The following is a 72,089-nucleotide window of genomic DNA, read 5'->3' as shown; positions in this document are numbered from 1 at the left end:
CATTGTCTACTCAGTGTGTCTACTTCTATTATGTGTTTATGCTCTACAGATTTTTTATATATATTATAATTTATTAGCGTGGATCCATGCACATGTAATATTGTGTTTTAACCTAATATTGTATTTTATTATTATCTATATTTCTGTATAATAAATTGTTTTAACCCTTTTAAAACACTTTTAGTACCACTTTTATACCTAACCTTAGCCTTCGTACTGTTGGCGCCTGGGCTCATTCCTCACAGTCTTCTTTATCTAGGTGGGAGCTAGGTACCACCGCCCTAGGCACACAAGGTTTTCTGTTGGCGCTGGGGTATATTACTGTATCTTAGATTACCTACCCCTAGCTTTATTCCAGCAGCCACTCTCAAATACTTAAACAACTCCATAGACATATGGAGACTTTAAGTTCACTCAGACAAGATGTATCAATTAATGTAAACAAACAGACTAAAATGATTAGCATAGAAATAGATGAGGATGAGACTGTAGATATACAGTCCATATTCAGAGAATTAGAAAAACTTCTAATTTCAGAGGTGAAATATAAGGCTGAAATCTCATTCTTGAAAAAATGCCTGGAACTGGATATAATTCCAAAAGGGCTTTTAACACACAAAGAATGTGCTTTCCCTCTGTCTGACTCCATCTCCGAGAAATGGAGGTCCGTTTTAATAAACACCTCCAGACAATTAATAAAACTCATTATTGAATACAGAGAAACTTCAATAATAGATATGGACTCAAAGATTAAGTAAAATGAGGAAATCCTAATCAATTTAGAACATTCTGGACATGGGTCCATAGATATAACAGAAAAGAAAGACAATCTATTTAAAAAGGTAAAAAAGACCAGAGACGATGTGATACAGAAAAAAACCAAAAAACTTTTAAGAGAATTAGAAAACAAAGAGACAACAAAAGAAGAACACACAGATACCATGACAGAAGAGATAGTAAATACAAAGACAGAGAAAGAGACAGCAGATACAGTCACTCACATTAGAAATGTCAATAATCAACAACAGGACACAAGATACGGGCGAGAACCTAGGAGAGAAATAAACAGATACCAAAAACCTAGAAACTTCTACCCTAACAGACCTTATAGAAGACACTATACACGACCAAATTACTATGCTTCAACATTCTATGATAACAATAGGTCAATACCCAATTATGAAAATAGGTGGCAAAATAACCAACGATGGGATTATGGGAATGATAGACAATATACAAGGAGGGAGGAACATACACCTAGAAAAAGGAGAGATTCCTGGTACAACAATTGGGATTACACTGAAGATAGAGTATATAACAGAGGAGAGTATCAACATCACTACTCACCAAAACGACAATACCATGAGGGGAGATCGAACCACTATAGACAAAATGATATAGAGTCTACTTACAGAGACCAGAGGGAATACCATCACTATGAGACGAATGACAGAAGAGATGATACATATCATATTAACAACAATACGTATAGAACTCCAAAGAGGAAGGAAGGACCGATCACTCATAGAAAAGATGAGGGAAATATAAGGGAAGAATGGAAAATTCAACAACGCACTAAAAGGATGGATCAATATAAAGAACCTCACAAATCCATACCTACCACCACAACAGAAACTTCATCTCCATCTTTTTTAGGATCAGATCAAGCATACAACAGGGAAAGGGACAGGCCCCTGAAGTCCCAGAGAGAAAGAGATGCAGACAGACCAACAACCTCACTAAGAAGAAGACACACCGAGGGAGGCGAGGAGGTGCCAAAATAAATAAAATAAATAAAAAAACTGACGATAAAAAAACTGACGACAAGATTGAAATAACTACTACGGGCAACACCGAAGGGATATTCAATCTAAGCTCGCATTCTTTGACTGAGGAAGAGAACTCTGTCCTTAAATATGGCCTCTCATTTGCCCCCACAAGAGGTTTGGATAAATTCCAGACTTTTATCAATACCAAAGAATTCGTCCGGAAATTAACATTGAAGAGGTTCTTTGCCAAATCAGCACTGGAGAGAACACTATGGAAACCACAAGAACATCACGACGGTTACAAACATACAAGTTTGAAACCAAAGTCAACTTTCTTTCCCATAAGTAGCAAAGGATCCTCCATAGAAGCTTTTGAAACCATTGTCTGCAAAGAGATCAAGGAACTACAAACCAAAAAATTAAAACCAAGATCACAAAACCTTTCTCATCAACAGATGAAGACCATCAAAACACTGGAAGAGAACCACAATCTAATCATTAAACCAGCTGACAAGGGGGGCGGAATTGTCGTCATGGACCGAACGGACTACAAATTGGAAAATGCCAGAATCCTAAATGATCCAGAAACATATCGAAAACTACCATCAAATCCAATAGGAGCCTACAAAAAGGAATTTTTACAGATTCTGGACCAAGCAAAGGAACGAGGAATTCTGAGTAAAAAGGAATATGATTATATCAATATAAGTCATCCTATTACACCGGTGTTATACCACTTACCGAAGATACATAAATCCCTGCAGAGACCACCTGGAAGACCAATCATTTCAGGTATTGGTTCTCTTAGTAGCAACCTCTCAGAATATATCGATCTCAATCTCCAGGGATATGTGAAACAGCTACCGTCATACCTCAAGGATTCAACCCAGGTGTTGAATCTCCTGGATGAGATCCCATGGGAAGAAGAGTACATCTTGGCGACATGTGATGTGACGTCACTATATACATGTATCCCCCATGAGGATGGAATAGAAGCTGTAAGGTTCTTTCTTGATAAAGATCCAGAGATACCTGATGTTCAAAAAGAATTCATTCTGGATGGGATTCAGTATATATTAACTCATAACTATTTTTATGATGAAGGAAGTTACTATCAGCAGACATGCGGCACAGCAATGGGGACCAGGTTCGCGCCCAGTTATGCGAACCTGTATATGGGCAAGTGGGAAAACATCTTCTGGGACTCTTGCCCAGCGGGCACGGACCTGGTCCTATATCGCCGATATATAGACGATATAATCATCATCTGGAAAGGCACCCAGGAAGACCTAGACTATACCATAGAGGTCATGAACAGAAGCACAAATAATCTAAAGTTCACATACTCATGGAGTACAACTGAACTTGTCTTTTTAGATCTAAAAATTGAAGTTATAGATGGCAAAATTGAAACATCCACACATTTTAAAAATGTTGACAGCAACAATTACATAAATAGTATGAGTTGCCACCACAAAAATTGGAAAAATAACATCCCTAAGGGACAGTTATTAAGAATCAAGAAAAACTGCTCCAGAAATGATAAATGGGAAGAACAGGCCAAGATCATTAAGAACAAGTTTATAGAGAGGGGATATGATGAACACCTACTAGATCAGAAGATTCAAGAAGTCGAAAATGTCGAAAGGAAGGACCTTCTGAAATATAAAGAAAAAGCACATCCAACGGAAGACGACTGTTTTAATGTGGTTATGATCACAGAATACAGTGAGAACAAAGACATGATCGAGAGAATATTTCAGAAACATTGGCCACTTCTGAAAGATGATGACCTAATAGGGGACAGATTGCCATCCAAGCCAAAGTTTGTATATCGAAAGACTAAGAACTTACAAAGCAGACTAGCTCCGAGTATCGAAAAGAAGAAGAAGCGAGGCATTACAGATACATTTGGGAAAGAAATAAGAGGTTTTTTCCCCTGCCCGCTATGTAAAGCGTGCAAGTGTGGTATGAAATCCACCACATTTTGCAATTTTCATACTAAAGAAAAATACAAGGTAAATGAGCTAATTAGATGTCACGACAGTGGAGTAGTATATATGCTACAATGTTCGTGTGGCCTCCAATACGTAGGCCAGACGTCGCGTATCCTGAAAGATAGGATACGTGAACATATACTACTGATTGAAAAACTAAATATGGACACAGCCTTATACAGACATTTTTCAACCAAACATAAGGGCAATATTAAAGAACTGACCTTTATGGGCATCCAAAAGATCGGAAAAGATTGGAGAGGCGGAAATTACACGAAGAAATTACTTACCGCCGAATCCAAGTGAATCTTCAAACTGGACTGTCTCCATCCGAAGGGATTAAACAATAAGGAAGATTTATCCCACCTGTACAATTTAATATAAATGAACCCACTCCTGCTGAAGATCTCTCCCCTCTAGGTACTAGTCGATATATAGAACCTTCCACTCCCCCTCTATATCAAACCAGGTATAAGTGGTTTAAGGGTTGCTTCTGTAAGAAAAACAACCACCATCTCATCATCCCCCCTCTCTCCATCAACACGCAGGCTATCAGATCCCAACAACTACTAAGCTGCCACTACACATACTCTGTTTAAACAGATGGCAGGATAAGTCCCCCCCCCTAATTATATCTTGTTTTTACCATACTACAACTAAATCTTGTTTTACCATACTATAAATAGCTCTGTTAAAAACAATATATGGCTTCCCAAATTTACAAAAAAGCAAAGCATATGATAACATACTAATAATCATGACATCATGACTACATCACACACCCTCCTCCCTAAGATATATATACTGTCTCATCCTCTAAACACTCATCTTCTTAACCAAGATCAGAAAACTTATGACATCCACATTCGATTGCAATCCCTAGAGTGATAGCAGCCTGTAATATTGAAGAAAAAGGCATACATCTCTAACCATTAATATGACATGAATATGGTACAAATACTACCCCCACCCTCCTATGGGCATCCCTCCCCCCCCCCTCAATGGATTACATCACCAATAGTATATACTTTTGTATTGACAACAGTATATATCCAAACATTTCTAAATATTATATAATTTAAATACCATACATTCTAACACAGTAATTCACTTATGAGGGCAATGGTTTTGAAAAGCCACTGAGCACAATCCCTTGTGCAAAAGATAGATGACCGTCGTTATAATAATTTTATAAACAGGTTAAGTAACTGAAAACACTAGCTACGTTACATATACGTCATCTCATGTCCGCTTTATAAAGGCTTAAATTTGACCACGGTGCTAACTACTTACAAGCAACAAGCATCTCTTACAATTTATTCTTATCCTTATCTTTATTTTTATTTTATTTTTCACTTCCATCCCGATCTCCATTTTCATCTCCCCTTATCACTATTGATTGCAGTACAGACATAACTTATCAAATTGTTAGGGTTGCGCATTACCTCTGTTACTAACAAACAGATGGTTTTCCACATTCTCTATTTTCTGTCACCTTTAGGCTCAGCGCAAATATAACAGCTAGAGCAAGACACACCCCTGTTACTAACAAACAATTAGGACCTAGCAACAGCATGAACCTATGAACAACGCTAACATGTCGTGACGTCACGACCAATAGGGACCTCCGGAAATCGGAACCAAATTTAACAAAGAAAATTTACAATCTAGTGTATGATCGTATATTAACTATTAATCATCTAACAACCAACTGTATTGCCTAACATTAAGGCCAAACTGAATAGACAGAATCGGTCAGATATCCCTACCGGAAGTGACGTCACAATCACGAAGGCTAAGGATCATTAAGTATAAGGTCTCAAACGATCTAGCTCTCTATAGTTGTCATATAGGCCTCCTATAGATGCTATACAAGCAAAATAAACCAAACATTTAAGATAAAATAAAAATCTAAAAGTTACGAAAACCGGAAGTCAGAAAATCAGACTACTTCCGGTCATAGGTACACTTCCCCTATAAAAGACCACCAATTATAGCTTACCATTAGTCTTGATAAAGGCCTAGGAGAGGCCGAAACGCGTAGACCTGGTAAGCATTATTTCAATAGAAGTACTCAATTGTTATCGTTTTACACATTGTGTATATATTTTTTATTCACAGGTTTCTATTTTTGAGTTTTATTCGTTATTTGTTTTTGTATTATTGTTGTGGACTCTTTGCACTCAGCATTTTTTTGCATTTTTCACTGGGACAGAGCTCCTCTGGGCCCCCCCCCCCCCTACACACCAAGGGAGAAGGATAATATACACTAAGGGATAAGGACAACAACACCGAACACAGGGACAAACTTCAATTTATATTTTCTTCAGCTCTCATTTTTTTCATTTTTTCATTTTTTCACCTGTTCTCCACTTTATTTATCTTTTGGTTCCACAAAAAACCACAGGATTGACATTTTTTTGACATTTTTCTGCATTTTTTAGCACTTTCTGCAATTTTCAAAACACAGAATTGACACTTATTTGATCGCTTTTTTATGGACTATTAAGCACTGGAACACTGCCATTTTTTATATTTTTATTTTTATACATTTTATTGTTATCTGGATTTATCTGTCATTTTTTATGCACACATAGTTAACACTAAGGATCAGCTTTTACATTGTCTACTCAGTGTGTCTACTTCTATTATGTGTTTATGCTCTACAGATTTTTTATATATATTATAATTTATTAGCGTGGATCCATGCACATGTAATATTGTGTTTTAACCTAATATTGTATTTTATTATTATCTATATTTCTGTATAATAAATTGTTTTAACCCTTTTAAAACACTTTTAGTACCACTTTTATACCTAACCTTAGCCTTCGTACTGTTAGCGCCTGGGCTCATTCCTCACAGTCTTCTTTATCTAGGTGGGAGCTAGGTACCACCGCCCTAGGCACACAAGGTTTTCTGTTGGCGCTGGGGTATATTACTGTATCTTAGATTACCTACCCCTAGCTTTATTCCAGCAGCCACTCTCAAATACTTAAACAACTCCATAGAAATATGGAGACTTTAAGTTCACTCAGACAAGATGTATCAATTAATGTAAACAAACAGACTAAAATGATTAGCATAGAAATAGATGAGGATGAGACTGTAGATATACAGTCCATATTCAGAGAATTAGAAAAACTTCTAATTTCAGAGGTGAAATATAAGGCTGAAATCTCATTCTTGAAAAAATGCCTGGAACTGGATATAATTCCAAAAGGGCTTTTAGCACACAAAGAATGTGCTTTCCCTCTGTCTGACTCCATCTCCGAGAAATGGAGGTCCGTTCTAATAAACACCTCCAGACAATTAATAAAACTCATTATTGAATACAGAGAAACTTCAATAATAGATATGGACTCAAAGATTAAGTAAAATGAGGAAATCCTAATCAATTTAGAACATTCTGGACATGGGTCCATAGATATAACAGAAAAGAAAGACAATCTATTTAAAAAGGTAAAAAAGACCAGAGACGATGTGATACAGAAAAAAACCAAAAAACTTTTAAGAGAATTAGAAAACAAAGAGACAACAAAAGAAGAACACACAGATACCATGACAGAAGAGATAGTAAATACAAAGACAGAGAAAGAGACAGCAGATACAGTCACTCACATTAGAAATGTCAATAATCAACAACAGGACACAAGATACGGGCGAGAACCTAGGAGAGAAATAAACAGATACCAAAAACCTAGAAACTTCTACCCTAACAGACCTTATAGAAGACACTATACACGACCAAATTACTATGCTTCAACATTCTATGATAACAATAGGTCAATACCCAATTATGAAAATAGGTGGCAAAATAACCAACGATGGGATTATGGGAATGATAGACAATATACAAGGAGGGAGGAACATACACCTAGAAAAAGGAGAGATTCCTGGTACAACAATTGGGATTACACTGAAGATAGAGTATATAACAGAGGAGAGTATCAACATCACTACTCACCAAAACGACAATACCATGAGGGGAGATCGAACCACTATAGACAAAATGATATAGAGTCTACTTACAGAGACCAGAGGGAATACCATCACTATGAGACGAATGACAGAAGAGATGATACATATCATATTAACAACAATACGTATAGAACTCCAAAGAGGAAGGAAGGACCGATCACTCATAGAAAAGATGAGGGAAATATAAGGGAAGAATGGAAAATTCAACAACGCACTAAAAGGATGGATCAATATAAAGAACCTCAGAAATCCATACCTACCACCACAACAGAAACTTCATCTCCATCTTTTTTAGGATCAGATCAAGCATACAACAGGGAAAGGGACAGGCCCCTGAAGTCCCAGAGAGAAAGAGATGCAGACAGACCAACAACCTCACTAAGAAGAAGACACACCGAGGGAGGCGAGGAGGTGCCAAAATAAATAAAAAAAATAAAAAAACTGACGATAAAAAAACTGACGACAAGATTGAAATAACTACTACGGGCAACACCGAAGGGATATTCAATCTAAGCTCGCATTCTTTGACTGAGGAAGAGAACTCTGTCCTTAAATATGGCCTCTCATTTGCCCCCACAAGAGGTTTGGATAAATTCCAGACTTTTATCAATACCAAAGAATTCGTCCGGAAATTAACATTGAAGAGGTTCTTTGCCAAATCAGCACTGGAGAGAACACTATGGAAACCACAAGAACATCACGACGGTTACAAACATACAAGTTTGAAACCAAAGTCAACTTTCTTTCCCATAAGTAGCAAAGGATCCTCCATAGAAGCTTTTGAAACCATTGTCTGCAAAGAGATCAAGGAACTACAAACCAAAAAATTAAAACCAAGATCACAAAACCTTTCTCATCAACAGATGAAGACCATCAAAACACTGGAAGAGAACCACAATCTAATCATTAAACCAGCTGACAAGGGGGGCGGAATTGTCGTCATGGACCGAACGGACTACAAATTGGAAAATGCCAGAATCCTAAATGATCCAGAAACATATCGAAAACTACCATCAAATCCAATAGGAGCCTACAAAAAGGAATTTTTACAGATTCTGGACCAAGCAAAGGAACGAGGAATTCTGAGTAAAATGGAATATGATTATATCAATATAAGTCATCCTATTACACCGGTGTTATACCACTTACCGAAGATACATAAATCCCTGCAGAGACCACCTGGAAGACCAATCATTTCAGGTATTGGTTCTCTTAGTAGCAACCTCTCAGAATATATCGATCTCAATCTCCAGGGATATGTGAAACAGCTACCATCATACCTCAAGGATTCAACCCAGGTGTTGAATCTCCTGGATGAGATCCCATGGGAAGAAGAGTACATCTTGGCGACATGTGATGTGACGTCACTATATACATGTATCCCCCATGAGGATGGAATAGAAGCTGTAAGGTTCTTTCTTGATAAAGATCCAGAGATACCTGATGTTCAAAAAGAATTCATTCTGGATGGGATTCAGTATATATTAACTCATAACTATTTTTATGATGAAGGAAGTTACTATCAGCAGACATGCGGCACAGCAATGGGGACCAGGTTCGCGCCCAGTTATGCCAACCTGTATATGGGCAAGTGGGATAACATCTTCTGGGACTCTTGCCCAGCGGGCGCGGACCTGGTCCTATATCGCCGATATATAGACGATATAATCATCATCTGGAAAGGCACCCAGGAAGACCTAGACTATACCATAGAGGTCATGAACAGAAGCACAAATAATCTAAAGTTCACATACTCATGGAGTACAACTGAACTTGTCTTTTTAGATCTAAAAATTGAAGTTATAGATGGCAAAATTGAAACATCCACACATTTTAAAAATGTTGACAGCAACAATTACATACATAGTATGAGTTGCCACCACAAAAATTGGAAAAATAACATCCCTAAGGGACAGTTATTAAGAATCAAGAAAAACTGCTCCAGAAATGATAAATGGGAAGAACAGGCCAAGATCATTAAGAACAAGTTTATAGAGAGGGGATATGATGAACACCTACTAGATCAGAAGATTCAAGAAGTCGAAAATGTCGAAAGGAAGGACCTTCTGAAATATAAAGAAAAAGCACATCCAACGGAAGACGACTGTTTTAATGTGGTTATGATCACAGAATACAGTGAGAACAAAGACATGATCGAGAGAATATTTCAGAAACATTGGCCACTTCTGAAAAATGATGACCTAATAGGGGACAGATTGCCATCCAAGCCAAAGTTTGTATATCGAAAGACTAAGAACTTACAAAGCAGACTAGCTCCGAGTATCGAAAAGAAGAAGAAGCGAGGCATTACAGATACATTTGGGAAAGAAATAAGAGGTTTTTTCCCCTGCCCGCTATGTAAAGCGTGCAAGTGTGGTATGAAATCCACCACATTTTGCAATTTTCATACTAAAGAAAAATACAAGGTAAATGAGCTAATTAGATGTCACGACAGTGGAGTAGTATATATGCTACAATGTTCGTGTGGCCTCCAATACGTAGGCCAGACGTTGCGTATCCTGAAAGATAGGATACGTGAACATATACTACTGATTGAAAAACTAAATATGGACACAGCCTTATACAGACATTTTTCAACCAAACATAAGGGCAATATTAAAGAACTGACCTTTATGGGCATCCAAAAGATCGGAAAAGTTTGGAGAGGCGGAAATTACACGAAGAAATTACTTACCGCCGAATCCAAGTGGATCTTCAAACTGGACTGTCTCCATCCGAAGGGATTAAACAATAAGGAAGATTTATCCCACCTGTACAATTTAATATAAATGAACCCACTCCTGCTGAAGATCTCTCCCCTCTAGGTACTAGTCGATATATAGAACCTTCCACTCCCCCTCTATATCAAACCAGGTATAAGTGGTTTAAGGGTTGCTTCTGTAAGAAAAACAACCACCATCTCATCATCCCCCCTCTCTCCATCAACACGCAGGCTATCAGATCCCAACAACTACTAAGCTGCCACTACACATACTCTGTTTAAACAGATGGCAGGATAAGTCCCCCCCCTAATTATATCTTGTTTTTACCATACTACAACTAAATCTTGTTTTACCATACTATAAATAGCTCTGTTAAAAACAATATATGGCTTCCCAAATTTACAAAAAAGCAAAGCATATGATAACATACTAATAATCATGACATCATGACTACATCACACACCCTCCTCCCTAAGATATATATACTGTCTCATCCTCTAAACACTCATCTTCTTAACCAAGATCAGAAAACTTATGACATCCACATTCGATTGCAATCCCTAGAGTGATAGCAGCCTGTAATATTGAAGAAAAAGGCATACATCTCTAACCATTAATATGACATGAATATGGTACAAATACTACCCCCACCCTCCTATGGGCATCCCTCCCCCCCCCCTCAATGGATTACATCACCAATAGTATATACTTTTGTATTGACAACAGTATATATCCAAACATTTCTAAATATTATATAATTTAAATACCATACATTCTAACACAGTAATTCACTTATGAGGGCAATGGTTTTGAAAAGCCACTGAGCACAATCCCTTGTGCAAAAGATAGATGACCGTCGTTATAATAATTTTATAAACAGGTTAAGTAACCGAAAACACTAGCTACGTTACATATACGTCATCTCATGTCCGCTTTATAAAGGCTTAAATTTGACCACGGTGCTAACTACTTACAAGCAACAAGCATCTCTTACAATTTATTCTTATCCTTATCTTTATTTTTATTTTATTTTTCACTTCCATCCCGATCTCCATTTTCATCTCCCCTTATCACTATTGATTGCAGTACAGACATAACTTATCAAATTGTTAGGGTTGCGCATTACCTCTGTTACTAACAACCAGATGGTTTTCCACATTCTCTATTTTCTGTCACCTTTAGGCTCAGCGCAAATATAACAGCTAGAGCAAGACACACCCCTGTTACTAACAAACAATTAGGACCTAGCAACAGCATGAACCTATGAACAACGCTAACATGTCGTGACGTCACGACCAATAGGGACCTCCGGAAATCGGAACCAAATTTAACAAAGAAAATTTACAATCTAGTGTATGATCGTATATTAACTATTAATCATCTAACAACCAACTGTATTGCCTAACATTAAGGCCAAACTGAATAGACAGAATCGGTCAGATATCCCTACCGGAAGTGACGTCACAATCACGAAGGCTAAGGATCATTAAGTATAAGGTCTCAAACGATCTAGCTCTCTATAGTTGTCATATAGGCCTCCTATAGATGCTATACAAGCAAAATAAACCAAACATTTAAGATAAAATAAAAATCTAAAAGTTACGAAAACCGGAAGTCAGAAAATCAGACTACTTCCGGTCATAGGTACACTTCCCCTATAAAAGACCACCAATTATAGCTTACCATTAGTCTTGATAAAGGCCTAGGAGAGGCCGAAACGCGTAGACCTGGTAAGCATTATTTCAATAGAAGTACTCAATTGTTATCGTTTTACACATTGTGTATATATTTTTTATTCACAGGTTTCTATTTTTGAGTTTTATTCGTTATTTGTTTTTGTATTATTGTTGTGGACTCTTTGCACTCAGCATTTTTTTGCATTTTTCACTGGGACAGAGCTCCTCTGGGCCCCCCCCCCCCCCCCTACACACCAAGGGAGAAGGATAATATACACTAAGGGATAAGGACAACAACACCGAACACAGGGACAAACTTCAATTTATATTTTCTTCAGCTCTCATTTTTTTCATTTTTTCATTTTTTCACCTGTTCTCCACTTTATTTATCTTTTGGTTCCACAAAAAACCACAGGATTGACATTTTTTTGACATTTTTCTGCATTTTTTAGCACTTTCTGCAATTTTCAAAACACAGAATTGACACTTATTTGATCGCTTTTTTATGGACTATTAAGCACTGGAACACTGCCATTTTTTATATTTTTATTTTTATACATTTTATTGTTATCTGGATTTATCTGTCATTTTTTATGCACACATAGTTAACACTAAGGATCAGCTTTTACATTGTCTACTCAGTGTGTCTACTTCTATTATGTGTTTATGCTCTACAGATTTTTTATATATATTATAATTTATTAGCGTGGATCCATGCACATGTAATATTGTGTTTTAACCTAATATTGTATTTTATTATTATCTATATTTCTGTATAATAAATTGTTTTAACCCTTTTAAAACACTTTTAGTACCACTTTTATACCTAACCTTAGCCTTCGTACTGTTAGCGCCTGGGCTCATTCCTCACAGTCTTCTTTATCTAGGTGGGAGCTAGGTACCACCGCCCTAGGCACACAAGGTTTTCTGTTGGCGCTGGGGTATATTACTGTATCTTAGATTACCTACCCCTAGCTTTATTCCAGCAGCCACTCTCAAATACTTAAACAACTCCATAGAAATATGGAGACTTTAAGTTCACTCAGACAAGATGTATCAATTAATGTAAACAAACAGACTAAAATGATTAGCATAGAAATAGATGAGGATGAGACTGTAGATATACAGTCCATATTCAGAGAATTAGAAAAACTTCTAATTTCAGAGGTGAAATATAAGGCTGAAATCTCATTCTTGAAAAAATGCCTGGAACTGGATATAATTCCAAAAGGGCTTTTAGCACACAAAGAATGTGCTTTCCCTCTGTCTGACTCCATCTCCGAGAAATGGAGGTCCGTTCTAATAAACACCTCCAGACAATTAATAAAACTCATTATTGAATACAGAGAAACTTCAATAATAGATATGGACTCAAAGATTAAGTAAAATGAGGAAATCCTAATCAATTTAGAACATTCTGGACATGGGTCCATAGATATAACAGAAAAGAAAGACAATCTATTTAAAAAGGTAAAAAAGACCAGAGACGATGTGATACAGAAAAAAACCAAAAAACTTTTAAGAGAATTAGAAAACAAAGAGACAACAAAAGAAGAACACACAGATACCATGACAGAAGAGATAGTAAATACAAAGACAGAGAAAGAGACAGCAGATACAGTCACTCACATTAGAAATGTCAATAATCAACAACAGGACACAAGATACGGGCGAGAACCTAGGAGAGAAATAAACAGATACCAAAAACCTAGAAACTTCTACCCTAACAGACCTTATAGAAGACACTATACACGACCAAATTACTATGCTTCAACATTCTATGATAACAATAGGTCAATACCCAATTATGAAAATAGGTGGCAAAATAACCAACGATGGGATTATGGGAATGATAGACAATATACAAGGAGGGAGGAACATACACCTAGAAAAAGGAGAGATTCCTGGTACAACAATTGGGATTACACTGAAGATAGAGTATATAACAGAGGAGAGTATCAACATCACTACTCACCAAAACGACAATACCATGAGGGGAGATCGAACCACTATAGACAAAATGATATAGAGTCTACTTACAGAGACCAGAGGGAATACCATCACTATGAGACGAATGACAGAAGAGATGATACATATCATATTAACAACAATACGTATAGAACTCCAAAGAGGAAGGAAGGACCGATCACTCATAGAAAAGATGAGGGAAATATAAGGGAAGAATGGAAAATTCAACAACGCACTAAAAGGATGGATCAATATAAAGAACCTCAGAAATCCATACCTACCACCACAACAGAAACTTCATCTCCATCTTTTTTAGGATCAGATCAAGCATACAACAGGGAAAGGGACAGGCCCCTGAAGTCCCAGAGAGAAAGAGATGCAGACAGACCAACAACCTCACTAAGAAGAAGACACACCGAGGGAGGCGAGGAGGTGCCAAAATAAATAAAATAAATAAAAAAACTGACGATAAAAAAACTGACGACAATATTGAAATAACTACTACGGGCAACACCGAAGGGATATTCAATCTAAGCTCGCATTCTTTGACTGAGGAAGAGAACTCTGTCCTTAAATATGGCCTCTCATTTGCCCCCACAAGAGGTTTGGATAAATTCCAGACTTTTATCAATACCAAAGAATTCGTCCGGAAATTAACATTGAAGAGGTTCTTTGCCAAATCAGCACTGGAGAGAACACTATGGAAACCACAAGAACATCACGACGGTTACAAACATACAAGTTTGAAACCAAAGTCAACTTTCTTTCCCATAAGTAGCAAAGGATCCTCCATAGAAGCTTTTGAAACCATTGTCTGCAAAGAGATCAAGGAACTACAAACCAAAAAATTAAAACCAAGATCACAAAACCTTTCTCATCAACAGATGAAGACCATCAAAACACTGGAAGAGAACCACAATCTAATCATTAAACCAGCTGACAAGGGGGGCGGAATTGTCGTCATGGACCGAACGGACTACAAATTGGAAAATGCCAGAATCCTAAATGATCCAGAAACATATCGAAAACTACCATCAAATCCAATAGGAGCCTACAAAAAGGAATTTTTACAGATTCTGGACCAAGCAAAGGAACGAGGAATTCTGAGTAAAATGGAATATGATTATATCAATATAAGTCATCCTATTACACCGGTGTTATACCACTTACCGAAGATACATAAATCCCTGCAGAGACCACCTGGAAGACCAATCATTTCAGGTATTGGTTCTCTTAGTAGCAACCTCTCAGAATATATCGATCTCAATCTCCAGGGATATGTGAAACAGCTACCATCATACCTCAAGGATTCAACCCAGGTGTTGAATCTCCTGGATGAGATCCCATGGGAAGAAGAGTACATCTTGGCGACATGTGATGTGACGTCACTATATACATGTATCCCCCATGAGGATGGAATAGAAGCTGTAAGGTTCTTTCTTGATAAAGATCCAGAGATACCTGATGTTCAAAAAGAATTCATTCTGGATGGGATTCAGTATATATTAACTCATAACTATTTTTATGATGAAGGAAGTTACTATCAGCAGACATGCGGCACAGCAATGGGGACCAGGTTCGCGCCCAGTTATGCCAACCTGTATATGGGCAAGTGGGATAACATCTTCTGGGACTCTTGCCCAGCGGGCGCGGACCTGGTCCTATATCGCCGATATATAGACGATATAATCATCATCTGGAAAGGCACCCAGGAAGACCTAGACTATACCATAGAGGTCATGAACAGAAGCACAAATAATCTAAAGTTCACATACTCATGGAGTACAACTGAACTTGTCTTTTTAGATCTAAAAATTGAAGTTATAGATGGCAAAATTGAAACATCCACACATTTTAAAAATGTTGACAGCAACAATTACATACATAGTATGAGTTGCCACCACAAAAATTGGAAAAATAACATCCCTAAGGGACAGTTATTAAGAATCAAGAAAAACTGCTCCAGAAATGATAAATGGGAAGAACAGGCCAAGATCATTAAGAACAAGTTTATAGAGAGGGGATATGATGAACACCTACTAGATCAGAAGATTCAAGAAGTCGAAAATGTCGAAAGGAAGGACCTTCTGAAATATAAAGAAAAAGCACATCCAACGGAAGACGACTGTTTTAATGTGGTTATGATCACAGAATACAGTGAGAACAAAGACATGATCGAGAGAATATTTCAGAAACATTGGCCACTTCTGAAAGATGATGACCTAATAGGGGACAGATTGCCATCCAAGCCAAAGTTTGTATATCGAAAGACTAAGAACTTACAAAGCAGACTAGCTCCGAGTATCGAAAAGAAGAAGAAGCGAGGCATTACAGATACATTTGGGAAAGAAATAAGAGGTTTTTTCCCCTGCCCGCTATGTAAAGCGTGCAAGTGTGGTATGAAATCCACCACATTTTGCAATTTTCATACTAAAGAAAAATACAAGGTAAATGAGCTAATTAGATGTCACGACAGTGGAGTAGTATATATGCTACAATGTTCGTGTGGCCTCCAATACGTAGGCCAGACGTTGCGTATCCTGAAAGATAGGATACGTGAACATATACTACTGATTGAAAAACTAAATATGGACACAGCCTTATACAGACATTTTTCAACCAAACATAAGGGCAATATTAAAGAACTGACCTTTATGGGCATCCAAAAGATCGGAAAAGATTGGAGAGGCGGAAATTACACGAAGAAATTACTTACCGCCGAATCCAAGTGGATCTTCAAACTGGACTGTCTCCATCCGAAGGGATTAAACAATAAGGAAGATTTATCCCACCTGTACAATTTAATATAAATGAACCCACTCCTGCTGAAGATCTCTCCCCTCTAGGTACTAGTCGATATATAGAACCTTCCACTCCCCCTCTATATCAAACCAGGTATAAGTGGTTTAAGGGTTGCTTCTGTAAGAAAAACAACCACCATCTCATCATCCCCCCTCTCTCCATCAACACGCAGGCTATCAGATCCCAACAACTACTAAGCTGCCACTACACATACTCTGTTTAAACAGATGGCAGGATAAGTCCCCCCCCTAATTATATCTTGTTTTTACCATACTACAACTAAATCTTGTTTTACCATACTATAAATAGCTCTGTTAAAAACAATATATGGCTTCCCAAATTTACAAAAAAGCAAAGCATATGATAACATACTAATAATCATGACATCATGACTACATCACACACCCTCCTCCCTAAGATATATATACTGTCTCATCCTCTAAACACTCATCTTCTTAACCAAGATCAGAAAACTTATGACATCCACATTCGATTGCAATCCCTAGAGTGATAGCAGCCTGTAATATTGAAGAAAAAGGCATACATCTCTAACCATTAATATGACATGAATATGGTACAAATACTACCCCCACCCTCCTATGGGCATCCCTCCCCCCCCCCTCAATGGATTACATCACCAATAGTATATACTTTTGTATTGACAACAGTATATATCCAAACATTTCTAAATATTATATAATTTAAATACCATACATTCTAACACAGTAATTCACTTATGAGGGCAATGGTTTTGAAAAGCCACTGAGCACAATCCCTTGTGCAAAAGATAGATGACCGTCGTTATAATAATTTTATAAAGAGGTTAAGTAACCGAAAACACTAGCTACGTTACATATACGTCATCTCATGTCCGCTTTATAAAGGCTTAAATTTGACCACGGTGCTAACTACTTACAAGCAACAAGCATCTCTTACAATTTATTCTTATCCTTATCTTTATTTTTATTTTATTTTTCACTTCCATCCCGATCTCCATTTTCATCTCCCCTTATCACTATTGATTGCAGTACAGACATAACTTATCAAATTGTTAGGGTTGCGCATTACCTCTGTTACTAACAACCAGATGGTTTTCCACATTCTCTATTTTCTGTCACCTTTAGGCTCAGCGCAAATATAACAGCTAGAGCAAGACACACCCCTGTTACTAACAAACAATTAGGACCTAGCAACAGCATGAACCTATGAACAACGCTAACATGTCGTGACGTCACGACCAATAGGGACCTCCGGAAATCGGAACCAAATTTAACAAAGAAAATTTACAATCTAGTGTATGATCGTATATTAACTATTAATCATCTAACAACCAACTGTATTGCCTAACATTAAGGCCAAACTGAATAGACAGAATCGGTCAGATATCCCTACCGGAAGTGACGTCACAATCACGAAGGCTAAGGATCATTAAGTATAAGGTCTCAAACGATCTAGCTCTCTATAGTTGTCATATAGGCCTCCTATAGATGCTATACAAGCAAAATAAACCAAACATTTAAGATAAAATAAAAATCTAAAAGTTACGAAAACCGGAAGTCAGAAACTCAGACTACTTCCGGTCATAGGTACACTTCCCCTATAAAAGACCACCAATTATAGCTTACCATTAGTCTTGATAAAGGCCTAGGAGAGGCCGAAACGCGTAGACCTGGTAAGCATTATTTCAATAGAAGTACTCAATTGTTATCGTTTTACACATTGTGTATATATTTTTTATTCACAGGTTTCTATTTTTGAGTTTTATTCGTTATTTGTTTTTGTATTATTGTTGTGGACTCTTTGCACTCAGCATTTTTTTGCATTTTTCACTGGGACAGAGCTCCTCTGCCCCCCCCCCCCCCTACACACCAAGGGAGAAGGATAATATACACTAAGGGATAAGGACAACAACACCGAACACAGGGACAAACTTCAATTTATATTTTCTTCAGCTCTCATTTTCTTCATTTTTTCATTTTTTCACCTGTTCTCCACTTTATTTATCTTTTGGTTCCACAAAAAACCACAGGATTGACATTTTTTTTTACATTTTTCTGCATTTTTTAGCACTTTCTGCAATTTTCAAAACACAGAATTGACACTTATTTGATCGCTTTTTTATGGACTATTAAGCACTGGAACACTGCCATTTTTTATATTTTTATTTTTATACATTTTATTGTTATCTGGATTTAACTGTCATTTTTTATGCACACATAGTTAACACTAAGGATCAGCTTTTACATTGTCTACTCAGTGTGTCTACTTCTATTATGTGTTTATGCTCTACAGATTTTTTATATATATTATAATTTATTAGCGTGGATCCATGCACATGTAATATTGTGTTTTAACCTAATATTGTATTTTATTATTATCTATATTTCTGTATAATAAATTGTTTTAACCCTTTTAAAACACTTTTAGTACCACTTTTATACCTAACCTTAGCCTTCGTACTGTTGGCGCCTGGGCTCATTCCTCACAGTCTTCTTTATCTAGGTGGGAGCTAGGTACCACCGCCCTAGGCACACAAGGTTTTCTGTTGGCGCTGGGGTATATTACTGTATCTCATATTGTTCTTATGTTTAGGTGCAGCAGAATCCACTGCTTTCTGTTGGACAATCCTGGTAAAGGTATGAATGCTGTGGTTTGTGATGGGTGGTTCAAAGGTGCTGGATATCTTGAATCGATGTGCCTTGTCTTCCACTATCATTCCCTGGAAAAAGTCACCCAGTTTCAGCTGTCTTTTTGTAACGGTTTGTATTTCCCTGTATCGTATTTGTTCAGACGCGAATGGGTTATCTCTAAATTTACTGTACTGGATCACAATTGCTGAAATACTGGTTCATGTATTCAGTTGACATATAGTTAGAATGTATCACAAAGAATAACTGTTACCAGTATAAGGAACTAGGTAACTGTATCTCTCAGTGAATTGCTGTAAAGATTGTTTGAATAGAAAGCACAGCTATTGGCATATACTGAGAAGTGTTGGAATAATGATTCAGATATTGTGAGAGCGTGCTGGGTCAGGAGAGCTGAATCCTGAATTGCAGACAGGAACAGAGAAAGACTGGCACTTTAAATGCATGAGGAGAGGTGGTTAATTCCCCTTGATGTGTTCTATACGCACTCTGTATTCACAGTTAAGTACTCCTAATTATGAACTATTAGGTCCCAGACAACTTGTGTACCACTGACCTGGAGTATCTTGTATCGGCAGTTTACAGCATTGATCCGTGCGGCTCAGTACTCCCCTGTTACGTAACAGGGGGCGTGGCTTAACTCCGGTCACCAGAGTAGAACGGAGGACCGTTAGACTGTGAGATTCCTGTGGAGAAATGCTTGAAGGCAGATACAGAGTAAACGGAGGTGAGAGGAGCTTTGAATTAGTTGCGGTTTGCTTCCAATTACCTGTTGCTCAGAGGAAAACCAGTGTGGAGGTTTGTTTGCTTTACACGCTGCTTTCTGTATAGTTGTAGTCACGCAATAGGAATCAGATTCAAGCTTGAAAAGATACTGGCAATGCAGAGTTTAGGAGAACTTAATAACCTCCGATTTTAGTAAGACTTTGATAGCTGCTTTAGAGGAGCTTAGAAACTAGATCTGCTTCAGTAGGGATTTGCTACTAAATTGCTAAGCACCTGGTTACAGGTGCAAGGAAGATTTGTAGTCTGAGTAGGAGGAGACAGTTCTGACAGTACCCCCTCCTCAAGCAAGTGGTCCCACCACTTGAGGTCTGGGTCGATCCGGATAGCGACGATGAAATAGAGCTACGAGTCTGGGTGCATGAAGATTTACAGAAGGTTCCCATGAATCATCATCATTCGAATAACCTTTCCAGTGTACTAAATATTCAAGATCTCCTCTATTGAATCTGGAGTCTAATATACTCTGGACTTCATATTCTTCCAATAGCGGTTGTGTAGAAGTAGGAGGCAATACTGGAGTGTTATCTCTCATATGTTTTGCTGGTTTTAGCAGAGAAACGTGAAAGGTTGGATGTACGCGTATGCTTGGTGGGAGGTCCAGTGTTAATGCATTAGGGTTAACAACCTTTAGGACTGGGAAAGGTCCTATGAAGAGTTTCCCCAATTTCTTGGATGGAACCTGTAATCAAAGATTTTTCGTAGACAACCAGACGTAATCTCCAACAGAATATGTCGGGTTTGATCTTCGTCTCAGGTTATAGTAGTGGCCTTGTTTTTGTTGAGATTGTTTTATATTATGACGGAGATTTGTGAAGGTCTGCTTCAAAGTGTTTGTGAATTCATCAACAGAAGGAGAAGAGGACTCTGCATTTGTCGAGAATGTATATGATGGGTGATAACCATAATTTGCATAGAAAGGTGTCATCTTAGTACTGGAGTTAATGGAATCGTTATAAGCGTATTCTGCTGTGGATAACAACTTTGACCAATCAGATTGATGTTGTGTGCAAAAACAACGGATGTATTGTTCGAGCCATTGATTGACCCGTTCTGTTTGGCCATTTGTTTGTGGATGGAAGGATGTACTATATTGATGGTTAATTTGTAGAAGTTTGCATAACTGTTTCCAGAATCTGGATGTGAATTGACTTCCACGATCTGAAGTTAGAATGGGTGGTACACCATGTAGATGGACGATATGATGTAGAAAGAGTTCTGCTGTTTCAGATGAAGTCGGTAGTTTTGAATAGGGGACGAAGTGAGCCATTTTACTAAAAAGGTCAACAACTACAAGTATCGTATTGTATTTTTCTGATCGTGGGAGGTCAACAATGAAATCAAGACCAACATGATACCAGGGTCTATGTGGAGTTTGAATCAGCATAAGATATACGTATGGGCGTTGGTTATCATTTTTTGAGGTTGCACAAGTACTACAGCTTTGTATGTAGTCTGTGACTGATGTCTTCATGTTTGGCCACCAGTGATCTCTGGATAACTTTTCAAGTGTTCACCCTATTCCCTGGTGTCCAGCTGCAGGAGTATCATGGTAGGAGTGCATAAGTTGTGATCGTAAGGTAGGGGGTACATACTGTTTCTCATCATAGTAATACAACCCGTCTGGATTTTTCTGTAGATTATAGCATGTGATCTCTTGTTCATTAGGAGGTATTTTCTTCAATGAGGTAGAAATGGTCGAGGTTAGAGCTATGAAGCTTTCGGCTGGAATAATCGGTCGGATTTCTGATGACTTATCAGGACTTGAATCCTTCCTAGATAGAGCATCAGCCTTGCCATTTAGTTTTGCCGGTCTGTATGAGATGGTGAAATTGAATCTGGTGAGATAAAGAGCCCAGCGGATTTGACGTGAAGACAGGGTCTTGCTACTTTGTAAATACTCTAGGTTTTTGTGATGTGTTATTATTTGAATGGGATGTTCAGTGCCCTCCAAGAGATACCTCCAATGTTCTAAGGAACGTCTTATTGCCAGTAATTATTTCTCTCCGATGGGGTAATGGGTCTCTGCTGAAGACATGGCTTTAGAATAGAAAGCAATGGGGTGTATAGGTGAATTAGGAGCAAGACGTTGTGACAATACTGCACCAATCCCATAATGTGAGGAATCAACTTCTAGGATGTAGGGTTTAGAAGGGTTGTTGTAATGTAGTATTGGAGCCGAAGTGAATCGTGATTTGAGGAGTTGGAATGCATTGTCTGCATCAGTGTTCCATGTGAATGAACTAGTAGATCCAGTTATACGAGAGAGTGGTTTGGCGACTTGAGAAAAATTCCTAATGAACTTACGATAGTAGTTCGCAAAACCTAAAAACCGCTGTAATTCCTTTTTTGTTTTGGGTTGTTGCCAATCTCTCACAGTTTGAACCTTAGCATCTTTCATCTTAATTCCATCAGGGGATATGTAGTATCCTAGGAAAGAGAGGTGAGTGGTATGGAACAGGCACTTTTCAGGTTTGGCGTAGAGATGATGTTTCCTGAGTCTCTCTAAGACCAATCTGACGTGATTAATATGTTTGAGTAAATTGTTGGAATATATGAGGATATCATCAAGATATATCACTAAACAATTGTCCAAAAGATCTCTGAAAATATCGTTGATGAAATGTTTAAATGCCGCTGGGGCATTACAGAGCCCGAACAGCATAACCAAGTACTCAAAATGTCCAAATCTTGTTCTAAAAGCAGTGAGCCATTCATCCCCCTTACGGATTCTAAGCAAGTTATAGGCTCCACGCAAGTCCAACTTGGTGTAAATCTTTGCTTGGTGTACTCTCTCGATCAGTTCGGCAATAAGGGGAAGGGGGTAACGGTTCTTTATGGTTATCTTATTTAACTGGCGATAATCAATGATAGGCCTCAGCGACGAATCTTTATTTTTAACAAAAAATATGCCTGCTCCAGCAGGTGAGGTTGACGGACGTATAAAACCTTTCTTTAGGTTCTCTTCAAGGTATACCTTCAGATGGTCCAACTCTGGTTTGCTGAGTGGATATAAATGCCCAAAGGGTATTGTTGCCCCAGGGATTAATTCAATGGGGCAGTCGTACTGTCCGTGGGGGGGTAAGGCTTCTGCTTGCTTCTTGCTGAAGACATCCATGAAATCTGAGTATTCCGCAGGCAAGTTCTGTGAGTAGTCATCAATATTTAGGATAACTTCCTTGTGAGGGTAGCAAGTGTTTTGGCAATAGGTGGAATTAAGATCAAGTCGTAGGTCTTTCCATGATATAATAGGTTGGTGTAACTGTAGCCAAGTTAGACCTAAAACAACAGGGAATAGCGGGGAAGGTATAATATCGAAGGATAACAACTCGGTGTGTCCTGTAGGGGTTTGGACTAGAAGTGGCAATGTATGATGTGTTACTGGTCCTGTTTTGATGGATGTGCCATCAATAACACGAATACAAACAGGTTTTTGCTTACACACATACGGTATTTTATTGGTTTTTACTACATCAAAATCAATATAACAGTTGTAGGTTCCGGAATCCACTATGGCATCAGTGCTGATCCTCTGCCGTTGCCACTGTAATGACAAAGAAATATGTAGGTAAGTGGATGAATTAGTGCTAGTGGTATGTAGAGAGGGGTCAAAACACTTACTTCTTTTTGACTTGTTCAAAAGAGGACAGTCTCTCACAGCATGAGCTGGATTAGCACAATACATGCATAGATGCAGGTTTCTTCTGCTAGTTCTCTCTTGAGTTGATAGGGGGCCTCTTAGTACACCCAATTCCATGGGTTCTTCTGTAGTCTTTTGAATAGGGGAATGTTGTGTATAGGACTGACTAGTTTTACAGGGTGAATCCACATGAGAGCGTTCCAACTTCCTCTCTCTCAACCTCCTATCTATCTGGATAGTTAGTCTCATCAAAGCCTCAAGGGTGTTGGGCATGTCCATTCTTGCTAGCTCGTCTTTAATGTGGTCGGATAGTCCCAGTCTAAACTGATTTCTCAGTGCTATGGCATTCCATTGTGAATCGGTACTGTACTGCTTAAAATCCGTAATATATTCTTCTACTGCGCGGCGGCCTTGCTTCAAGGCTCTCATTTTTGCCTCTGCAGTGAGCTGGACATCAGTGTCCTGATACAACTCATCCATAGTGGTGTAAAAGCTTTGTAATGATGATAGGATAGGGTCGTTGTTCTCATAACATGTATCTGCCCATACACGGGGGTTCACCTCTGAGAAATGAGACTATGGTCAATACTCTTATCCTAACCGAATTGTAGGTCTTAGGCTTTAAGGTAAATAGAAGATTACATGCATTTTTGAATTGTCTGTAATATCTAGGCGGACAGACATTGCGCAATTCAACCCGATCGAGTACGTTCGGGTTGATTCACACACCCCTGCTGGCAAATCTGCAGGGGGCGGCGTTGCACTAGCAGCTTACAAGAGCTGCTGGTGCAATGCTGAATATGGAGAGCATATTACTCTCCGCATTCAGCAAGGTCTGGTGAACCTGATCCATGCCAGACCTTTTTATAAATATCCCCCATGGTCTGGACCTTATTGTAAGTCTTGCCTGCCAAATTATTTTCCCTTCTTGTCTTTGTTAATCTAAATATTGTAATGTAATGAGGCGTCTTAAATGTTACTGGCATCCAAGTAAATAAAGTCACTGCTGCTTAGTTAGTAATAAAATATATGATTGGGTTAAGAGTTGGGTCTGGTGTAGAGCTTGGGCACCTACTACCTGTGCCCTATCACCTACAGAAACTACAAAAGTTGCTGACAGATAAAAGTAGTTTATGGCTCCATGTTAGTACCAGGTTTCTATTGAAATATTTTGTGCAGTGCGTGCAGTTAGTCTTTTCATGTATGTGTAGCTTAACGTTGTCTTAACATTTCAACCCGACAAGTTAGTTGCAATGGAAACCCGACCTTAGATTATAAAAGATTAGCGACTGCACTGCTTACCTGCTATCGGCTAGAGAAGGAAAGACACAGTAGTTCGTTGCAGTGTTAGGAGTTTGGTATTTTTTTGAGCCAGGTAAAATTATTTGGTCACCTAATAATTAATCAAAGAATTAAAAGAATTTATATTAAATTTTTGTTAAATTTATTTTTATATGTAATATTTACTGCTACCCCAGGCATAGGTCTAGTTGGAGTTATGTGCTTAATTATATTTTTATATGAAGTATATATTGAAATATTATTAAGAGCATAACTCTAACCTTTCTGTGCCAGCACTAAATATTACATATAAAAATAATTTTAATAAAAATATGTTAAAAATGTTAAGATCTCAATAGAAAAGAGGCCTCGAAAAGCTTATTTTTCCTCTTCTTTACCTAGTTCTGCTTCCAACAGTGTTTTACCTGTTTGCGCGTTTAATGGAAACCGGGTGTAAATTTTGTGCTTTCTGGCTTCTATTATTTTCTATGGGACGCATACTTTTTTCAGCAGCTGGGGTAATGGTGGAAAATTCGCCATTGGAAACTGTCAAAGTGTAATGCCTTCGGACAACATTATATCTTTTCGCAATCTCGCACAAAATCATTTTTAGCTCCATGGAAACAAGCCCTAAGTTGGGTCGACTGTATAAACATCAAACATAAATATGAAATGAAAAGATTTCAAAACAGGTCATAATCAAAGCTCATTTACATATCATTACCTATAAGTTGGTCTCTGATTGAGCTAAATCATGGTGTGCTGTAAATAACAATTTTTCTCTTACAGCAAATACGCTTAAAAAGTGCTTTCCTATTATTTTTTATCCACCATAACAAACTGATGAAAATCCTAAATTGATTCTGAGAACTGTATATTCACATTGAGAGTTTAGATGGATTTTTGCTGATTTATAGTATTTGTAACAGGAAGAGAGATTATGTGCTGCTCTTGAAGTTATATTAACAGAACAACCACTGCAGATAGAGTGAATTAAAAAGGTGCTACATCATTTAATATAAATAGCTTAAGTAATAGGAATGCAGATAAGCAGTTTGATGATACATCTGGTTTTGAACAATTTTCTCTCTGTGCTTTAAAATGTTGGTAAGGGGCTGCCTCAGATGTGTAACTTTATTACAAGCCCAAAGATTCATATTCTGTTTAACTCTTTCTTTTACTTTAAAAAGCACATAAAGAAAAATAAAACACATGCATCAATAACATCCTATATTATAAAAGGCCAGGTATGTTTGTCCAATGAAGTCATGTGCAGTAGAGACTGCGCAAGGACAACTATACCTTGCCTTAACCGCAGGCGCGAGATAGCTTCAGGAAGCTGCAGCACTCTCAGCTGTTAAGGTTAAAGGGACATAATACTCATATGCTAAATCACTTGAAACTGATGCAGTATAACTGTAAAAAGCTGACAGGAATATATCACCTGAGCATCTCTATGTAAAAAAGGAAGATATTTTACATCACAATTTCCTCAGCTCAGCAGAGTAAGTTCTGAGTAAAAAGTTATACTCAGCTGCTCCCAGCTGCAGGTAAAATAAATAAAAAATGAAGAAATGAACAGCAGCCAATCAGCATCAGTAGTGCTGAGGTCATGAACTCTTACTGTGATCTCATGAGATTTGACTTAACTCTCATGAGATTTCATAGTAAGCTTCCTTTACCTGATTGGTGAAATAATATGAGAGTGCACGATGCTCATCCTTTCAGATGTCCCAGGACAGACACATTAAAATGCTGCTTAGAAATCCTTTACAATTGGGAGGTGGCTACTGAGGAACTTTTGAGGTAAAATATCTTTCTTTTTTACATAGAGATGTTCAGGTGATATTTTCTAGTCAACTTTTTACAGCTGTCCTGCATCACTTTCAAGTCAACATTTGGGTATTATGGCCCTTTAACCCCTTAATGACCGCAGCACTTTTCCATTTTCTGTCCGTTTGGGACCAAGGCTATTTTTACATTTCTGCAGTGTTTGTGTTTAGCTGTAATTTTCCTCTTACTCATTTACTGTACCCACACATATTATATACCGTTTTTCTCGCCATTAAATGGACTTTCTAAAGATACCATTATTTTCATCATATCTTATAATTTACTATAAAAAAATTATAAAATATTAGGAAAAAATGGAAAAAAAACACACTTTTTCTAACTTTGAACCCCAAAATCTGTTACACATCTACAACCACCAAAAAACACCCATGCTAAATAGTTTCTAAATTTTGTCCTGAGTTTAGAAATACCCAATGTTTACATGTTCTTTGTTTTTTTTTGCAAGTTATAGGGAAATAAATACAAGTAGCACTTTGCTATTTCCAAACCACTTTTTTTTAAAATTAGCGCTAGTTACATTGGGACACTGATATCTTTCAGGAATACCTGAATATCCCTTGACATGTATATATTTTTTTTTAGAAGACATCCCAAAGTATTGATCTAGGCCCATTTTAGTATATTTCATGCAACCATCTCACTACCAAATGCGATCAAATAAAAAAAATTGTTCACTTTTTCACAAATTGTTTCACAAACTTTAGGTTTCTCACTGAAATTATTTACAAACAACTTGTGCAATTATGGCATAAATGGTTGTAAATGCTTCTCTGGGATCCCCTTTGTTCAGAAATAGCAGACATATATGGCTTTGGCATTGCTTTTTGGTATTTAGAAGGCCGCTAAATGCCACTGCGCACCACACGTGTATTATGCCCAGCATTGAAGGGGTTAATTAGGGAGCTTGTAGGGAGCTTGTAGGGTTAATTTTAGCTTTAGTATAATGTAGTAGACAACCCAAAGTATTGATCTAGGTCCATTTTGGTATATTTCATGCCACCATTTCACCGCCAAATGCGAACAAATAAAAAAAAGCGTTACATTTTTCACAATTTTAGGTTTCTCACTGAAATTATTTACAAACAGCTTGTGCAATTATGGCATAAATTGTTGTAAAAGCTTCTCTGGGATCCCCTTTGTTCAGAAATAGCAGACATATATGGCTTTGGCTTTGCTTTTTGGTAATTAGAAGGCAGCTAAATGCCGTTGCGCACCACGTGTGTATAATGCCCAGCATTGAAGGGGTTAATTAGGGAGCTTGTAGGGAGCTTGTAGGGTTAATTTTAGCTTTAGTGTAGGTATCAACCTCCCACATGACACATCACACCCCCTGATCCCTCCCAAACAGCTCTCTTCCCTCCCCCACCACACAATTGTCCCCGCCATCTTAAGTACTGGCAGTAAGTCTGCCAGTACTAAAATAAGAGTTTTTTGGGGATTTAAAAAAAAAAAAAATAATTCTGCTCTGTAGGATCCCCCCTTAGCCCCCAACCTCCCTGATCCCCCCAAACAGCTCTCTAACCCCCCTCTCTGCCTTATTATGCGCCATATTGGGTACTGGCAGCTGTCAAATGTTTTTTATCAAATCTTTTATTTTATTATTTTAAAACTACTATTTTCTGTAGTGTAGCTGCCCCCCCTCAACCCCCAACCTCCCACCCTCCCAGATCGTTAAAATGTATAATGTTCCCACCCTCTCTCCCACCAAGTAACACCTTACCTGTTGTTCCATAGTGTAGGGTTCCCATTCCCGCGCGCGCACTCGATCCCGCCCCCCTTCCCACCGATGGCCACCCACCCGCCTCCCTGGATCAGCTCCCACCCACCAACGAACATAGCCATTGATGGCCGATGCAGAGAGGGCCACAGGGTGGCTCTCTCTGCATCGGACGGCTAAAAAATATTATAGCAGGATGCCTCAATATCGAGGCATCACTGCTATAACATGAAAGCAGTTGGAAGTGATCAGGATCGCTTCCACTGCTTTCAAAGACCAACGACGTACGGGGTACGTCCTTGGTCATTAACTGCATTTTTTTGCAGGACGTACCCCATACGTCGTTGGTCGTTAAGGGGTTAAGGTGAAGTTCAAGGCATCTACCGCATATGGAGCCGGAGCACCTCCATATGAGGACAGATGCTTGATCATTACAGACATGACACTGTGTGTGTCACTTTCTGTAACGATCTTCTGCTGGTGCCGGGTGGGAGATGTGGGCTGGATGCGGTTGGTAGGTTGGTGGGCTCAGTAGCGGAGGGGGGAGAGAAGGGGAGGGTGTGAGAGGGCCCTATGCTACATAAATTATTTGTTTAAAGGAACAGGGAGGGATGGGACAGCTACACTACAGAAAGGTGTTTGGGGTGCAGGGGGTTCCTAAATAGAGATCACGGGGGGGAGGTGGTGGGACCCCTACACTACAGAAAAATAAAAATATATTTTTTATTTTTTTAAAAAGGGGGTTATAGGTACTGGAAGACAGCTGCCAGTACCTAAGATGGCAGCAATAGTTAGAGGGGGGAGGGTTAGAGAGCATCCTACACTGCATAAAAATAAAGAGATAGAGGGATAGAGATAGAGGGATAAGGATTGAGGAATAAGGATAGATGTACAGAGGGCTAGGGATAGAGATAGAGGGATAGGGATAGAGGGCTAGCGATATATGAATAGAGGGATAGGGATAAAGGGATAGAGATAAAGGGATAGGGATAGAGGGCTATGGATAGAGGGATAGATGGATAGAGGGCTATGGATAGAGGGATAGATGGATAGAGGGCTATGGATAGAGGGATAGAGATAGAGGGATAGAGGAATAGAGATAGAGGGATAGGGATAGGGATAGATGGATAGAGAGATAGGGATAGCTGGATAGGGGGTTAGGGATAGATGGATAGAGATAGATGGATAGAGGGATATATGGATAGAGATAGATGGATAGACGGATAGCGATGGATGGATAGAGATAGAGGGATAGAGATAGAGGGATAAAGATAGAGGGATAGACGGATAAGGATAGATGGATAGAGATAGAGGGATAAAGATAGAGGGATAGACGGATAAGGATAGATGGATAGAGATAGAGGGATAGAGATAGAGGGATAGAATAAAAGAATAATAGAGGATAGGGATAGAAATAGAGGGATAGGGATAGATGGATAGAGGGATAGGATTCGGAATATTTCTTTCCTTAAACATTTTGGTTAACACTAGTTAGGAATAAAACAGAGGAAAAACAGCCATACAAATAGAAACCAATGAAAAAATGCACAAGTGGTCAGAGTGCGAATTGACCAGAGAAGTCTAAATGACCATATAATATACCGTAGGTATCTAGTCCTCCACTTTCTTTTGCTGCTCACACTGCAGATAAGTGGTTTATATTGTTTGTCATTTGGTGCTTAATTTTATTGTAAAGTAAATATTTCTTCTTATTTTTTTATTTCATTTTAATCAGTTTATCTGTTATCCCCTTTTTCCTTTTATTATTCCCCATATTCATTTTACCTAGTATTAATCATACTTTTCCTACTTATTCTCATATATATTTCCTTTCCAGAGCGCTTATTATTACTGTCCTTTTGCTTCATGCTTCTCTCTGCTTGCTTACTTTGTGTATTCTTTCCATTCAGCTGTTTTTTCTTTCATCTCAGCTTCTTGTCAGTCACCATTATACTATGCTCCGGATCTGCAAAGCCATTTTTTTTTCTTCAAATTAACGCCTTTTCGTATTTCATTCATATTCTTTCTGGAATGTTACCTAATTTTCTTCCCTTATTTAGGCCTAGATTTAGAGTTTGGCGGTAGCCGTGAAAACCAGCGTTAGAGGCTCCTAACACTGGTTTTAGGCTACCGCCGGTATTTGGAGTCAGTCAGGAAAGGGTCTAACGCTCACTTTTCAGCCGCGACTTTTCCATACCGCAGATCCCCTTACGTCAATTGCGTATCCTATCTTTTCAATGGGATCTTTCTAACTCCGGTATTTAGAGTCGTGCCTGAAGTGAGCGTTAGAAATCTAACGACAAAACTCCAGCCGCAGAAAAAAGTCAGTAGTTAAGAGCTTTCTGTGCTAACGCCGGTTTATAAAGCTCTTAACTACTGTGCTCTAAAGTACACTAACACCCATAAACTACCTATGTACCCCTAAACCGAGGTCCCCCCACATCGCCGCCACTCGATTACATTTTTTTAACCCCTAATCTGCCGACCGCCACCTACGTTATACTTATGTACCCCTAATCTGCTGCCCCTAACACCGCCGACCCCTATATTATATTTATTAACCCCTATCCTGCCTCCCACAACGTCGCCGCCAGCTACCTACAATAATTAACCCCTAATCTGCCGACCGCAAAGCGCCGCTACTTACGTTATCCTTATGTACCCCTAATCTGCTGCCCCTAACATCGCCGACCCCTATATTATATTTATTAACCCCTAACCTGCCCCCCTCAACGTCGCCTCCACCTGCCTACACTTATTAACCCCTAATCTGCCAAACGGATCTCACCGCTACTATAATAAAGTTATTAACCCCTAATCCACCTCACTCCCGCCTCAATAACCCTATAATAAATCGTATTAACCCCTAATCTGCCCTCCCTAACATCGCCGACACCTAACTTCAAGTATTAACCCCTAATCTGCCGATCGGAGCTCACCGCTACTCTAATAAATTTTTTAACCCCTACAGCTAATTTTAACCCTAACCCTAACACCCCCCTAAATTAAATATAATTTTATTCTAACAAAATAAATTAACTCTTATTAAATAAATTATTCCTATTTAAAGCTAAATACTTACCTGTAAAATAAATCCTAATATAGCTACAATATAAATTATAATTATATTATAGCTATTTTAGGATTTATATTTATTTTACAGGTAACTTTGTATTTATTTTAACCAGGTACAATAGCTATTAAATAGTTAAGAACTATTTAATAGCTAAAATAGTTAAAATAATTACAAAATTACCTGTAAAATAAATCCTAACCTAAGTTACAATTAAACCTAACACTACACTATCAATAAATTAATTAAATAAAATACCTACAATTATCTACAATTAAACCTAACACTACACTATCAATACATTAATTAAATACAATACCAACAATTATCTACAATTAAACCTAACACTACACTATCAATAAATTATTTAAATAAAATATCTACAAATAACTACAATGAAATAAACTAACTAAAGTACAAAAAATAAAAAAGAACTAAGTTACAAAAAATAAAAAAATATTTACAAACATTAGAAAAATATTACAACAATTTTAAACTAATTACACCTACTCTAAGCCCCCTAATAAAATAACAAAGCCCCCCAAAATAAAAAATGCCCTACCCTATTCTAAATTAAAAAAGTTCAAAGCTCTTTTACCTTACCAGCCCTGAACAGGGCCCTTTGCGGGGCATGCCCCAATAAATTCAGCTCTTTTGCCTGTAAAAAAAAACATACAATACCCCCCCCAACATTACAACCCACCACCCACATACCCCTAATCTAACCCAAACCCCCCTTAAAAAAACCTAACACTAAGCCCCTGAAGATCTTCCTACCTTATCTTCACCCTGCGAGGTTCACCGATCCGTCCTCGGAAGTCTTGATCCAAGCCTCGGAAGTGTTGATCCAAGCCCAAGCGGGGGGCGGAAGAGTGATGTCCATCCTCGGGCTGAAGTCTGGATCCAAGCGGCGACTGAAGAAATCCATCATCGGGCTGAAGTCGGAAGTCCATCATCGGGATGAAGTCTTCTATCAAGACGCATCTTCAATCTTCTTTCTTCTGGAGCGGAGCGGAACCATCTTCTTCCAAGCCGACGCGGAACATCCTCTTCAACCGACGACTAGACGACGAATGACAGTTCCTTTAAATGACGTCATCCAAGATGGCGTCCCTCGAATTCCGATTGGCTGATAGGATTCTATCAGCCAATCGGAATTAAGGTAGGAATATTCTGATTGGCTGATGGAATCAGCCAATCAGAATCAAGTTCAATCCGATTGGCTGATCCAATCAGCCAATCAGATTGAGCTTGCATTCTATTGGCTGATCGGAACAACTTGAATCTGATTGGCTGATTCAATCAGCCAATCAGATTTTTCCTACCTTAATTCCGATTGGCTGATAGAATCCTATCAGCCAATCGGAATTCAAGGGATACCATCTTGGATGATGTCACTTAAAGGAACCTTCATTCGTCGGTAGTCGTCGGTAGGAAGAGGATGTTCTGCGCCGGAGGTCTTGAAGATGGAGCCAGCCGCTCCTCGTCGGATGGATGAAGATAGAAGATGCTGCTTGGATGAAGATGTCTGCTGGTCCGGATGTCCTCTTCTGCCCGGATAGGAAGAAGACTTCTGCCGCTCCGGATGTCTTCTTTTGGTCCATCGGTGCTTGGCTGAGTGAAGACGACTCAAGGTAGGGAGATCTTCAGGGGGGTAGTGTTAGGTTTATTTAAGGGGGGTTTGGGTTAGAGTAGGGGTATGTGGGTGGTGGGTTGTAATGTTGGGGGCTGGTATTGTGGGGTTTTTTACAGGTAAAAGAGCTGATTTCTTTGGGGCATGCCCGGCAAAAAGCCCTATTAAGGGCTGGTAAGGTAATAGAGCTGTTAACTATTTTAATTTAGATTAGGGTAGGGAATTTTTTTATTTTGGGGGGCTTTGTTATTTTATTAGGGGGCTTAGAGTAGGTGTAATTAGCTTAAAATCCTTGTAATCTTTTTTTATTTTTTGTAATTTAGTGGGGTTTTTTTTTGTAATTTAGTTTAGTTTATTTAATTGTAGGTACTTGTAGTTAATTGATTTAATTAATTTATTGATAGTGTAGAGTTAGGTTTAATTGTAACTTAAGTTAGGATTTATTTTACAGGTAATCTGGTAATTATTTTAACTAGGTAGCTATTAAATAGTAAATAACTATTTAATAACTATTGTACCTAGTTAAAATAAATAAAAAGTTGCCTGTAAAATAAATATAAATCCTAAAATAGCTACAATATAATTATTTGTTATATTGTAGCTATATTAGGGTTTATTTTACAGGTAAGTATTTAGTTTTAAATAGAAAGACTTTAGTTAATAATATTTAATTTATTTTGTTAGATTAAAATTATATTTAATTTAGGGGGGTGTTAGGGTTAGACTTAGCTTTAGGGGTTAATACATTTATTAGAGTAGCGGCGAGGTCCGGTCGGCAGATTAGGGGTTAATACTTGAAGTTAGGTGTCGGCGATGTTAGGGGGGGCAGAGTAGGGGTTAATACTATTTATTATAGGGTTTGCGAGGCGGGAGTGCGTCGGTTTAGGGGTTAATACATTTTGTGATATACCTTTAAGGTATATCCCGCCTACCTTTCCTCCACCCTATATCAGGCACACCTGAACCATCATTCCTTGCCTGAAAATTGTTTTCTCTTTGCAGCTTATTTGACCGCATCCATATTGCTGTGATTCTACTTTGAATATTCCTAACTTGCTTTGATTTCTTTCTCTCTGAACAGGAGTAGTAAGCTAGGATCTTTTGTTGTACATTTTACTTTCAAAGTTATTTACTCATTCTACCGGAATTCTAATTTAACAAACAAACTGAATCAAGGAGCACCGGATCTACTTGCAGCGTCTGGAAGCCGCACTCTCACTGAAGCTGTATACCGGTCACAGAGGTAAAACCGCTCTCTTCAAACTTAAGGTAATATTTAATCCATTTACAAAGGATCTGTTCTTACGTTGTCACTCTCTGGAAAACATCCACATTACCTTGCTGAATCTACCGGTTATTACCATAGTCTGTCTGTGATGTATATAATTTATGAATGAGTGTGTGAGTGCGTGAAGCCATATCTGAACATTTCTACAACAAGAATCTACTACTGACGCTTTCACAAAGTGTATCAAAATACATATTACCTTTATCATTTATTCAGAACTGTTTGCTTTATGTTCTTTACTTATATTGCAAAAATTGTTTCTACCCAAATATTCCTTGCTTCTATTTGGCATTGTCATGTCCCTTTAAATATGGGAGTGTCTATCCTGCTTCAGCCCTATATAACTCCTTATCACACTCTCCTAGTTGCTTAGTATTGGAGTCTTATGCTATAGGACTGCTACAGCCAAGCCTATCTTCTCTGCAAACTGTGTCTGCCTCTTTTGCCTGTCAGTTCCGGATTTCACAGAGCTGTGACGTCACACGCCATCCTGCTTCACACAGCAGCAACACACAGTTCAGCTGCACTGTCTCCCAGACTGCCAGGACTTGCAAGCTCCTAATTCCTGCGGACCCTCTAATAATTTCTCAAGTAAGACCTGCTCTTAACATTCACTCTCCTGTGACTCAAATCATATATGAGCATACCAGACTCTTGTTTATCATATATATTTGCAATTGCTAAATCTATCTGAGCCAACTTTAATTAGCTATCTTAAAATACTCACTAAAGTTAGTTACTTATTATTTAGCTTTTTGCCTGATCTCTTTTTATTGCCTGTACTACTGAAATTCCAAACTAGTTTGTAATTATATTTTTCTATGTATCCATACTGGGGTTTCTATGTGTTACACTGCTGCAATTGTTTAGTGTTTACTCACAGGTGGCAGCTGTAGTGTAATCACCATTAACCCCTGCTAATAACTGAACTATGATGTCTGGGACTATCTTTTACTCTGATAGTAATTAATGATAAATCCCAGTATTCTTTGAACAACACACATAGTATTTTAAGTTTATTTCTTTTAACTCAGCAGTTGAGGTTCTTAAAAATAAATTCCTTGCCTTACAGGATACGGCAAGACTTAAATCCTGACAGAATACTAAGCCAGAAAAATAAACATGGACCCAGCTGAGTTAACTGCACACATGCAAACCCTTAGTCATAGGGTAGATTTACTCACTGATGGGTTAAATACCCTAAAGGCAGAAAATGATAATTTAAAAGCTTATATAAAAGATATTGTAGAAACAAAAATTCATGCTATAGAACCACAAGTCAGTCTCCCTGAATTATTTAAAGGTGATAGAACACAATTCAGAGATTTTAGAAATGCATGTTTTCTTTTGTTTACCCTAAAACCACAGACATATCCCACAGATAGAGTAAAGGTTCTAACAACCATATCTTTTCTTAGAGGTGAGCCCAGGAGCTGGGCAAACAGTTTTTTTGAAACAAATGATAACATACTCAATTCATTAGATGCTTTCTTTACCGCCTTAGCCCAGTTGTATGATGATCCATATAAACAAATGACTGCCGAAAATGCTATGAGGTCATTGAAGCAAAAGAAAAGATATGTAGAGGAGTATATCACTGAATTTAAGAAATGGGCAAAAGATAGCCAATGGAATAACCTTTCTCTAAGGAATCAATTCCGACTAGGCTTGTCTGAAGGTATTAAAGATGAGTTATCTCGAGTTGACCTTCCCCCCACCTTAGAAGAATTAATAAATCTCAGTATCACTATTGATAGACGCCTTAGGGAAAGGCAACAGGAAAGGTCTTACCAGGACACCACTCAAAAACGTCATACCCACACCCCTGCACACATACCACCAATAAAGCCCCCCACTGAGCCTATGGACATTGGGTTTGTGAAAGGACCGCTTACAGCACAGGAGAAACTAAGACGCCGCAGTCAAAATCTCTGCATGTATTGTGCAGCAGAGGACCATGGGGTTAAGGACTGTCCTGCGCTTCAGCGACAGAGCCGTGGTAAGACAATGTCACATACTGAATGTTTAGGTAGTTATACCTCTGCTACAACCTACCATAAATTCCCACTTCTTTTACAGTGGGACCAATGTCGCCTCAACGCCAGTGGAATCATTGATTCAGGAGCAACTGCAAACTATATTGATGTACAATATACTAAGGATAATAAAATACCTTTGGTGAAAAAGCAGACTCCTGTGTATTTGCGAGTTATTGATGGTAATAATATGGCCTCAGGCCCCGTAATGTATGAAACTGTACCTTTACTTGTAGTGACACAAGACCATCATAGGGAATTTCAAACTTTTGATGTCATTTCATCCCCCATTGTACCCATCATTCTAGGGTTAAACTGGCTATCACTACACAACCCCTGTATAGTCTGGTCACCATTCTCCATTTGTTTTAACTCTCACTACTGTAAGACAACTTGTTTCCCACCACTCATACTGCATACTATAGAGAAACCTTTAGAATTAGACATACCTCAAGAATATGCTGACTTCAATGACGTTTTTAGTAAAAAAGAGTCAGAAAAACTTCCTCCACATAGGAAGTATGACTGTCCTATTGAGCTCCTCCCAGGATCAGATATCCCTTATGGACACATCTTTCCATTGTCAAAACCTGAACTAGACCACTTGAAAACATACCTTGATGATAACCTAAGGAAAGGCTTTATCCGTCCTTCTACATCCCCAGCAGGTGCGGGGATGTTCTTTGTAAAAAACAAAGACGGATCTTTACGCCCAATAATCGATTATAGACAACTAAATAAAAGGACAGTAAAGAATCGTTATCCTCTCCCACTGATTCCGGAGCTTATTGAGAGACTACAGGGAGCTAAATTCTTTACCAAGCTTGACCTTAGAGGAGCCTATAATTTAATTCGAGTAAGATCTGGAGACGAATGGCTGACGGCGTTCCGCACCCGTTACGGGTTGTTTGAATACACCGTCATGCCATTCGGACTCTGTAATGCTCCCGCGACATTCCAGTATTTGATAAATGATATCTTTAAGGATATCCTGGATGTCTATCTTGTTATTTACTTGGATGACATATTAATCTATTCTAAGACCCTACCTGAACATATATCACATGTCAGACAAGTCCTTAGCAGATTGAGAAGCAACTCCTTATATGCCAAGGCTGAGAAGTGCATCTTCAACTCCAATAGCATAACTTTCCTTGGTTATTGCATCAGTGCTTCGGGCATTAGCATGGAGGATAACAAGATAGATGCTGTTAAGAATTGGCCTACCCCTGAATGTAAAAAAGACATTCAAAGATTCATGGGGTTCGCCAATTTCTACCGGAAATTCATCAAAAATTTTGCCTCCTTATCAAGACCATTAACAAACCTCACTAAAGCAAATGTTCCATTTCGTTGGACCCCAGATAGTCAAAAGACTTTTGAATTGTTTAAAGCACAGTTTACCTCTGCACCTATTCTTAGTATACCAGATCCTGAACTACAATATATATTAGAGGTCGATGCCTCGGATTATGCTGTGGGCGCCATTCTATCACAGAGACTCTCTCTCAAGAAACCGTTACATCCAGTTGCCTTCTACTCTCGTATCATGACTCCATCTGAAATACATTACCCCATTGGGGATAAAGAGCTGTTGGCAATCAAGGTCTCCCTTGAACATTGGCGACACTTGTTGGAAGGTACCATTCTGCCTATCATTATTTTCACGGATCACCGAAACCTTCAATTCCTCCAATCCACCAAGACTCTCACCGCACGACAAGTAAGGTGGAATTTATATTTTTCCAGGTTCAATTTTCTTATCACATACAGACCCTCCTCACGGAATGGCAAGGCTGATGCCTTATCAAGACAATACAAGAAACCACCAAACCTACTTAGTAAGGATACTGTCATTCCAACAGAAAAGTTCATTGCCTTTTCATTTGATTCCACATCATTCCTTAAGGAAGAACAAGAGAAAGATATTACTAAACCACTAACTGTTATGCAACGGGGCTCAGATGGTTTACATTATCATCAAGACAAGTTATATATTCCCCCATCCACCAGGCAGTTGGTTTTACACGCTATACATGATGCACCTCTAGCAGGGCATACGGGCCTTCGTAAAACACAAGATTTAGCTAATAGATCTTTCTGGTGGCCAACAATGCATAAGGATATCTCAGATTATATCTCTTCCTGTGGAGTTTGTACCTTATCTAAAAGAAGCAAACGGCCTCACTATGGATTACTTATGCCAGTAGCAACACCAAGTAGACCTTGGGAAGAAATCGCCTTGGATTATATAGTGGATTTACCACGCTCAGGAACTGATACCACAATCCTTGTTGTGGTAGACTTGTTCAGTAAGATGTGTCATTTTATACCATATCGGAAGTTACCCACTGCTGCAGAAACCTTACAATTACTGCTCACTCATGTTTTTAAACATCATGGATTACCTAAGACTATTCTAACAGATCGGGGAACCCAATTCACAAGTAAGTTTTGGCTGGAATTCTGCAAGGCTTTTCAAATAGAGAAAAGATTGTCTACAGCTTACCACCCTCAGACAAATGGGCAGACCGAGAGATGCAACCAATGGTTGGAGCAGTTTCTCAGAGGATTCTGTTGTGATCAGCAACATAAATGGTCATCTTTTCTTCCTTACGCAGAGTTTACTTATAACAACACAGTACACTCTACTACCAAGCTCACTCCGTTTTTTGTTAATTATGGATTCCATCCCACTTTCCATCTTCTACCTGACATCTACTCTTCATCTCCATCTGTCACACAGACTACTAATGACATTGCAACTAATTTCTCATCTGTCCGCTCTGCTATTGATGATGCTAAGCGAATACACAAGCTACATTATGACAAGAGGAGAACTCCTGCACCAAAGTATTCCGTTGGGGATCTAGTTTGGCTCTCCACGAAACATCTGAAGTTAACCACTCCTTCTAAGAAATTGTCGGTCCTCTACGTTGGGCCGTATCCAATAGATCGCATCATAAATGAGAACGCTATGAGATTAAGGTTACCACCTACAATACGTGTACACCCTACCTTCCATGTTTCCTTACTGAAACCGTATCGAGCCCTTAGATCACCTCCTGACCAAGTATCACTTACTCCAGTAACTGTGGACCCTGATACAGAATACGAGGTCCAAGACATATTGGACTCCAGACAGATGAGAGGTACTCTTCAATACCTTGTCAGGTGGAAGGGGTATTCTCCTGACGAAGATTCCTGGGAACCCGCAGCTAACATTTCTGCTCCCCGGTTGATCTCTAGGTTCCATCAGCGGAATCCTGATCGCCCGCATCCATGAGCCGCGGAGCTGCTCCTTGAGGGGGGTGTCATGTCATGTCCCTTTAAATATGGGAGTGTCTATCCTGCTTCAGCCCTATATAACTCCTTATCACACTCTCCTAGTTGCTTAGTATTGGAGTCTTATGCTATAGGACTGCTACAGCCAAGCCTATCTTCTCTGCAAACTGTGTCTGCCTCTTTTGCCTGTCAGTTCCGGATTTCACAGAGCTGTGACGTCACACGCCATCCTGCTTCACACAGCAGCAACACACAGTTCAGCTGCACTGTCTCCCAGACTGCCAGGACTTGCAAGCTCCTAATTCCTGCGGACCCTCTAATAATTTCTCAAGTAAGACCTGCTCTTAACATTCACTCTCCTGTGACTCAAATCATATATGAGCATACCAGACTCTTGTTTATCATATATATTTGCAATTGCTAAATCTATCTGAGCCAACTTTAATTAGCTATCTTAAAATACTCACTAAAGTTAGTTACTTATTATTTAGCTTTTTGCCTGATCTCTTTTTATTGCCTGTACTACTGAAATTCCAAACTAGTTTGTAATTATATTTTTCTATGTATCCATACTGGGGTTTCTATGTGTTACACTGCTGCAATTGTTTAGTGTTTACTCACAGGTGGCAGCTGTAGTGTAATCACCATTAACCCCTGCTAATAACTGAACTATGATGTCTGGGACTATCTTTTACTCTGATAGTAATTAATGATAAATCCCAGTATTCTTTGAACAACACACATAGTATTTTAAGTTTATTTCTTTTAACTCAGCAGTTGAGGTTCTTAAAAATAAATTCCTTGCCTTACAGGATACGGCAAGACTTAAATCCTGACAGGCATCTACGAAGTTTTCTATCAGTAAAAGTCTCACCAGTGATCTAACAGGTAGTTCAAATCATACTGCCTGTTTTATTCATTAAAAGAGCAACAAACCCTTAATTTAAGAACACTGCATAAGTTCCTGCATAAAACAGGACATCACATAATTTTCAGGCCACAGTGTTCTAAGGGTTTGTTACTGGTAAACAATATCATGGATGCAAATGAAATTAAAACTGAGTTCTCTAACATACAAAGAAAATTAGATTATCTTGCACAAGGTTTAACAGAAGTACAAGCAGATAATACCGCATTAAAAGCTATTGTTAAAGAATATATGTCTCATAAAAGTACTGATGTACCTGAACCCCATATTCAATACCCTCAACCTTTCAATGGCAAAAGACATGAATTCAGAGATTTCAAGACTGCTTGTAAACTTCTTTTTACTATGAGACCCCGCACATATTATTCAGACCGCATCAGGGTTTGCACCACTATTTCATTTCTACAGGGAGAGCCTAGGACCTGGGCTAACAGGTTTTATGAAAATAATGACCCAATTTTGGATTCACTACAGGATTTCTTTCAAGCTATGTCTAATTTATATGAAGACACAGATACACAAATCACTGCAGAATCTAAACTACGCGCACTCAAACAGGGTAAGCGCACGGTGGAGGAGTACACAACTGAATTTCAAATGTGGGCAACAGACTCACTATGGAACCAAGTTAGCCTTAAGAATCAGTTTAGGCTGGGCCTATCTGAAAACCTTAAGGATGAACTGTCTCGCCAGGAAATGCCTGATACTCTTCCAGCACTTATAAAATTAAGCACATCCATAGATAGAAGACTCAGGGAACGGCGAGCAGAGAGATTCACTTCAGACACAATACCCAGGCGCCAGGTTACCTACACTACAACATCTGAGAAACATCAAGGTAGTGTAACCCCTATGGAGATAGGCACTATCAAGGGGCCATTAAGTAATGAGGAAAAAATGAGAAGAAGATTAGAAAACTTATGTTTATACTGTGGACAAAAAGAACATAACGTCTCAAGCTATCCTTCTTTACAAAGACAAAAGAAGGGTAAGAAAACAGGTTATCAAAACATATATCATATCTCAGATACAATGCAATTGACTTTACCTCTCTCTTTGCAGTGGGATCAGGAAAATATACACTCCAAGGCATTGATTGACTCAGGTGCATCTGGGAACTACATTGATTCTGTATATATTGTAAATAATAAAATTCCTCTGGTTTGCAAGCAGAACCCTGTGTTTGTTAAATCAATTGATGGTACTTTAATAAATAAGGGACCCATTACACACCAAACAATACCTTTGCTCACAATGATAAACAAGGGGCACACAGAATATATTACATTTGATGTGATCCCCATATCACTACATACTATTATTTTAGGATATAGTTGGCTGCAAAAACATAATCCTAAAATAGATTGGGAACATTCAAAACTTAAACTAGACTCAACATATTGCCTAAACACCTGTTACCCTCATAGTATTCTTTCATCATCTGAGACAGGGATACCAGGGATATATCAGGATTTGGCAGAGGTCTTCAATTTGAAAGAAGCAGAAAATTTACCACCCCACAGAAGCTTCGATTGCCCTATAGATATCATTCCAGGGTCACCAATACCGCATGGGAAGATCTATCCTCTATCACAAGATGAGTTAGTATACTTAAGGTCCTATTTGGATGACAACCTGAGAAAGAGATTTATATCTCACTCCACATCCCCTGCTGCTGCAGGCATGTTTTTGGTAAAAAACAAAGATGGCACTCTAAGGCCTATAATTGACTACAGGGCTTTAAACTCCATAACCATAAAAAACAGGTATCCATTACCACTAATACCAGAGATAATAGAACGGTTAAAAGGAGCACAAATATTTACTAAATTAGATTTAAAAGGGGCATATAACCTTATCAGAATGAAGAAAGGTGACGAATGGAAGACCGCTTTTCGGACTCGATATGGGTTATACCAATACAATGTAATGCCTTTTGGATTGAGCAATGCTCCAGCCACTTTCCAACACTTTATTAATGAAATCTTCCGAGATTTAATGGATATTTGTGTTATAGTGTATTTAGATGACATTCTAATTTATTCCAAAACAGAACAGGAACACGAAAGACATGTACGTTGGGTCTTAATGTGATTGAAGGAACACAAGTTATATGCCAAACATGAAAAGTGTTTATTTCATGTTAACAAAATCAAATTCCTGGGATACATAATAACTCCTAATAGGATCCAAATGGATCCAGATAAAGTTTCATCTGTACTAGAATGGCCTACACCAAAATCAGTTTGTGCATTACAACGTTTTATTGGCTTTGCCAATTACTATCGAAAGTTTATAAAAAACTTTTCTGATATAGTAAAGCCCTTAACTCAGTTGACTAGTAAGAAACAAAGATATAAATGGACCGAACAGGCCCAATTAGCTTTTGACTACTTAAAGGGGCAATTTTCCAAAGCCCCCATATTACACATGCCAGATCCTGAGCTGCAATATGTGTTAGAGGTAGATGCCTCAAGTTCAGGTATAGGAGCAGTTCTATCTCAACAAGTAGATAACAAATCAGAATTATTTCCTGTAGCTTATTATTCAAGAAGATTCACACCTGCAGAAAATAATTATAGTATAGGAGATAAAGAACTCCTTGCTATCAAAGTATCCCTCGAACAATGGAGGCACTTACTGGAAGGTACACAAAAACCATTTAAAATCTTCACAGATCATAAGAATCTGGAATATTTGAAGAAAAGTAAAACTCTAACTTCCAGACAAGTAAGATGGTCTTTATTCTTAGATAGGTTCAATTTCTTGATCACTTACCGACCAGGAAGTCTGAATACCAAGGCTGATGCATTATCCAGAGTACAGGAAATGACACCTCAAGAGACCATGACTCCAATAGTACCAATCGAAAAATTTATTGGAGCCCTAACACCTCTAGAGGAAGAGATTAAAAGGGCACAAGAAAAAGACACCAATACACCTAAATCCTGTCACAAAAACTTAAATACTGGTTTGATAAACCATAAAAATCAATTGTATATACCCAGTTCATTAAGAAAACAAATATTGAAACACACTCATGACGAACCTTTATCCGGTCATACCGGAATACAAAAAACCATTGAAAAAACAAGAAGAAACTTTTGGTGGCCCCAAATGAATCAAACCATTCAAGATTATGTCAATTCCTGCGACATTTGTGCTAGAAATAAAATAGATCATAAAGGGCCCATCGGATTGTTGACCCCATTGCCAGTTCCGGATAAACCCTGGTCCATGATCTCGATGGACTTTATTGTAGAGCTACCAAAATCAAGGAACTTTAACACTATATTAGTTGTAATAGATCATCTAACAAAGTTGGGACATTTTATACCTCTAAAAAGGTTACCTTCCGCTTTTACTACAGCTAATGTTTTTCTCAACCACATAGTAAAACTTCATGGACTACCCACTGATATTATAACAGATAGAGGTACACAATTCACCTCATCTTTTTGGAGATCATTATGCAAATTATTAAAAATTACACCAAGATACTCAACAGCTTTCCATCCCCAAACCAATGGGATGACTGAGAAACTAAACCAAACATTAGAACAATATATCCGTTGTTACATTTCCCATTTGCAAGATGATTGGATAGATTATTTATCAATGGCGGAATTCTCTTACAACAATTCAGTATCATCTTCAACAAAAATGACACCGTTCTATGTAACCTATGGCTATCATCCAACAACTTTGACTTTATCTAAAACTGATGTAAACTCACCAGCTGCTAAAGACTATTCTTTACAACTAGAAGCAAGACTAGCCCTAGTCAAAAAACATTTATCTGACGCAAAGAATTACCAAAAAGCTTATTATGATAAACGTCACAGACCCAGTCCAGTCTATAAAGTGGGTGACAAAGTATTACTATCTGTAAAGAATCTAAAACTTCATGTACCCTCTAAGAAATTGGCAAACCAATACATTGGACCTTTTGTAATCAATAAAATTTTGAACCCTATGACAGTATGTTTAACTCTTCCTGCAACTTATAGGATTCATCCCACTATACATGTATCTCTGATTAAACCTTATACTTCTACCGTACAATCCAGTCTTCAGACTCCAACTGCGTTACAAATAGATGACCACGATGAATTTGAGGTGGAACATATTCTAGATTCTAGGATCAAGAATCATCACTTAGAGTACTTATTAAAATGGAAAGGTTTTGGTCCTGAGGACAATTCTTGGCATCGTAGCACTGACATTTCTGCTCCCCGTTTAATTAGATCTTTTCATCGCAGGTATCCTTTGAAGCCATCCCTCTCGTCAATTGGGGGACCCCTTAGTGGGGGGAGTGTGTGATATACCTTTAAGGTATATCCCGCCTACCTTTCCTCCACCCTATATCAGGCACACCTGAACCATCATTCCTTGCCTGAAAATTGTTTTCTCTTTGCAGCTTATTTGACCGCATCCATATTGCTGTGATTCTACTTTGAATATTCCTAACTTGCTTTGATTTCTTTCTCTCTGAACAGGAGTAGTAAGCTAGGATCTTTTGTTGTACATTTTACTTTCAAAGTTATTTACTCATTCTACCGGAATTCTAATTTAACAAACAAACTGAATCAAGGAGCACCGGATCTACTTGCAGCGTCTGGAAGCCGCACTCTCACTGAAGCTGTATACCGGTCACAGAGGTAAAACCGCTCTCTTCAAACTTAAGGTAATATTTAATCCATTTACAAAGGATCTGTTCTTACGTTGTCACTCTCTGGAAAACATCCGCATTACCTTGCTGAATCTACCGGTTATTACCATAGTCTGTCTGTGATGTATATAATTTATGAATGAGTGTGTGAGTGCGTGAAGCCATATCTGAACATTTCTACAACAAGAATCTACTACTGACGCTTTCACAAAGTGTATCAAAATACATATTACCTTTATCATTTATTCAGAACTGTTTGCTTTATGTTCTTTACTTATATTGCAAAAATTGTTTCTACCCAAATATTCCTTGCTTCTATTTGGCATCTACGAAGTTTTCTATCAGTAAAAGTCTCACCAGTGATCTAACAGGTAGTTCAAATCATACTGCCTGTTTTATTCATTAAAAGAGCAACAAACCCTTAATTTAAGAACACTGCATAAGTTCCTGCATAAAACAGGACATCACACATTTATTATAGTGGCGGCGAGGTCTGGTCGGCAGATTAGGGGTTAATAAGTGTAGGTAGGTAGCGGTGACGTTGGGGGCTGCAGATTAGGGGTTAATAAATATAGGGGTCGGCGATGTTAGGGGCAGCAGATTAGGGGTACATAGCTATAATGTAGGTTGCAAATAGCACCAAACAATGCACAAACAGCACCTTAACTCCCTTTTTCCCTTTTTATCTCAGGGCTTTTGGTGACCGGTGGGATAGAGGAGACTGCCTTCCTCTCATCATTCCAATAAATAGAGTATCCACAGCACCAAGTTAAAACTTTAAGTCTTTATTCAGGTACAAAAGATAAAAAATGCAACGTTTCGGGATCCACTCCCTTAATAATGCATCAACCATGCATGATTAAGGGAGTGGATCCCGAAACATTGCATTTTTTATCTTTTGTACCTGAATAAAGACTTAAAGTTTTAACTTGGTGCTGTGGATACTCTATTTATTATAATGTAGGTTGTGGCGGTGTCCGTAGCGGCAGATTAGGGGTTAATAATATAATGCAGGGGTCAGCGATAGTGGGGGCGGCAGAATAGGGGTTAATAAGTGTAAGGTTAGGGGTGTTTAGACTCGGGGGGACATGTTAGGGTGTTAGGTGCAGACTTAGAAACTGTTTCCCCATAGGAAACAATGGGGCTGCGTTAGGAGCTTAACGCTGCTTTTTGCAGGTGTTAGGTTTTTTTTCAGCCCAAACTGCCCCATTGTTTCCTATGGGGATATCGTGCACGAGCATGTTTTTCCAGCTAGCCGCTACCGTAAGCAACGCTGGTATTGAGAGTTGAAGTGGCGGTAAATATGCCTGTACGCTCCCTTTTTGGAGCCTAACGCAGCCCTTCAGAGAACTCTAAATACCATCTTTATTTAAAAGGTGGGTTGGAAAAAAAACACGCGTAGCTAACGCACCCCTTTGGCTGCAAAACTCTAAATCTAGGCGATAATATTTCAAAGACAAGCTTTCAAGAGTTTTCCTCTCTGCCTCTGGTCTGAAGCAATACTGATCAATCTGATATAGATACACATCACATACAACAAATGGAAGGGAGGGAGGGAGGGGGTGAGAGGGGTGTCATAAAAAGCAGATAATGTGTCTGAAGGAGAAAATAGCTGAGAATAGCCAGAAAGAATAAATAAACAGAGGAGAGTAAATAGGCAAGATGAGAGGAAAAACAAAAGGAAAAAGAAACCAATATAGGACAATAAAATGAGAGATTATAGAAAGTTATGGTAGTGTGTCAGAAAGCCATAGTCTACATTAAGTCCTTCATTTCTGGTATTGAAATGTGTGATCATTTTCATCTAAAACGTCTTTTGTTCATGAGAGTCTTCCTTTTAAGAATTTTAATCCTGAGGTTAAGGATGGAGTGACCAGTCTGGGTGAAGTGATGACCAACAGGGGTACAATATTCATTCTCTTTGTGGTTTTTGATCGAGTGTCTGTGTAGATTCATTCCGAGATGCAGCTTTAGGCCAGTTTCTCCAATGTAGCAACCTCTGTCACACGCTGTACACTGTATCATGTACACCACATTAGCAGATGAGCACGAATAGGATCCTTTAATATTATATGACGCGTTGTTGTGGCTGGCTGTTTTGTCACATATATGTTGACACAGTTTGCAGAGTGATTTTTTGGATCGTGCAGTGCACCCCTGTGGGTCATCACTTCACCCAGACTGGTCACTCCATCCTTAACCTCAGGATTAAAATTCTCAAAGGGACTTTCAAAGACTCTCATGAACGAAATATTAAAGGATCCTATTCGTGCTCATCTGCTAATGTGGTGTACATGATACAGTGTACAGCGTGTGACAGAGGTTGCTACATTGGAGAAACTGGCCTAAAGCTGCATCTCGGAATGAATCTACACAGACACTCGATCAAAAACCACAAAGAGAATGAATATTGTACCCCTGTTGGTCATCACTTCACCCAGACTGGTCACTCCATCCTTAACCTCAGGATTAAAATTCTTAAAAGGAAGACTCTCATGAACAAAAGACGTTTGAGATGAAAATGATCACACATTTCAATACCAGAAATGAAGGACTTAATGTAGACTCTGGCTTTCTCACACACTACCATAACTTTCTATAATTTCTCATCGTATTGTCCTATATTGGTTTCTTTTTCCTTTTGTTTTTCCTCTCATCTTGCCTATTTACTCTCCTCTGTTTATTTATTCTTTATGGTTATTCTCAGCTATTTTCTCCTTCAGACACATTCTCTGCTTTTTATGACACCCCTCTCACCCCCTCCCTCCATTCCATTTGTTGCATGTGATGTGTATCTATATCAGATTGATCAGTATTGCTTCAAACCTGAGGAAGAGAGGAAAACTCTCAAAAGCTTGTCTTTGAAATATTATGTTAGTCCAATAAAAAAGGTATCACTGCATACTGCAATACTTTGTTTTTTGAGCATCTTATCTACTGGACTAACATGGCTACTCCAATCTTCACTATATATACATAAAAATAGAAAAAATAGAGCACACTCCAAAGGGAACTTAATAACAATGTGCCACTTTTATTAGTGAACGTTTTCGGACCAGCAACAGTCCGTCCTCAGACCAAAAAAGTGGTCTGAGGACGGACTGTTGCTGGTCCGAAAACGTTCACTAATAAAAGTGACACATTGTTATTAAGTTCCCTTTGGAGTGCGCTCTACTTTTTCTATTTTTGTGTATTGGTCTGTTGCACCCAGGGCATTTGACTGTGTATGTTTGGAGTGCATCTTCCTTTGAATCTATATATATATATATATATATATATATATATATATATATATATATATATATATACATACATATATATATATATATATATATATATATATATTGCTTCCATTTTTTATTTTTTTTTCAAAAGCTTTATTATTGCTTTACATTTACATCTTAACAACACAAAATATAAAAGAAAAGAAAAAAATAAAGTGGTTACATGTTGCTCTTATAAAGATACATTAGTGTTCCATTCCAATTGCAACCAAGTCTTTGTTATGTTCACCCCTGTACACCTTTATCGGCAGTCTGTTTCACCATTATGTGGGGTGACATAAATATGTATGTGATAATGAGGTTTTATCTAAATGTTGAGCTTTTTCTTTTTCTTTCCCTCTCTTTTTCTTTCCCTACAAGAAACCTTACTTAAAAACAAAATAAACCAGAAATACAGTCCCCTTTTATTGAGGGACTTCGTCTGCTGCGCTCCACAGGGCGTTAAATAAGAAGGGCTGTTTTTCCCCTTGTTCGGGGCTCTGTTGGTCTCTCGTCACTCTCTCTCTTTGCTATTTAGGTCTCGGTAGGGTCGTAATAAGACACAAAGGTATAAAAGTTTATGCCATTCTTTCTAAAACTCAGCGATGTTGTTGGATTCGACAAATTTTATAATTATTCTAGTGCGCTTAAACTATATCTACCCTAGAATCTTCTATCATCTCATCCCACAAGAATCTAACCTCCGCCAAAAAATTTAGCTTGTTCCTTTTCTGATAACCATATTCTTCCACTACCAATATATCAGTTACCCTTTCTTTCCATGCGCCTATCAAGGGTGGTGTCTGGCTCTTCCAATTCAGGGCGATTAATGCTTTTGCTCCTGACATTCCCAAATGTAAAAGAGTGCGTCTGAGGGTGCATGTGATCTTTGTTGTATCATTCAGTAGTGCCAAGCTGGGTGTTAGTGTGAAATCGGTTGTTAATATCTGCCTGAAGTGTCTCTCGATGTCTGACCAGAAATCTTTAAGTTTTCCACAACTCCACCACATATGGAGGTAGCTACCCTTCTCCTCACAACCTCTCCAACATCTGTCGCTAACACCTGGGTAAATAGAATGTGACCTTGAAGGGGTCAAATACCACCTCATGATGACTTTAAAATTCAATTCTAATAACTGTGGTGATGTCGAAATTTTCTTAGTATTTTTAAAAAACCTCGCCCATTCTTCCCCTGTTATGTTGTGATCTAGCTCTTCTTGCCATTTAGATGTATATGTAGGCAGATTCCGAGCGTGTTCAGATTGTATAAGCCTTTTTGAGATAGAGAGTGTGTGTCTGATCTCCTCCGTGTTAGAACACAGTGTTTCGTAAGGTGTTAATTCTCTTAAGAACTCTTGTTTATGTGGGGAGGTATGTATAAAATGTGCCAGTTGTGAATATTTTAACCAAGTAGAATATCTACCCTCTGCAATTGTTTTCTCTATTATCTAGTTTTCCATTTCGAATGAACCTCTTCAAAGGTGTGGAATAGCCCCATTCTTGGATCCTTTGTTTTCCTTTATCTAGACCCCCCACTAACTCTGCATTTATAGGGATAGGGAATAGAGGGGAGCGCACCCCCAAGATATGTTTCTTTCGTGCGATTATGCTATCCCAGGTATCAAAAGTATGTTTATGTATTGCTAATCCTGTTCATTGAGGGGGTCTCAATTCTCTTGGTACCCAACAGAGCGCCCCTACCTCTGGGACCCTCAAGATATGGGGATCTATCGCCACCCACGCCTTTGTGTCCCTAGATCTATGCCAATCTAAAATCCTTTGTAGAGTGACTGCCTCATGATAGTCTGCTATGTGGGGAACCCCCTATCCTCCATATTCTGGCCTCCTATACATATTTTCTCTATTGATTCTAGGCTTGCTCTTGTTCCAGATGAATGAGTTGATGTGTCTCTGTAACTGGGGTATATACCATTTAGGGATAGGGATGGGGAGGGCCTGAATAATATATAATATTCTGGGTAATGTTGTCATTTTTATACTCTGTATGCGTCCCCACCATGTGATTGGATTTGCCGCCCAAGTGCATAAGTCCTGTTGGATGTTTCGTGCCAGTGCAAGATAATTATCATTAAACAGCTGTGATGTGGTAGAGGAGAGTTGTACTCTGAGGTATTTTAGGGATTTCTTTTGTATCTTTAAGGGGCAAGTATCTGTTATTAGTTTAAAGTTTTGTGGCGTCAGAGATACGTTCATAATCTCTGATTTTTGTGTATTAACCAGGAAACCCAAAAAACTTCCAAAATGTTTGATCTCCCTCAGGGTCTCTGGTACTGAGAGCTGAGGATTTGCGAGTGTGAACAGCACATCATCTGCATATAACGCGATTTTAAAGTTATGTTAATGCCATGGATTTCTTGGTTTTGTCGGATGTGTGCAGCAAATACCTCCATTGAGAGGATAAATAGGATTGGGGACAGAGGACATCCCTGTCTTGTCCCATTTTGAATGTTAAAGGGGGTGGACAGCATGCCGTTCGCTTTTACTTTGGCACTGGGTTGTGTATACAATTGGAGGATACGCGCTATCATTTTCGATCCGAATCCTAAAGCTACTAGCGTCTCTTTTAGGAATGTCCAATTAATGCGATCAAACGATTTCTCTGCGTCTGTAGCTATCCGGACCGCGGGGATGTTGTGTGATTTAGCATATGTAGTTAATGTTAAGGCTCTAATAATATTGTCTCTTGCTTCCCTTCCCGGGACAAATCCCACTTGGTCTGAATGAATAAGATGGCATAATACTTTATTTATCCGGTTGGCTAATATTTTGCCTAATATCTTGATATCTGAGTTAAGGAGGGATATAGGTCTGTAGCTGCTTGGTTCAGTGAGTGGTTTGTTGGGCTTAGGGATGACTGATATATGCGCCAGTAGCATTTCGCGTGGGAGGTGATGACTATCATCCAGTGCTTGGAACAATTTTAGTAGATGTGGGGCTAATATATGTTTGAATGCTTTATAGTATGAATTAGTAAAACCATCTGGCCCAGGGCTTTTACCCGACGGTAAGTGTTTGATTGCTGTTAGGATCTCTGCTATAGTAATGGGGGATTCCAGTTCTTCCCTGTTAATACTCGGCAGCTGTGGCAAGTTTGCCTGTCTAATGTATTCCTTCAAGTGTTCTTGGTGTTCGGCAGTGTTGTTAGAGTCTAGGTTATAAAGCGCTTTGTAGTAAGAACCGAAATGGTTGGCTATATGTTTACTATCCACGATCTCGTCTCCCTCTGTTGTTACTAGTTTATGTATTTGTGACGTTGCCTTTTGGTTTCGTAACATTTTAACAAGTAGCGCCCCTGCCCTATTTCCTTCATAATAATACATCTTTTTAATTCCAAGGGCTTTCCTCTGTGTCTCTTTAGTTAAGACTGCATTTAGTTCCTTTCTGGTTTCTGTTAGTTGTTTGACGGATACTGAATCCCTTGGGTTGTTTTTATGGGTTCTCTAATTGTCTCATCTTTTCCGTCAACATGTTAGTCCTGTCATTGTAAGTTTTTCGTCTGTATGCTGTGTGTTTAATGCACTCTCCCCTTAATACCGCCTTGTGAGCTTCCCACAAAGTGGCAGGTGTTATGTCTTGCGTCGCATTATGGTGAAAATATTCTTTTAGTGATTTAGTCAGAGCTTCCAATGTGGCTGGGTGTCTCAGTAATGAGTCATCCATCCTCCATATAAAAGGGGTGACTGGGTGGTGCGGCCACTGCAGGGTTACTAGGACGGCCGAATGGTCCGACCAAGGGGTCGGTTGTATATCTGAGTCCCTTACTAAGGACAAGTGATTCCTATCTACCATTATGTAGTCAATTCGTGTATATATAGACCATGGGTGAGAAAAGAAGGTGTAGTTTTTTTGTCTTGGATGTTGTATATGCCATACATCCAGCGCACTTAGCTGTGCAAGGCAATTATATACTGCATTAGGCGGTCTAGAACCTGGTGTACCTCTGCCTGCAGAGGTGTCCATCGCTGTATCTAGCGCTACATTCAAATCGCCTCCTAATATTAACATTCCTTTCCTATCGGCTAGATTTAGAGTTCGGCGGTAGCCGTGAAAACCAGCGTTAGAGGCTCCTAACGCTGGTTTTAGGCTACCGCCGGTATTTGGAGTCAGTGATTAAAGGGTCTAACGCTCACTTTTCAGCCGCGACTTTTCCATACCGCAGATCCCCTTACGTCAATTGCGTATCCTATCTTTTCAATGGGATCTTTCTAACGCTGGTATTTAGAGTCGTTTCTGAAGTGAGCGTTAGAGCTCTAACGACAAAACTCCAGCCGCAGGAAAATAGCAGGAGTTAAGAGCTTTCTGGGCTAACGCCGGTTCATAAAGCTCTTAACTACTGTACCCTAAAGTACACTAACACCCATAAACTACCTATGTACCCCTAAACCGAGGTCCCCCCACATCGCCGCCACTCGATTAAAAAATGTTAACCCCTAATCTGCCGACCGCGAACTACGTTATACTTATGTACCCCTAATCTGCTGCCCCTAACACCGCCGACCCCTATATTATATTTATTAACCCCTAATCTGCCCCCCTCAACGTACCCGACACCTGCCTACACTTATTAACCCCTAATCTGCCGACCGGACCTGAGCGCTACTATAATAAAGGTATTAACCCCTAATCCGCCTCACTAACCCTATCATAAATAGTATTAACCCCTAATCTGCCCTCCCTAACATCGCCGACACCTACCTTCAATTATTAACCCCTAATCTGACGACCGGAGCTCACCGCTACTATAATAAATGTATTAACCCCTAAAGCTAAGTCTAACCCTAACACTAACACCCCCCTAAGTTAAATATAATTTAAATCTAACGAAATTAATTAACTCTTATTAAATAAATTATTCCTATTTAAAGCTAAATACTTACCTGTAAAATACATCCTAATATAGCTACAATATAAATTATAATTATATTGTAGCTATTTTAGGATTAATATTTATTTTACAGGTAACTTTGTAATTATTTTAACCAGGTACAATAGCTATTAAATAGTTAAGAACTATTTAATAGTTACCTAGTTAAAATAATAACAAATTTACCTGTAAAATAAATCCTAACCTAAGTTATAATTAAACCTAACACTACCCTATCAATAAATTAATTAAATAAACTACCTACAATTACCTACAATTAACCTAACACTAAACTATCAATAAATAAATTAAATACAATTGCTACAAATAACTACAATTACATAAACTAACTAAAGTACAAAAAATAAAAAAGAACTAAGTTACAAAAAATAAAAAAATATTTACCAACATTAGAAAAATATTACAACAATTTTAAACTAATTACACCTACTCTAAGCCCCCTAATAAAATAACAAAGACCCCCAAAATAAAAAATTCCCTACCCTATTCTAAATTAATAAATGTAAAAGCTCTTTTACCTTACCAGCCCTGAACAGGGCCCTTTGCGGGGCATGCCCCAAGAAAATCAGCTCTTTTGCCTGTAAAAAAAAACATACAATACCCCCCCCCCAACATTACAACCCACCACCCACATACCCCTAATCTAACCCAAACCCCCCTTAAATAAACCTAACACTAAGCCCCTGAAGATCTTCCTACCTTGTCTTCACCATCCAGGTATCACCGATCCGTCCTGGCATCCGGTGCTGAAGAGGTCCAGAAGAGGCTCCAAAGTCTTCCTCCTATCCGGCAAGAAGAGGACATCCGGACCGGCAAACATCTTCTCCAAGCGGCATCTTCGATCTTCTTCCATCCGGTGCGGAGCGGGTCCATCTTGAAGCAGACGACGCGGATCCATCCTCTTCTTCCGTTGTCTCCCGACGAATGACGGTTCCTTTAAGGGACGTCATCCAAGATGGCGTCCCTCAAATTCCGATTGGCTGATAGGATTCTATCAGCCAATCGGAATTAAGGTAGGAATATTCTGATTGGCTGATGGAATCAGCCAATCAGAATCAAGTTCAATCCGATTGGCTGATCCAATCAGCCAATCAGATTGAGCTCGCATTCTATTGCCTGTTCCGATCAGCCAATAGAATGCGAGCTCAATCTGATTGGCTGATTGGATCAGCCAATCGGATTGAACTTGATTCTGATTGGCTGATTCCATCAGCCAATCAGAATATTCCTACCTTAATTCCGATTGGCTGATAGAATCCTATCAGCCAATCGGAATTCGAGGGAGGCCATCTTGGATGACGTCCCTTAAAGGAACCGTCATTCGTCGGAAGACAACGGAAGAAGAGGATGGATCCGCGTCGGCTGTTTCAAGATGGACCCGCTCCGCACCGGATGGAAGAAGATCGAAGATGCCGCTTGGAGAAGATGTTTGCCGGTCCGGATGTCCTCTTCTTGCCGGATAGGAGGAAGACTTTGGAGCCTCTTCTGGACCTCTTCAGCACCGGATGCCAGGACGGATCGGTGATACCTGTTGAGGTGAAGACAAGGTAGGAAGATCTTCAGGGGCTTAGTGTTAGGTTTATTTAAGGGGGGTTTGGGTTAGATTAGGGGTATGTGGGTGGTGGGTTGTAATGTTGGGGGGGGGGTATTGTATGTTTTTTTTTACAGGCAAAAGAGCTGATTTTCTTGGGGCATGCCCCGCAAAGGGCCCTGTTCAGGGCTGGTAAGGTAAAAGAGCTTTTACATTTATTAATTTAGAATAGGGTAGGGAATTTTTTATTTTGGGGGTCTTTGTTATTTTATTAGGGGGCTTAGAGTAGGTGTAATTAGTTTAAAATTGTTGTAATATTTTTCTAATGTTGGTAAATATTTTTTTATTTTTTGTAACTTAGTTCTTTTTTATTTTTTGTACTTTAGTTAGTTTATGTAATTGTAGTTATTTGTAGCAATTGTATTTAATTTATTTATTGATAGTGTAGTGTTAGTTTAATTGTAGGTAATTGTAGGTAGTTTATTTAATTAATTTATTGATAGGGTAGTGTTAGGTTTAATTATAACTTAGGTTAGGATTTATTTTACAGGTAAATTTGTTATTATTTTAACTAGGTAACTATTAAATAGTTCTTAACTATTTAATAGCTATTGTACCTGGTTAAAATAATTACAAAGTTACCTGTAAAGTAAATATTAATCCTAAAATAGCTACAATATAATTATAATTTAGGGGTTAATACTATTTATTATAGGGTTAGTGAGGCGGGTTAGGGGTTAATACATTTATTATAGTAGCGGTGCGGTCCGCTCGGCAGATTAGGGGTTAATAAGTGTAGGCAGGTGTCGGCGACGTTGAGGGGGGCAGATTAGGGGTTAATAAATATAATATAGGGGTCGGCGGTGTTAGGGGCAGCAGATTAGGGGTACATAGGGATAATGTAAATTGCGGCGGTTTATGGAGCGGCAGATTAGGGGTTAATAATATAATGCAGGTGTCAGCGATAGCGGGGGCGGCAGATTAGGGGTTAATAAGTGTAAGGTTAGGGGTGTTTAGACTCGGGGTACATGTTAGGGTGTTAGGTGCAGACGTAGGAAGTGTTTCCCCATAGGAAACAATGGGGCTGCGTTAGGAGCTGAACGCTGCTTTTTTGCAGGTGTTAGGTTTTTTTTCAGCTCAAACAGCCCCATTGTTTCCTATGGGAGAATCGTGCACGAGCACGTTTTTGAGGCTGGCCGCGTCCGTAAGCAACTCTGGTATCGAGAGTTGCATTTGCGGTAAAAATGCTCTACGCTCCTTTTTTGGAGCCTAACGCAGCATTTTTTTGAACTCTCGATACCAGAGTTAATTTTATGGTGCGGCCAGAAAAAAGCCCGCGGAGCGTTAACAGCCCTTCTACCGCCAAACTCCAAATCTAGGCCTAAGTGTGGTAGGAAAGTGTTGGTAAAATTTGTGTCTGCCACTATTTGGCGCATATACATTTACTAAAGTCACCGGTCTATTAAACAGTATTCCTATGAGAATCATTATACGCCCCTCTTTGTCTGAGGCCTTTTTCAGTAGAGTGAAATGTATGTTTCGGTGAAAAAGGATTCCCACCCCATTTCTTTTTGCCACAGTGTGTGAGTTGAAATACCCTACTGGATGGTCTCTGGATTTGAATGTTGGAGCTGCTGAGGCTAAAAAGTGAGTTTCCTGTATGAATATAATAGAATCTTTATGTTTCCTGAAGGTTCTAAGGGCTATAGAGCGCTTGGTAGGTGAGTTGAGCCCCTTTGTATTTTGTGTGATAATTGATATAACTGGATCAGCCATCTATGTATACTAGGTTATACTTGTGCATCTGTTTAATGATATCATGTCTTACCCTAAATCGACAAACCATATTCAGTACCAGACCTTTGTGGTGTATTGGGATGAGAGAGAGTACCTGATCAGCATCCAGGTTTTCCATATGAGGGGAAGGTGAGTATTGCCCTGAGGAGTCACAGCAGACGAACTTAAAAAAAAATACAAGAACATTAACATTTATAAACATATAAAAAAACAATGTTAACATTTTACTAATCATCAGTACTAGTTCCCAGTCTCTTCCCCAACCACCCATCCCACAGCCTTCCACTAACGTTATCAGGTGCTAGAGTTCCTTGTTATAGGGAAGTTCTGGGGGAAAGCAAGAGGGGGGGAAGGGAGGGACAAGAAAAGGTAGAGGGAGAAAAGTGGGAAAAAAAGGGGGTAAGGGGGTGAAAGGCAGTAAATTTGCCAGTAATCTACCAGACGGCCAGCCCCCCGGGGGGGGGGGTAATAATAAGGGCTTTGCTTGGGGGTAATGGAATATATCCCTTATATCTTTCCCTAACTAGGCTGTACTATACTATACCACAGAAGAATGTCCATTGGTTTTCATCTACAAAGAGTCCAGTTCTTATCAAGTGGTCTCAGCCTCTGCGTTCTCTTCCCTATCACCTGTCACCGGGCCATTCTTCCTTTTCTTGGATATTGTCCCCCATTTTGGGCGTTGAGGGTGCGGTGAGAGAGTTGCTCTATGTTCCTCTTTGTTGTCCCGTAATTTTGGCAAGGAAGGTTGAGGGATTTCCAGATGCTTGCAGAATTGGTCAATATCCTCAGGTTCCTTATAAACATACGTTTTATCTCCCTTGACCACTTTTATTGAAAAAGGGAAGCCCCATCTGTATGGGATCCCTAGCTCAGTCAGATGCAGAGTGAGGTATCGTGCCTCTTTGCGTTTCGCTAATGTCATTGGGCTTAGATCTGCGTATATTTGAAGCCTGTCCTCGCCGAATGAGATGGGCGATCTTTTCCTTGCTGCCTGTAGAATCCTCTCCTTGTCTGTAAACTTGTGGCAACATAGGACAATGTCCCGTGGTGGTTCTGTGTCTGAGGGCTTTGCCCTAAGGGCTCTATGTATTCTGTCTATAGTCACTGTGTCATTATTTCCTGATTCCAACAAAAACCGGAACAAATTCTGAGCATATGATTGCAGTTGTGCAGGGAGAATTTTTTCTGGCATCCCTCTGATACGGAGATTTTGGCGCCGACCCCTATTGTCCAAATCTTCAAGTTGTGTCTGTAACTGAAGAATGGTGGAATTTTGTTGCTGCAATTCTAGGGCCATTGTGTCTGTCGTCATAACAGTTTCCTCAGCTTGTTCCTCTAATTGTTGTACTCTATTTCCCAGTGCATTTATGTCTCTCTTGATGTCTGCCAACCCATCTTTAATGGCTTTATTAACCTGCAACATAAATGTGGTCAGATCTTGTTTAGTAGGGAGGGAGCAGAGGTCTGCTTTTGTTATGGGTGAATTACTTCCATCTGAAGACTGTGTTCTCTCTTGCATGTCGACTTCAGTGTGGGTATATGGTGATTCTAAGTCTCCCCCTGTGTCAGCCAATTTGAAGAATGAGTTAAGTTTCCCTGCTCCTGGGGTTGCCGGTTTTTGTTTGTCGTTTTTGTTTTTATTCCTGGCTGCCATGATGGTGTGACTGCAATTATTCTGTGGTATAGCGTTTTGAGAATCCCTTTTGGCTTATTCTGTAGCCTTGTCTAGCTGTGCTATGGTCGGTTAAAGTCTTAAGCTGTACTTCAGGGGTTTTTATGTAAGGTGCTCTATTCCGTTTCAGCGCCGTGTGTAAGTGACGTACCTCTTATGGCGTCTTTGCGGAGGCCGTTATAATGCACTCTGTGTTCTATGCTTTGTGTGCTCAGGTTCTGTGAGCCTTTGTGGCGTCTTGTGTCGCCTTGTTTAATAAAAGTGATCGCACACAGCTTACATCCAGCTTAGCCCCATGCGTTGTTCACCTGCAGCTCTGTTGTTCCAACTTTAGGTAGGCTTTTCTGTTCCCAACTAGGCCCCGTTTTCTGCCGCTACAGACAAAAGGACATTTCTGCCTGATGACACGGCTATCCCTGTGGTCGCCTGCCTCCTGTGTTAGTCAGGGTTTGTTTTTATGCCCTTTAGCTTAGTTACAATAGATTATCCCCCAGGTTGGGCCCCTATCTGGCTGATCACTATCGGAGCTCTAAAACTTTGCGACCATGTTCTTCCTTGGTCGGCTCCGCCCCCCCTTGCTTCCATTTTTTTATGTGCCCCCCTGATTAAACACTGCCCCCCCAGTAAAATTTGTCTAGAACTGCCCCTGGGAGCGACAATAGTCCTAGATAGAGCATACTACATCAGTGAGATTGAAAGTCAGCGGGAAAAGAGGGAAAAGCAGACTTATCAGAAGTTAAACTTTAATCCAGTTAATGACATACAGAAAGAGATAGAAAGATTACTGAATAAAGCATATGGAAATATAGTAATAGATAAGAAATTGAAGGAATACCTATTTAATAAAGAGCCAAGGAACCCGATTTTTTACACCGTACCTAAGGTACATAAGAATCTAGCTAGACCACCTGGGAGACTGATAGTCTCTAGTGTTATTTCTGCCCTTACAAATATTTCAATATTCCTTGATAGATTGTTGCAATCAGAGGTTACCCAAATGTCGTCATACCTGAGGGACACAGGAGATTTTTTAAATAAAGCCAAGGAGTGATGCCTAGAGTCTAATAAATCTTTGCTATATACCATGGATGTGAAAAGCCTTTACATGGCCATTAAACATGAAACTGGAATTGGGATAGTGAAAAAGATATGTAAAATAAATTAAAAAAAATACTCAGGTACGCAGATTGAATTTATTGAAGATTTGTTAAGGCTTATCCTCTATTGGAATCACTTCATTTTCCAGGATGATTGGTATATTCAAGTGAAAGGGACAGCAATGGGGACCAACGTTGCCCCATCATATGCCAACTTATTTATGAATGAGATAGAGGAAAGAGTCGTATATGAAAATGAGAAGTTTAGATTATATGGAGCCACTTGGTGGCGGTTCATAGACTACGTGTTTGGCATATGGTGGTGCAGCATTGAGTCCCTGGAAGACTTTGTTAGGGAGATCAATGGAGCAGTAAAGGGTTTGGAATTCTCTATGGAGTGTAGTGAAGAGTCAGTGACCTTTCTAGACACTAGAGTAATAAAGGAGGGGAATAAATTGGTGTTTGATTTATACAGTAAAGAGACAGACAGAAATGCATTGCTTAATTATGAAAGTTTCAATCCGAGGAGAGGGTTTGTTAACGCTTTACCAAAGAGTCAATTGTTAAGGGTTGATAGAATAGTCACAGATACTGATACCAAAGAGATAAGAATGAGGGAAATGCAACAGAAATTTCTCAATAATCTAGTCAAATCTAGTATAAAGGAAAATAATCAAAAGAAAGAAAAGGGGAACCTAGAGGATAGGTTAGTTTTAGTGACTCAATTTAATCCTAACAATGAGGAAATTACACGAATAATAAAAAGGCACTGGCACATATTGAAAGAGTGTAATAAGGATATGGCAATATTTAAGAATCCACCGTTCATGGCTTACAAGAGAGTAAAACATTTGAAAGATCAACTCACTAATACAGACGTAGGGTCAAAGAAAAAGGAAAGACAGGCATATTTGGATAAGAAAAACAAGGGGTGCTTCCTGTGTTTAGGCTGTATGAGTTGCCACTCTATAATAAAAGGAAAATATTTTTACCATCTTAGGAATGGGAAGAAATATGAGATAAAAGATTATTACACATGCAAATCCAGATATGTGATTTATCTCATAAAATGTTCCTATTCCCTGATTTACATAGGGGAAACTACCCGTATGATCAGGGACATGATTTGTCAACACCGTTCAAATATAAGGTGTAAAAATGTAGAAGCCCCAGTGTCCTATCACTTCTTAAAATGTGGACATCAAATAAGCCAATTGAGATGGGAAATTATTTATAGTGTAGGTCCCCAAAGAAATGGAGGTAACAGGGGAAGTCTCCGAAAACAAAAGGAAATGTTTTGGATCTTTGAATTAGGAAGTATGGCACCAAATGGGCTTAACAGAGAGTATGACTGGTCTATCTTTTTGTAAAGAATGTAAAAAAGAATTTTGAATTTTTTTTTTTTTTTTTTAAATTATTTATTTATACGTGCCAACAGTGTAAAAGAAAAAACACACAGTATCAAATTAAAACATATTAAAACAGTAAGACCACCTCGCAGGGTGTTAAATAAAAAAAAAAAACATGCCAGGCATTTTAAGGTTTCACATACCATCCCTTTCAAGCTGGCAAAATACAACAAGTTAGGATCTACTACATACATTATAAACCTCCATAGTATATATACTTAAATATAAGAGAACTTATCTAAATAGTGTAATAGAAAATAAATAAAGAAAAGAAAAAAAAAACCTGGTCTCTTCAATACATTATAACCATATACTGGATACTGAATAAAAAAAAGCGAATCTTTCAAATTTTTCTACTTTTACACTGAAGCACTTTTTATCTGAAGACACAAAAAAATATAAAAAAGAAAAAAAACAAAAACAAACAACAACAAAAAAAAAAAGACAAAGGAAAAACGAAAAAATAAAGAAATGGGAAAAGAGGGGGAAAAAAAAAAAAAAACGAAAACATATCCTTCTCTCTCGCGAGCTCCGCTCCCCCCTCACACTCCCCTTATATTAATCTAGGGCCAAAATTCGGTCCGCCTCGCTTCTTAACGGTAACATGTTACATGTCTCTATAATTCCTAATCCATTCTACTGGAAATTCACCCAGTATCGCTAAATCACCGAAACACTCTGAACTAAAAAATGGATATAATATCGACTTTTGAATGCTTTCCGTGTATGTCTTAATTATCGGGAGCCATCCTAATAAAAATTTCCTGACTTCCTTTTCTTGTGCTTCTCTAAGATGAAAGGACTCATACAATATATGCATCTGGATTTCCTTAATGAACACTGAAAAATCAGGCATTTTATTAGCTTTTCAGTTTTTCACTATCAATTGTCTGACCAACAATATAATTATATTTAAAAAAAATTTGTGTAATAATACATCCTGACTGGCATAATTAAGGAAAAAAATACAGTCTGCGTCTAGGCAGATCTTTAGTTTATAAATATTGTTAAACCAATAAGCAACCTTCTTCCAAAATTGTCCAACCTTAGGGCACTCAAAAAACATATGTAAAGACATCGTGGACAAGAAAAAGTTTGATATTTCTGTGTTAGCAAACAAATATTAATAATAGGAGTTACGCGAAACTGAGTGGTTTTAAAAGAATGGAATTTGATACAATGTAAATAGCATGATTAAGAGTGGTTACACTCGAAACGTTGCTATTTTTATGTCTGTACTTTAACAGAGAATAAAGCAATTATAGAAAGATAGTGCTGTGGACAAGTTTGTATGTATAATCAAACTGATAAATGCTGACATCAAAATCTACACCAAAATTCTAGAAACTAGACAGGAATAATGTTGTTGTCTATTTTCCAATATTACCAGGTGTGCTTCACTCAGAGAAGACAGAGATCTGATAAAGACAGAGAACTGATAAATACCCAACACCTCTTAATTATCATTACGGTGTCGTCTTCTTTGCAGTTAGAGTTTTGTATTTTTTACAATGCTATTCTATAAGGTTTAAAATGGTTTATTGTATTGTGTAGGGGAAAACCAATGGCACTACTTTGAATGTATAAAGACTCCTGATATCTCTTGATGTAGCTGTTATTCTATTATAGGAATGAGCTATATAGAGTAGTGGTGCTGTGTATAAAATTAAACTTAGAAAACAGAATGGGTGAAGGGTGAAGAACCCACTAGTAGAGTATACACATTTAGCACTCTAGAGTCTTACGGCTAGATTACGAGTTTTGCGTTATGAGGGGTGCGGTGCTAACTGGCACGTTATTGTCACCGCTCACTTTCCTACAATGCTGGTATTACAGGTTTTCGTAAACTCGGCGTTATCAGGCAAGAAGTGAGCGTAGAGCAAAATTGAGCTCCATACCGCAATACCAGCGCTGCTTAAGGCAGCGGTGAGCTGGTTTTACGTGCTTGTGCACAATTTCCCCATAGACATCAATGGGGAGAGCCGGCTAAAAAAAAGCCTAACACCTGCAAAAAAGCAGGGTAAAGCTCTGTAACGCAACCCCATTGATTCCTATGGGGAAACAAATTTTATGTTTACACCTAACACCCTAACATGAACCCCGAGACTAAACACCCCTAATCTTACACTTATTAACCCCTAATCTGCCACCCCGACATCGGCGACACCTACATTATACTTATTAACCCCTAATCTGCCACTCCGCCAACACTATAATAAACATATTAGCCCCTAAACAGCCACACTCCCGCCTCGCAAACACTAGTTAAATATTATTAACCCTTAATCTGCCGCCCTTAACATCGCCGCCACCTACCTACATTTATTAACCTCTAATCTGCCGCCCCAACGTTGCCGCCACTATACTAAATTTATTAACCCCTAAACCTAAGTCTAACCCTAACCCTAACACCCCCTAACTTAAATATAATTATAATAAATCTAAATAAAAAATCCTATCATGACCTAAATAACTAACTAAATACTTACCTGTAAAATAAACCCTAAGCTAGCTACAATATAACTAATAGTTACATTGTAGCTAGCTTAGGGTTTATTTTTATTTTACAGGCAAGTTTGTATTTATTTTAACTAGGTAGACTAGTTAGTAAATAGTTATTAACTATTAACTATTTATTAACCCTTAATCTGCCGCCCTAACCTGAGTTACACTTACACCTAACACTACAATTAAATAAATTACCTAAATTAAATACAATTACCTAAATTACAAAAAAAACCACACTAAATTACACAAAATTATAAAAGACATTATCAGATATTTAAACTAATTACAGCTAATCTAATAGCCCTATCAAAATAAAAAAGCCCCCCCAAAATAAAAAAAATCCCTAGCCTAAACTAAACTACCAATAGCCCTTAAAAGGGCCTTTTGCGGGGCATTGCCAATAGAATTTTTTCACCTTTAATTCCAATTGGCTGAAAGAATTCTATCAGCCAATCGGAATTCAAGGGACGCCATCTTGAATTACGCCATTTAAATAAACCTTCATTCGTTGTTAGCCATGGAAAGAAGAGGATGCTCCGCGCCGGATGCCTTGAAGATGGAGCTGCTCCACGTTGGAAGGATGAAGATAGAAGATGCCGTCTGGATGAAGACTTCTGCCCGTCTGGAGGACCACTTCTGCCGGATTGGATGAGGACTTCGCCCGGCTTCGTTGAGGACTTCTTGCTGCTTGGATGAAGACTTCTCCCGGCTTCGTTGAGGATGGATGTCTGGTCTTCAAAACTGTGAGTGGATGTTCGGGGGTTAGTGTTAGGTTTTTTGAAGGGTTTATTGGGTGGGTTTTATTTTTAGGTTAGGGTTTGGGCACTGAAAAAGAGCTAAATGCCCTTTTTAAGGGCAATGCCCATCCAAATGCCCTTTCAGGGCAATGGGGAGCTTAGGTTTTCTTTAGTTAGGATTTTATTTGTGGGGTTGGTTGTGTGGGTGGTGGGTTTTACTGTTGGGGGGTGTTTGTATTATTTTTTTACAGGTAAAAGAGACGATTTATTTGGGGCAATGCCCTGCAAAAGGCCCTTTTAAGGGCTATTGGTAGTTTAGTTTAGGCTAGGGGTTTTGTTTTATTTTGGGGGAGCTTTTTATTTTGATAGGGCTATTAGATTAGGTTTAATTAGTTTAAATATCTGATAATGTCTTTTTTTATTTTGTGTAATTTAGTGTTTGTTTTTCTAATTTAGGTAATTTTATTTTATTTAGGTAATTTATTTAATTGTAGTGTTAGGTGTTAGTGTAACTCAGGTTAGGTTTTATTTTACAGTTAAATTTGTATTTATTTTATCTAGGTAGTTAGTAAATAGTTAATAACTATTTAGTAACTATTCTACCTAGTTAAAAATAAATATAAACTTGCCTGTAAAATAAAAATAAACCCTAAGCTAGCTACAATGTAACTATTAGTTATATTGTAGCTAGCTTACGGTTTATTTTATAGGTAAGGATTTAGTTTTAAATAGCCACTATTTCGGTAATGATAGGAATTTTTATTTAGATTTATTTTAATTATATTAAAGTTAGGAGGTGTTAGGGTTAGGGTTAGACTTAGGTTTAGGGGTTAATAACTTTAGTATAGTGGCGGCGATGTTGGGGGCGGCAGATTAGGGGTTAATAACTGTAGGTAGGTGGCGGTGATGTTAGGGGTGGCAGATTAGGGGTTAATAATATTTAACTAGTGTTTGCAATGCGGGAGTGTGGCGGTTTAGGAGTTAATATGTTTATTATAGTGGCGGCGCTGTCGGGAGTGGCATATTAGGGGTTAATAAATTTATTTTAGTATTTTCCGATGCGGGAGGGCCCCGGTTTAAGGGTTAATAGGTAGTTTATGGGTGTTAGTGTACTTTTTAGCACTTTAGTTATGAGTTTTATGCTACCGCTTTGTAGTGTAAAACTCATAACTACTGACTTTAGATTGCGTTACGAATCTTGCGGGATAGCCTCTACCGCTCACTTTTTGGCCTCCCAGAAAAAGCTTGTAATACCGGCGCTATAGAAGTCCCATTGAAAAAAGACTTTACGCAAATTGCGTAAGTTAATTTGCGGTACGGCCAAAAAATGTGCAGTGCCCCTAAACCTGCAAGGCTCGTAATACCAGCGGTAGTGAAAAAGCAGCGTTATGAGCCTTAACGCTGCTTTTTTACTCCTACCGCAAAACTCGTAATCTAGCCGATAGACATGTAAAGTCTTGTCAACATGTGAGTTATTTTAGATATTTAGACAACAGTAAGACCCTAATAAAAAGGAAGGGAAAAGATTCTACTATAAAACATAACATTTAATAAAGGTTCTAAAATATAAGGGAAAGACAATTAAAAACACACACTTGTGTTTGTCTCTGCGCTTGAGTTCACATATGTGATGGGTTAATGCTTGAATGCCACTAAGAGCAAGGAGACTAGAGGTAAATAGTGCCAGAGTGTAAGGTTTCGGTGTCTTGCCCTTGGGTAAAAAGTGAGCATATAATAATAATATTGTTATTGGATACTGTGTAATTGGTGACACTTTGCAGAGTACTTACACTCGGAAAGCATTTAATCAATCAGAACTGAAAAGATAATTAAATAGGGCAGTTATAAACGTTTTCACTGTGTCACATGTCAAAAAAGCCTAAATAAATTTGTGATCAGGTGGTCAGGATATCTTGACAATCAAAAAGGCGTTTGTACCTGCAACCTATTACAGGGAGTGCAGAATTATTAGGCAAATGAGTATTTTGACCACATCATCCTCTTTATGCATGTTGTCTTACTCCAAGCTGTATAGGCTCAAAAGCCTACTACCAATTAAGTATATTAGGTGATGTGCATCTCTGTAATGAGAAGGGGTGTGGTCTAATGACATCAACACCCTATATCAGGTGTGCATAATTATTAGGCAACTTCCTTTCCTTTGGCAAAATGGGTCAAAAGAAGGACTTGACAGGCTCAGAAAAGTCAAAAATAGTGAGATATCTTGCAGAGGGATGCAGCACTCTTAAAATTGCAAAGCTTCTGAAGCGTGAACATCGAACAATCAAGCGTTTCATTCAAAATAGTCCACAGGGTCGTAAGAAGCGTGTGGAAAAACCAAGGCGCAAAATAACTGCCCATGAACTCAGAAAAGTCAAGCGTGCAGCTGCCAAGATGCCACTTGCCACCAGTTTGGCCATATTTCAGAGCTGCAACATCACTGGAGTGCCCAAAAGCACAAGGTGTGCAATACTCAGAGACATGGCCAAGGTAAGAAAGGCTGAAAAACGACCACCACTGAACAAGACACACAAGCTGAAACGTCAAGACTGGGCCAAGAAATATCTCAAGACTGATTTTTCTAAGGTTTTATGGACTGATGAAATGAGAGTGAGTCTTGATGGGCCAGATGGATGGGCCCGTGGCTGGATTGGTAAAGGGCAGAGAGCTCCAGTCCGACTCAGACGCCAGCAAGGTGGAGGTGGAGTACTGGTTTGGGCTGGTATCATCAAAGATGAGCTTGTGGGGCCTTTTTGGATTGAGGATGGAGTCAAGCTCAACTCCCAGTCCTACTGCCAGTTTCTGGAAGACACCTTCCTCAAGCAGTGGTACAGGAAGAAGTCTGCATCCTTCAAGAAAAACATGATTTTCATGCAGGACAATGCTCCATCACACGCGTCCAAGTACTCCACAGCGTGGCTGGCAAGAAAGGGTATAAAAGAAGAAAATCTAATGACATGGCCTCCTTGTTCACCTGATCTGAACCCCATTGAGAACCTGTGGTCCATCATCAAATGTGAGATTTACAAGGAGGGAAAACAGTACACCTCTCTGAACAGTGTCTGGGAGGCTGTGGTTGCTGCTGCACGCAATGTTGATGGTGAACAGATCAAAACACTGACAGAATCCATGGATGGCAGGCTTTTGAGTGTCATTGCAAAGAAAGGTGGCTATATTGGTCACTGATTTGTTTTTGTTTTGTTTTTGAATGCCAGAAATGTATATTTGTGAATGTTGAGATGTTATATTGGTTTCACTGGTAAAAATAAATAATTGAAATGGGTATATATTTGTTTTTTGTTAAGTTGCCTAATATTTATGCACAGTAATAGTCACCTGCACACACAGATATCCCCCTAAAATAGCTAAAACTAAAAACAAACTAAAAACTACTTCCAAAAATATTCAGCTTTGATATTAATGAGTTTTTTGGGTTCATTGAGAACATGGTTGTTGTTCAATAATAAAATTAATCCTCAAAAATACAACTTGCCTAATAATTCTGCACTCCCTGTATTATGCTAGCAAAAGATGCATAGTAGACTTATAGCTTGTTGAAGGGTTAATCAGGTTAGGATAAGGTAAAACGTTATGAGATAGCTTTTATAGTAAAGTGCTGCCTAAGTGTAGCAATTAGTGCACATTTTGGAAAGCAATTTTAGTAATGCTACTGGCAATTGATACGTTAACACTGATGTCTAAGTTATGACTGAGTATCTGTCTCTGACTTTGTTAACCAACTTTCCAGTGAGGAAATTATTGCTATAAAAGCGTTTATATTGCTATTAATATTGTGCTAGTAATGGCTGAACTCTTTCTGCGGGTTCTATGGCGTCATCTTCGTGAGTCATGCATCTACACTTTGAAATTTTACACCTTCTTCCTTTAATGAGATTTAACTTTAGAGTTTTTATGAACTGCAAATATAGATGCAGAGGCAGAGTAGCACTCGGCAAACTGTTATCAGTCCATTATCATTGCTTGCTCAATTACCATCATCAGCTCATAAAAACATGTTGTATTAAAGGACCAATCAACACAGTAGATTTGCATAATCAACAAATGCAAGATAAAAAGACAATGCAATAGCACTTAGTTTGAACTTCAAATGAGTAGTAGATTTTTTTCTGACAATTTTAAAAGTTATTTCTATTTCCACTCCCCCTGTACCATGTGACAGCCATCAGCCAATCACAAATGCATACACGTTTATTCTACACATGCTCAGTAGGAGCTGGTGACTTAAAAAGTTTAAATATAAAAAGACTGTGCACATTTTGTTAATGGAAGTAAATTGGAAAGATTTTTAAAATTGAATGATCTATCTGAATAATGAAAGTTTAATTTTGACTTGAGTGTCCCTTTAAGTCTTAGAAAGCAGAAATAAGTGTGTGACCAGAAAGAGAAGAGGTGGTGGTTGTTCTTACTAGATCTGCTAACCATTGTGTGATGATAAATGAGCCATACTATACATTTTTGAGCTAAACATTAGAGCAACATGATTTGCTTAATTTTGGCTTAAAGTCATCTTTAGAAGAAGAGTATTCTTCTACATTTTGCAGACTGCATGCACACAACATAGTAAAAGGCTGCACAAAGCTTGGCAACTGAGCTTAGTGAATAGTGAAGTATTATCTGCACCCCCACACTCCAGCCTTATTTTGAGTTTTTCAAACAGATCATGGGTTTCATCAATAAACAATTTGTATGATTCCTTTCATCTTCTGTTGTTGGCAAAGCCTTTGCATAATATTTATAATATAAATAATATAATTTGAATAACATTACTGAATTTATCAAAATCTCCTAGCTATGAACTGGAGGGTATTTGCTTCAGATAATGAAATAAAAACTAAAAGGTACTGCTATAATTTGTGCTGTATACTGACAAATCTGTTCTGTACAATATATTAATCTCAATAAAAAAATAAAATTAAAAAAAAAGTGTTCCATTATCTATAAGTCGACTGTCTGGGTGCTGGAATATGGTAAATAAATGAATCCACATTCTGTATTAAAGGAACACTGTACTCAAAAAATTTCTTTTGTGATTCACATAGAGCATGCATTTTTAAGCAACTTTCTAATTTACTCCTATTATCAAATTTTCTTCATTATCTTGGTATGTTTATTTGAAAAGCAAGAATGTAAGTTTAGATGCCGGCCCATTTTTGGTGAACAACCTGGGTTGTCGTTGCTGATTGGTCAGCACCAATAAACAAGTGCTGTCCATGGTCCTGAAGCAAACATTTGCTGGCTCATTAGCTGAGATGCTTTCTTTTTCAAATAAAGATAGCAAGAGAAAAAATTAAAATTGATAACAGAAGTAAATTTGAAAGTTGCTTAAAATTGCATGCTCTATCTGAATCATGAAAACAGAATTAATGCTTACCTGATAAATTACTTTCTCCAACGGTGTGTCCGGTCCACGGCGTCATCCATAACTTGTGGGAATATTCTCCTCCCCAACAGGAAATGGCAAAGAGCACAGCAAAAGCTGTCCATATAGTCCCTCCCAGGCTCCGCCCCCCCAGTCATTCGACCGACGGACAGGAGAAAAAAAGGAGAAACCATAGGGTGCCGTGGTGACTGTAGTTAAAGAAAGAAATCCATCAAACCTGATTAAAAAACCAGGGCGGGCCGTGGACCGGACACACCGTTGGAGAAAGTAATTTATCAGGTAAGCATAAATTCTGTTTTCTCCAACATTGGTGTGTCCGGTCCACGGCATCATCCATAACTTGTGGGAACCAATACCAAAGCTTTAGGACACGGATGAAGGGAGGGAGCAAATCAGGTTACCTAAACAGAAGGCACCACGGCTTGCAAAACCTTTCTCCCAAAAATAGCCTCCGAAGAAGCAAAAGTATCAAATTTGTAAAATTTGGCAAAAGTGTGCAGAGAAGACCAAGTCGCTGCCTTACATATCTGATCAACAGAAGCCTCGTTCTTGAAGGCCCATGTGGAAGCCACAGCCCTAGTAGAGTGAGCTGTGATTCGTTCAGGAGGCTGCCGTCCGGCAGTCTCGTAAGCCAATCGGATGATGCTTTTCAGCCAAAAGGAAAGAGAGGTAGCAGTAGCTTTTTGACCTCTCCTCTTGCCAGAATAAACGACAAACAGAGAAGACGTTTGTCTGAAATCCTTTGTTGCTTCTAAATAGAACTTTAAGGCACGGACTACATCTAAATTGTGTAACAAACGTTCCTTCTTTGAAACTGGATTCGGGCACAAAGAAGGCACAACTATTTCCTGGTTAATATTCTTGTTGGAAACAACTTTTGGAAGGAAACCAGATTTAGTACACAAAACAACCTTATCTGAATGGAACACCAGATAGGGCGGATTACACTGCAGAGCAGATAATTCAGAAACTCTTCTAGCAGAAGAAATAGCAACCAAAAACAGAACTTTCCAAGATAACAACTTGATATCTATGGAATGTAAGGGTTCAAACGGAACCCCCTGAAGAACTGAAAGAACAAGATTTAGACTGCAGGGAGGAGTCAAAGGTCTGTAAACAGGCTTGATCCTGACCAAAGCCTGAACAAAAGCTTGAACATCTGGCACAGCTGCCAGTCGTTTGTGTAACAAGACAGATAAGGCAGAGATCTGTCCTTTTAGAGAACTCGCTGACAATGCCTTATCCAAACCTTCTTGGAGAAAAGAAAGGATCCTAGGAATTTTAATCTTACTCCATGAGAATCCCTTGGATTCACACCAACAGATATACCTTTTCCATATTTTATGGTAAATCTTTCTAGTCACAGGTTTTCTGGCTTGTACCAGAGTATCTATCACAGAATCCGAAAACCCACGCTTAGATAAAATCAAGCGTTCAATTTCCAAGCAGTCAGCTGGAGAGAAACCAGATTTGGATGTTCGAATGGACCTTGTACTAGAAGATCCTGTCTCAAAGGTAGCTTCCATGGTGGAGCCGATGACATATTCACCAGGTCTGCATACCAAGTCCTGCGTGGCCATGCAGGAGCTATCAAAATCACTGAGGCCTTCTCCTGTTTGATCCTGGCTACCAGCCTGGGAATGAGAGGGAACGGTGGAAACGCATAAGCTAGGTTGAAGGCCCAAGGCGCCACTAATGCATCCACTAGAGTCGCCTTGGGATCCCTGGATCTGGACCCGTAGCAAGGAACCTTGAAGTTCTGACGAGACCCAATCAGATCCATGTCTGGAATGCCCCATAATTGGGTCAACTGGGCAAACACCTCCGGGTGGAGTTCCCACTCCCCCGGATGGAAAGTCTGACGACTCAGATAATCCACCTCCCAGTTGTCTACTCCTGGGATGTGGATCGCAGATAGGTGGCAGGAGTGATCCTCCACCCATTTTATGATTTTGGTCACCTCTCTCATCGCCAGAGAACTCCTTGTTCCTGGGACAGGTGATCCTGGGTC

This window comes from Bombina bombina, chromosome 8 (assembly GCF_027579735.1).
Source record: "Bombina bombina isolate aBomBom1 chromosome 8, aBomBom1.pri, whole genome shotgun sequence".
In the NCBI taxonomy this organism is placed as follows: Eukaryota; Metazoa; Chordata; class Amphibia; order Anura; family Bombinatoridae; genus Bombina; species Bombina bombina.
The sequence above is the reverse complement of the archived record's forward strand: the minus strand, read 5'-3'. Positions refer to the sequence as shown.